The sequence below is a fragment of the Cherax quadricarinatus genome, chromosome 36 (genome assembly GCF_038502225.1).
Source record: "Cherax quadricarinatus isolate ZL_2023a chromosome 36, ASM3850222v1, whole genome shotgun sequence".
NCBI classification, from domain to species: Eukaryota; Metazoa; Arthropoda; class Malacostraca; order Decapoda; family Parastacidae; genus Cherax; species Cherax quadricarinatus.
In genome coordinates this window covers 22,962,431-23,034,519 of record NC_091327.1, presented here as the reverse complement: position 1 = coordinate 23,034,519, position 72,089 = coordinate 22,962,431, and the positions used below count along the sequence as shown (strand labels likewise).

The 72,089-nt window shown below is 39.0% G+C and overlaps 1 protein-coding gene across 4 annotated transcripts; it reads left to right on the top strand.

The window, feature by feature from the left end:
- Positions 1-16,484: 16,484 nt before the first annotated feature.
- LOC128691377 (alkylated DNA repair protein alkB homolog 8) lies at positions 16,485-66,151 on the top strand. Of its 4 annotated transcripts, none has more exons than XM_070091573.1 (12): positions 16,485-16,501; positions 31,479-31,640; positions 37,289-37,548; positions 38,554-38,788; positions 39,866-40,003; positions 45,102-45,299; positions 48,598-48,784; positions 50,023-50,204; positions 51,393-51,550; positions 57,335-57,424; positions 62,892-63,041; positions 64,544-66,151. In XM_070091573.1, the coding sequence occupies exons 3-12, from the start codon at positions 37,438-37,440 to the stop codon at positions 65,204-65,206; spliced, it is 2,112 nt and encodes a 703-aa protein (XP_069947674.1). In that variant the 5' UTR covers positions 16,485-16,501; positions 31,479-31,640; positions 37,289-37,437; the 3' UTR covers positions 65,207-66,151. The 4 variants fall into 4 exon arrangements, with proteins under 4 accessions (XP_069947674.1, XP_053636197.1, XP_069947673.1 ...); XM_053780223.2 differs by lacking the exon at positions 16,485-16,501 and adding an exon at positions 31,293-31,402; XM_053780222.2 differs by lacking the exons at positions 16,485-16,501; positions 31,479-31,640 and adding an exon at positions 31,254-31,402.
- The last annotated feature ends 5,938 nt before the right edge of the window (positions 66,152-72,089 follow it).

Below are 72,089 nucleotides of genomic sequence, written 5' to 3'. Positions count from 1 at the left end.
TGTCTGGTTAGCGGCTTGCTAAAAACTGAGTCATATTGGGACTTGAGTAGCTCACTCATTTCCTTGCTGTCATCTGTGTAGGACCCATCTTGTTTAAGTAGGGGCCTAATACTGGACGTTGTTCTCGACTTTGATTTGGCATAGGAAAAGAAATACTTTGGGTTTCTTTCGATTTCATTTATGGCTTTTAGTTCTTCCCGCGATTCCTGACTCCTATAAGACTCCTTTAGCTTAAGTTCGATGTTTGCTATTTCTCTGACCAGTGACTCCCTACGCATTTCAGATATATTGGCCTCTTTTAGCCGATCTGTTATTCTTTTCCGTCGCCTGTAAAGGGAGCGCCTGTCTCTTTCTATTTTACATCTACTCCTCCTCTTTCTTAGATTATTATTATAATCAAGGGGGAAGCGCTAAACCCGGAGGATTATACAGCGCCTGGGGGGGGGGATGTGGAAGGCATTCAGGCTTAATTCGGGGAACTGGAGCACAGATCCAATTCCCTAAATCAAGAGCCCCTCACCAACATCAAGGAACCTTCCTTGAGGGGTCCTCTTTCTTAGAGGAATAAGCCTTGTGCATACATCAAGTGCCACCGAGTTAATCTGTTCTAGGCATAAGTTGGGGTCTGTGTTGCTTAGTCTATCTTCCCAGCTTATATCGGCTAGGACTTGGTTTACTTGGTCCCACTTTATGTTTTTGTCATTGAAGTTGAATTTGGTGAATGCTCCCTTGTGACTAATCTCATTATGTCGGTCTGGGGCTCCGCGCATACATGTTTGAACCTCGATTATGTTGTGTTCTGAGTATATTGTTTATGATATGGTGACATTTCGTATCAGATCATCATTGTTAGTGAATATGAGGTCTAGTGTATTCTCCAGTCTAGTAGGCTCTATTATTTGCTGGTTTAAATTTAATTTTGTGCAGAGATTTAAAAGCTCGTGTGAGTGCGAGTTCTCGTCAGAGCTGCCTCCTGGTGTTATCACTGCAACAACATTATTTGCTATGTTCCTCCATTTTAGGTGCCTTAAGTTGAAATCCCCCTGTCTATGTTAGATATTTTTGATTCCTGTTTTCCATTTATACACCTCAATCATATCATCTCCCTAATTCTATGCCTTTCTAGAGAGTGCAGATTCAGAGCCCCTCAGTCTACCCTCATAAGGAAGATTTCCGATACATGGGATCAACTTTGTCATCCTCCTTTGTACATTTTCCAGTGCATTTATATCCATTCTGTAATATGGTGGCCAAAACTGCACAGCATAATCTAAATGAGGCCTAACCAAAGATATATAGAGTTGAAGAACAACCTGAGGACTTCTATTATTTATACTTCTTGCTATGAAGCCAAGGATTCTGTTAGCTTTATTGCGAACATTTATGCACTGTTGTCTTGGTTTCAGATTACTGCTAACCAGAACTCCTAAATTCTTTTCGTAATCAGTAATATTAACCCTTTCAGGGTCCGTCCCGTAGATCTACGGCTTTACGTTCAGGGTCCAAACCGTAGATCTACGCCATGAGCTCAGCTCACTCTGATAAACTGTGAGTGGTACATTTGGGCCTAGATATGAGAGAATACATCTATGTGGTATGTGTGCACCACATAAAACAGATCCTGCAGCACACTGTGTATAATGAGAGAAAAAAAATGAAATCATGATTTTTCGATTAAAACAGCAACTTTGCAGTGTTTTTTCGTATGTTTTTTATAGTTGTATTTGCGATTTCTTGGTCTCATTTGATAGAATGGAAGACATATTACAGAAATAGAGATGATTTTGATTGGTTTTAGCATTGGAAATGGCTTGAAACTGAGCTCAAAGTAGCGGAAATGTTAAATTTTTGCCGATATTCAAGAGTAAACAAACGACCTCACACGTCTAATACACGTCAGCTGGTGGGTCTAATATGCATTCACAAATATGGTGATGATATTTATACAATTATTACAGTATTGAATAACAGTAAATCTTCTATTTTTTGGTGTGAATAAAAATTCATTATGTGAATAAAAAATCAAAATGGAATTTATTTGTAAAGCCTCAAAACATAACTAATGAACAGAGGAAATGTTAGTTTAGTGCCAGGAATGCCTACATTGTTCATTCTGGACCCTATTTTGAAATTGGAATATTTTGAACTTTGTGTTAAATTGGTCAAATTAACAATTTCCGATCACTTTATTTTGTAGTTGAAACAGTTGACTTGGCGATTTCTTGTGCTCAATCGATAGAATAGAAGTAATACTAGTGAAATAACTAAGAATTTGGTTGATTGGAATAATGTAATTGGCCTAAAATGGGAGTCAAAGTCGGCAAAATCGCCGATTCGTAAATATCGCTGACACATCAAAATTCGCGAGAGCATAATTTCGTCAATTTTCCACCAAATTTCGTACTTTTTGTTTTATTACCTTCACAAAAAGATTCTCTACGATTTCATAAGAAAAAATAACAAATTTTTTTTTTTTAAATTCTTGGACACTGGTGCGTGACTCCAGATTTGGGCCTTGAACCCTGAAAGGGTTAAGCACAATACGTCGCTGAGTCAAAAAGAAACGCTACCCGTGGCACTTCGTCAGCGACAGTGCTCTCTCTACCTAGTGTGTAGCGTCTTATCTCGGACGTGCTCATGCTCACAACAGCCAAACACTGAGTTGCTGGAACTGTGAAGCATACAATTCCATACAAGGATTTTTGTAATTTTTTCATGTACATACTTGGGGATGGCTACTGACATTAAGCTTAAGGATTATACGTATAATGTACAATTATTAAGAAAGAATTAAAGAAAAAAGACTCATTATATTGAATGTTATCGATAATATTGAGTGAAAATAGAGGGTGCTGCAGTTCCACAGTGCCTGTATACGAGCCACCACTGATTTCGGGCAAATTAGGTCAATTTTGTCCCAGGATGCGGCCTACACCAGGCAACCAACACCCAGGTACCCATTTTACCAATGGATAGTTGCATGACCCTTGTTGGTTTAGCTCTTTATTTGATTATAATATTTTTTTTTTTATTATCACACTGGCCGATTCCCACCAAGGCAGGGTGGCCCGAAAAAGAAAAACTTTCACCATCATTCACTCCATCACTGTCTTGCCAGAAGGGTGCTTTACACTACAGTTTTTAAACTGCAACATTAACACCCCTCCTTCAGAGTGCAGGCACTGTACTTCCCATCTCCAGGACTCAAGTCCGGCCTGCCGGTTTCCCTGAACCCCTTCATAAATGTTACTTTGCTCACACTCCAACAGCACGTCCAGTATTAAAAACCATTTGTCTCCATTCACTCCTATCAAAGACGCTCACGCATGCCTGCTGGAAGTCCAAAGCCCCTCGCACACAAAACCTCCTTTACCCCCTCCCTCCAACCTTTCGTAGGCCGACCCCTACCCCGCCTTCCTTCCACTACAGACTGATACACTCTTGAAGTTATTCTGTTTCGCTCCATTCTCTCCACATGTCCGAACCACCTCAACAACCCTTCCTCAGCCCTCTGGACAACAGTTTTGGTAATCACGCACCTCCTCCTAATTTCCAAACTACGAATTCTCTGCATTATATTCACACCCCACATTGCTCTCAGACATGACATCTCCACTGCCTCCAGCCTTCTCCTCGCTGCAACATTCATCACCCATGCTTCACACCCATATAAGAGCGTTGGTAAAACTATACTCTCATACATTCCCCTCTTTGCCTCCAAGGACAAAGTTCTTTGTCTCCACACACTCCTAAGTGCACCACTCACCCTTTTCCCCTCATCAATTCTATGATTCACCTCATCTTTCATAGACCCATCCGCTGACACGTCCACTCCCAAATATCTGAATACATTCACCTCCTCCATACTCTCTCCCTCCAATCATAGGTAGTAGGTTGGTAGACAGCAACCACCCAGGGAAGTACTACCATCCTGCCAGATGACTGTGAAACAGAAACCTGTAACTGTTTTGCATGATGGTAGGATTGTTGGTTTCTTTTTCTGTCTCATAAACACGCTAGATAACAGGGATATCTTGCTATTTCTACTTACACTTTGGTCACACTTCACAGACACGCACATGCATATATATATACATACATCTAGGTTTTTCTCCTTTTTCTAAATAGCTCTTGTTCCTCTTTATTTCTTCTATTGTCCATGGGGAAGTGGAAAAGAATCTTTCCTCCGTAAGCCATGCGTGTCGTATGAGGCGACTAAAATGCCGGGAGCAATGGGCTAGTAACCCCTTCTCCTGTAGACATTTACTAAAAAAGAGAAGAAATTATAATAATACTGATGGATAAACATTGGACAGCAGATATCTAAAGGTGGCTCGTGGCCCGGCAGGTAAAGCTCTCTTTCACACGCTGAGGGTCCGGGTTCGATTACCAGCAAGAGCGAAAACATTGGGCATGTTTCCTTACACCTGTTGTCCCTGTTCACCCATCAGTAAAAATGGGTACCTGGGTGTTAGTCGAATAGTGTGGGTAGCATCCTGGGACAAAACTGACCTAATTTGTCTAAAATGCTCTCCATAACAAGGGGCTTTCTTTATGTTTGTATGTCATTGGTGTCAGCTATGCCTGTATGCCTTGTACATGTACTTGTAGAAATAAGGATATTATTACATTATTAATGTTTCTAGCTGTACTGTGGATCGACCCCTAGACCTTGGCGTGTGAACCGAGTGCGCTAGCAATCGAGCTACGGGACACGTACACAGAACGCAACTGTCTTCCACAGTAACTCCACTGGACATTTGATGGGTTGTTCATGTTCACCCATCAGTAAAATGGGTACCTGGATGTTAGTCGACTGGTGTGGGTCGCATCCTGGGACAAAACTGACCTAATTTACCTGAAATGCTCTGCATAATAAGTGGCTTTCTGTATAGTAGTATGTCACTGATGTCAGCTAGGACTGTATACCTTGTACATGTACTTGTAGTATATAAAGATATATTCTAAGAACGAGTATATATAGTGGCAGGAGTCAAGCGGCAGGCTGTGAGAGGGTAGTAGTAATATTTGGACATGATACATAGTTGTACAAGGAATTATAGTAGTTGGGTGTACATGCCAAAAGCCCCTTGTATGCAGAGCATTATGGGCAGGCTTAAAATTAACTTAAAATTAACTAAGCTATGATAGATCCAGTGGTAAAAATTACAGTAAACAATTTACAGTATGAAGTACAATTGAGTATTTTAAACAATGAAATTTGAACATTTCAATTTTGAAGCATTATAGTCGTACAAATGTGTAGCATTACAATGTATAATATAACAATGATCAGTTTACTATATGTAATCATACAGTTTATTAATCAGATAAAATCGAATAAAATCAATGATTTGTAGTGCAGAAACAGTTCATATGGTCATCAGATGAGTTACTGTGTGCATTCAAGAGAATGGATTATTCTATTAGGCAATGCAATTAAAAACAGTTTGATAGGGTCACGGGTTATACATTTATGAGACAGTTAGGAAATACAGTTATTCAATATTTATTGATCTTTGAGCATTTAATTATGGGGTTCTGAGGCTAGGGGAGTAACACAGTGTGTAATGATATTTTGAGGCAGTAGAAAATGATTTGTTAGCCTTGTAGGTAGAGTTAAGTACTGTGTATTTAGTTATGGGTAAGTGATTTTTAAGAAGAGTCTTGAATTGATAAACAGACTGTTTCTTTGATATTCACATGTATTGAATTCCAAATTTTTGGGCCTTATGGAAAATTTAAATTTATCTGGATGAACCTCATAAGATACATACCAGTAAATGGTAACAAAGATCATTGTGGAAAATACTGTATATATTTTCCAGAAATACAGTAGTTATATGTAAATAGATGGCCATACTGTATTTAAACAAATTATATTATGGAAAATGGGAAACTGGACCTGCGCTTGCGCAGACAGGAGAGTCGCCATTGTTAATTTGAATTGGATACAACGTTAGTGTAATGGGAAGGAATTTTCGTGCTCTAGAGGTTAAAATTGGGCTGACACCTCTCAAATAGGAGGCGAAATTGTTGGATGTGCATTCCTGCATAATTTGAGTATCAGGCGACAGGACAGGACAACTCCAGGAACCTCAGATAAGCTGCCTAAATTATGTTTAATTTCTGGCCAGTAAATTTTTCATAAATGTAGGCAAAAGGGGGGAGGGGGTCCTGTACATGACACATTAATCTCCAGTCAAATTGGTGAGTGATATTAAGAGATATTTTCCTTCTGTTATGTAATTGTGTATATATATAACCATTTATTATTTTTAATATACAGTCCACAAAATTTATATATTTACCAGTATTCCTGGTTATACATATTTCATTGGTAATTAATAGGTCCAGACAGGGCCGGATTAAGAAGTCTCCGGGCCCTAGGCTATTCAGTTTGACGGGGCCCCTTTGAGTTACGGGTAAGCGAAGCGACCCCTTCCAGCTTGGGGGTGGGGTGGGGGGGGGGGGTCGGTGTGAGCCTGTTTAAGGTCTAATTAAATACATTCTAGCTATTTAGATTAAATTTAATAGGGAAAGTACATCAAGACAACCAAAACCATTTACCAACAGCCATTATAACTATCTTGTTAAATCATGCATTTTAAAGAGAATAAACTCAAGACAGCATAGTATTACTAGATTAGGCTATTAAAGTAGCGACATCATGTACCTATTATATTCAGCATAACCACTACAGCACTATTATTCCCTTTATAAATCACTGACCATTATTGTTATCATTGCATCATGCATAAGACTATCAAATCATATAAACTCAAGAAAGTAAAGAATTGTTTATATTCACAGGCACTTCTTAAATAAACTTTTTTCTTGATTTCATATTGGCAAAATCATCAATTATATTCTGAAAATCAATATTTCTTGTTAGATCAGACTCAATGGTCAACAAGGTTAGGTTACACAATTTGTCTTGGCTCATTGTTGAACGAAGCTGGCTTTTCACTCTTTTCAAAACAGAAAATGAACGTTCTCCTTCACAGTTAGCTGGAAGTGTTAGGTAAAGGCGATACACTATGTCAACATTAGGGAAGGTTTCTGAGATACCTGCATTTCTTAAATGTTTCAAAGCTGCTGAGGGCGCACATTTTTCAGGTGGAGCTTTAATCTGATTCATATACCCAGAAAAATTAACTATTTCTTCAACAAATGTGTCCTGAACATCTGCTGAAAGGTGCTGTTGCAACTTTAATGCAGCTTCTCTCAATTCTGCATCTCGCATAGTAGTAATTTTGAACAGAAATCCAAACTTGTCATTGAGATTCTGGTAGATTTCTTTTCTTTTCACCAATTCTGTAATCAGTGAATCCAGAATGACGAAGTATGTAGCTGTCTTACATTTCTTCAGTTAATTTGTCACAGTACAAGTCTAAATAACGTGTAATTACTACAGAAAATTGGAGAGGAATCTCCCATACTCACCCATTAGCGGGAGAAAACAGCTGTTCTGATGTAAACAAAGGCGTGTTGAGTGTTGCCATCTATGGTTCGGTTTATTTATTTTTATTTTATTTTGTTTCATTATTTTTTTTTTTTTTGATTAATTTTTAAAAATAAATTTTACTCTCCAAACACTTGAACTTTTTAGGTAGGGACCCCTTTGCACTTGCACCATGTGCGCAGCCTTTATTTATTTATTTATTTAGAAATTTTAGCATACATACAGAGGTACAAAAAAAATACAGGTAAGAGCAGCATGCCAAAGCCACTTATATGCATAGCATTACGGGCTGGCTTAAAATTAACTTAAGATTAACTAAGCAATGATGAAATCAGTGATAAGACATTATTGTAAACAGATAACTATAAAGCACAAATAAGTATTACAAAGACAGGTCATATGGTTGCATGCATTGCTGTTCATTCAGTAGAATGGAGTATTCTGTTAGGTAGTGTATTTAAAAAAATAACAAAGTTAGATTGGGTCCTAGGTTTAACATTTATGTGATATAATTGTGAGTAACATTTTGGATATACAATTTATAAGGTTCAGTTATTCAGTATTTATTTGGTTTTGAGTGAGTAAGTGAACTTTGAGAAGAGACTTGAATTTATAACAGGTAGTGTTTCTTTTATATTTACAGGTAATGAATTCCAGATTTTAGGGCCTTTTATGTGCATTGAGTTTTTGCATAGCGTGAGATGGACACGAGGAACATCAAAGAGTGACCTGTGCCTTGTGTTATGGTCATGTGTTCTGTTGAGGTTGGCAAGGAGATGTTTGAGGGGAGGGTTAATATCAGAGTTAAGTGTTCTATGTATGTAATAGGTGCAATAATAAGTATGGATGTTTTGTATGGTGAGTAGGTTGAGTGTTTTGAATATTGGTGGAGTGTGTTGCCTGTAGTGAGAATTTGTTATCATTCTAACTGCAGCCTTTTGTTGGGTAATTAGTGGTCTGAGATGGTTAATTGTTGTTGAGCCCCATGCACAAATTCCATAGGTGAGATAGGGGTAAATAGGAGAGTGATAAAGGGCCAGGAGGGCTGACTGTGGAACATAGTACCGTATCTTCGATAGTATGCCTACAGTCTTGGAAATTTTCTTAGAAATTTGTTGTACATGTGTATGAAATTTGAGTCTATTATCGAGGTGGATTCCTAAGAATTTTCCCTCTGTTAGCTTTGTGATAGGTGATCCGTTTATCGTTATGTTAAGAGGTACATCTGTAGCTCTGTTACCAAACTGAATGAAGTAGGTTTTGTCAATGTTTAGTGTAAGTTTGTTAGTCCTCATCCAGGTAGATATTTTCTGTAATTCGGTGTTTACAGTATTGGCTAGCGTGACTGGGCTCGGGTGAGAGAAGACGTATGTAGTGTCATCTGCAAAAAGTGTGGGTTTGAGTAATTGTGAAGCACTTGGTAGGTCATTTATGTATAGGAGAAAGAGAAGAGGGCCAAGGACACTTCCCTGTGGGACACCAACTGTAATTGGTTGTGCGGAAGAGCTTGCCCCATTTGCGTACACATATTGGCTTCTGTTGCTGAGGTAAGACTTGAGGTAGTTGAGGGAGTGCCCTCTAATACCATGGTGTGACAATTTTACGTGGAGCAAGTCATGGTCAACTGTATCAAAAGCTTTACGTAAGTCAATGAATATCCCCAGTGGGACTTCTTTTTTCTCTATTGCAGTGTATATATGTTCTAGCATGTGTATAATAGCATCATTAGTATTTTTATTAGGCCTGAATCCAAATTGGCAGGGGTTGAGAATGTTTTGGGAGATGAGGTAGGAGTAGATTCGTTTATGAATTAATTTTTCGAAGATTTTTGAGAGAGGGTGTAAATTGGATATTGGCCTATAGTTATTCAACTCTGTTTGGTCTCCTCCTTTATGGATCGGGGTGACCCTTGCTATTTTGAGAACTGTAGGGAAGGTGGAGGATTCAATGGATTTGTTAAAGAGTGTTGCAATGATTGGTGATAGTACTTGTGACGCTTTTTTGTATATAAAGGGTGGTAAGGTATTTAAATCTCCTGCCTTGTTTTTCAGTGCGTTGATAATAAGGGAGACTTCGTATGGGTTAGTCGGAGCTAGGAACAGTGTGTTCGGGTAGTTGCCAGTGAGGTAGTCATTTGGTGGGGTATCTGAGCTTGGGATTTTATTGGCAAGGTTTTGACCTATAGTGGAGAAGAAATCATTGAGTCTGTTTGCTGTTTCTGTTGGTGGGAGTTGGGGTTCATCTGATTTTGCTAATTTTATTTCGCTATGTCGTGATATCTTTTTTGTTCCCAGAATTTCTGATAGGGTCTTCCAGGTCTTTTTTATATCACCTCGTAAGTTGGATAATCTGTTCTCATAATACAATTTTTTTGCCCTTCTTATCAGGCTGGTTAGGATTGACGAGTAACGTTTTGTTTGGTCTCTGGTTATGTGACCCATTCTGTACTGTTTTTCATATCGGTGTTTTGTATTTATGGATTTGAGAATGCTGGGTGCTAGCCAGGGACTGTTCAGTCTCTTAGCTATCATCTGTTTAGTTTTTTTAGGGCAGTGCTTGTTATAAAGGTATTGGGTCTTTTTTAGAAAATTATTAAAACATTCGTCAATATCTGTATAGATTTCTAGCTCAGTGTGCCAGTCAATGTTTGTTACTGCTGTTGTGAAGTTATTAATGGCTGCCTCATTGTGAAGTCTGAAGGTGACTTTAGTAGTGTCTTGGGGTATTTTACCAAGAGTTGTTATGAGGAAAGTAGGGTAGTGGTCTGTGGTATTATCTGTAATTATGCCTGATTTTAAAGGGGATATGGTGTTGGTCCAGATGTGGTCAAGTAGGGAAACACTAGTCTCTGTAACTCTTGTAGGTTTTGTTACTGTTGGTAGCAACATGCAGTTACTCATTGTGTTTGTGAATTCAGTAACGTGTGGGTCCTGGTCTTGCAGGAGATTTATATTGAAGTCACCTGAGAGTAGTAAGTGATCTTTGTTCATGCGTGCATCAGTTATCATACTTCCTAGGTTTTGACTAAATTGGCTAATGTTTGATTGTGGAACTCTGTAGATGTTTATCACTGTGAGAGGTTTTTGTAGGTATTTGGATTTGAATTTAGCTATTATATATTCCCCATGTTCATCCCTTGTGCAAGTATTAGTGATACATTCTAGTTGGTCTGAGTAGTATATAGCAGTGCCACCCCCCTGTTGGTATGGCCTACAGTTGTGTATGGCTGTGTAACCAGGAATGGCATAGACATCTGTAGTATCAGGCTTTAGCCAGGTTTCAGTTAGTGTAATGATGGACATATTGGCATGCAAGGAATTTAGTAATGCTAGGAGGTCATCATAATGCTTGCTTAAAGATCTGATATTGTAGTTAAAGATAGTTATGTTGTTGTTGGCTCTGAGAAGTGCCTTTGATTGTTCTGCTGTGTAGTAATTACAGTAACTGTTTGAATCATTTAAGTCATTAAATAAGAGGTTGGTATCAGGATCAATGCTTGTAATCATAAGATTTGTAGTGAATCTATAGTTAGAATTAAGTAAAAAATAAAGTAAATATTCTAAAGCTAAAAAAAATAGCACCTGAATTATTTAACAAATGTAAAAATAATGAGCTAAGGTAGTTTTTTAAAGCTAAAATAAAGGAGACAATATAAAAGGGACTAAAATAATTTGTGGTGAACAAATAAAGTGATGATCAAATAATGGAGCTTGGGAATATGATAGTAGGTAGTACTTTAAAGGTAATTCTTTAAAGTTAGAATTATAATATAAAATTATAATATAAAAGGGACTAATATAAGTTGTGGTGAACAATAAAGTGGTAATCAAATAAATGAGCTTTGGAGTATAATGGCAAAATAGTGAACTTATTAACTTTAGCACCTGAGAATAGCACCTTGATTATTTTAACAATTGTGAATATATGAGCTAAGGTAGTTATATAAAGCTAAAATAAAGGAAAAAAAATATATAAGGGACTACAATTAAGTAATGGTAAACAAGTTAAATGGACAGATAGTCACTATGAAATAATATTGGTTTAGGAGTAAGATCTGATTTGTAATATTAAATAAGTTGAGCAGTTTATTGCACAATAAAAAGTAAAAAAAAAATGAGGTAGTTGGTACTAGCTAGCAAAAGATAGTTTTGGTACTTGCAAAAAAGTAATTGGAATATACACTAATTGCACACACAATAAAAAGTGACTAAAAAAACAAGTAGTGGTAAACAAAATTAAATGGACAGGTAAGAACAATGAATAATATTAATTTGGAGTAAGATTTGACTTGTAACATAAAATTATGAGCAATTAATAGCAGTAAGAAAGAAGTAAAAAAGTATTGGAGGTAGTTAGCATTAGCTTGTGATGAAAAAAATAATAAATAATAATGCACAATATAATAGTAAGGTACACTATATGCACCACACGTATATATGTATTAAGGGCACTTATCTAATCTGTTACGGAAATGACAGCTTTTCTAAGGAAGGTAGAGAAATCGTGTTCGTTTGAGATAGTATATTGTTGTCCTGTTGATGTTTTCCTTACTAGTATTTTCCCATCTTGCGTGAAACACTGATGTATTTTGTTTTCCTGTTTAAGTTTTCTCAGCCTGAACAGAAGGTTTTGACGTTTTCTTGTTAGACACTCATTTATGTACACTCCATTTTTCATTGTAATTGCTGATTTAATTGGGTCCTTTCTTTTATCGTATGAATGAAGTCTGATCATTATACTGTGTTTACTTCCTGGTTTTCCTAACAAACGTGTTTCTTTGATTTCATTGTTTTGCACGATGACTTGTACGTGGTCCTGTATTATCCTGACAGCAGTTTCTTTGCAATGAGCTTGTGTTATGTCACTTGGAATGTGTGGACTGTTTATTATAACTGCATCAGACAACTTATCTTGTTCAGTTTTGTCGTCTTGGAAATCAAGGTATTCATTAAGTCGAGTGTGCATGTTCTGATTCCAGTCCTTGATTGCTTCTTCAACCTTCATATTTATTGTAGTTATTTGTTCGGTGTGACTGGCTATAGCTGCTTTCAGAGTATTTTCTGTGTCAACACTTCCCGATGTAATCTTCTCTTCAAGGTTTTGGATCTTGTTCTCGAGGTTGGTTATCTTGGATTCTCGTCGCTCGAGTGTTGCTTTGATATCTTTGATTTCGTTTTCTAGAGCAACGATGTAGTCCTTGATATTGTCAGGAATAATCATACCTGAGTAATCATGGGTGAATCCTTTGAAGGGAGTGGAGTTAGAGGGGAAGTCAGCCATGTTTGTTGTTGTTGTTGTTCCCTGGGTGGCGGCGGTGAGGGGGGTTGATGATACACCGGCGTCCTGCTGGGTAGACAAGTTGAGTTCTAGGGTCCTTGCTGTTATTCTTTTATTACTGATGTTGTTTCTTCTGCGATATCCTTTCACAGTATCACTGAAGTAGATACTGTGTAGCAATGGAGAAGGCTTGTTTTCTCGGAGCTTGGGTTAAGTGGTTGTCTGGCAGCGGAGGCAGTGTTTGGGTTAGCAGGGTTGTCTTCCTTAGATCTTCTATTTTTGTCAAGATTTGAGTTACATTCTTAGTATTCTTGGGTCATTTTGTGGTCTACGTGGGTTCATGTAGTTGAACTTTCACTTAGGCCATCACAAGTTTTGATGAGCGATTCAGGCCTAATAAAAATACTAATGTTATTATACACATGCTAAAACATATATACACTGCAATAGAGAAAAAAGAAGTCCCACTGGGGATCTTCATTGACTTACGTAAAGCTTTTGATACAGTTGACCATGACTTGCTCCACGTAAAATTGTCACACTATGGTATTAGAGGGCACTCCCTCAACTACCTCAAGTCTTACCTCAGCAACAGAAGCCAATATGTGTACGCAAATGGGGCAAGCTCTTCCGCACAACCGATTACAGTTGGTGTCCCACAGGGAAGTGTCCTTGGCCCTCTTCTCTTTCTCCTATACATAAATGACCTACCAAATGCTTCGCAATTACTCAAACCCACACTTTTTTGCAGATGACACTACATACGTCTTCTCTCACCCGAGCCCAGTCACGCTAGCCAATACTGTAAACACCGAATTACAGAAAATATCTACCTGGATGAGGACTAACAAACTTACACTAAACATTGACAAAACCTACTTCATTCAGTTTGGTAACAGAGCTACAGATGTACCTCTTAACATAACGATAAACGGATCACCTATCACAAAGCTAACAGAGGGAAAATTCTTAGGAATCCACCTCGATAATAGACTCAAATTTCATACACATGTACAACAAATTTCTAAGAAAATTTCCAAGACTGTAGGCATACTATCGAAGATACGGTACTATGTTCCACAGTCAGCCCTCCTGGCCCTTTATCACTCTCCTATTTACCCCTATCTCACCTATGGAATTTGTGCATGGGGCTCAACAACAATTAACCATCTCAGACCACTAATTACCCAACAAAAGGCTGCAGTTAGAATAACAAATTCTCAGTACAGGCAACACACTCCACCAATATTCAAAACACTCAACCTACTCACCATACAAAACATCCATACTTATTATTGCACCTACTACATACATAGAACACTTAACTCTGATATTAACCCTCCCCTCAAACATCTTGCCAACCTCAACAGAACACATGTCCATAACACAAGGCACAGATCACTCTTTGATGTTCCTCGTGTCTATCTCACGCTATGCAAAAACTCAATGCACATAAAAGGCCCTAAAATCTGGAATTCATTACCTGTAAATATAAAAGAAACACTACCTGTTTACAAATTCAAGTCTCTTCTCAAAGTTCACTTACTCAAAACCAAATAAATACTGAATAACTGAACCTTATAAATTGTATATCCAAAATGTTACTCACAATTATATCACATAAATGTTAAACCTAGGACCCAATCTAACTTTGTTATTTTTTTAAATACACTACCTAACAGAATACTCCATCCTACTGAATGAACAGCAATGCATGCAACCATATGACCTGTCTTTGTAATACTCATTTGTGCTTTATAGTTATCTGTTTACAATAATGTCTTATCACTGATTTCATCATTGCTTAGTTAATCTTAAGTTAATTTTAAGCCAGCCCGTAATGCTATGAATATAAGTGGCTTTGGCATGCTGCTCTTACCTGTATTTTTTTGTACCTCTGTATGTATGTATGTATGTATGAAGAAGAGCTGGTAGGATGCCGCTGCTGCCGCTGCCGCTGAGCCCCTTGGACCGCGGGGCCCCCAAATGCGCGGGGCCCTAGGCAAATGCCTAGTTAGTAAGTAAGTAAGTTTATTCAGGTATACACAAATACAGTTACATAGAATTATCATACATAGCAGCATATGTGTAGAGAACCTAGGATAACCCAAAAAAGTCAGACAGAGTGACTTATTTCCATTGGGGTCCTTTTACCTTATTATTATAATATAAAGGTTATAATATTTTCTTATTATTCTACAATGAAGATAACATCTTATTATCATACTAAAAAGACTATCTACTACACCAAGGTCATTAAGACTATCTACAATACGAGGGTCATTACTAGGAATATGGTAAAATTTACACGTATGTTAGCTAAAAAATAGAAAATCATTCCCCTCCCTTTCTGTAGCTACATTCATCAGACATCTTTTGGCACTCTTCTTGAACTGGTTCATGCTATGACTGGCTTTGACATGTGCGGGCAGTCTGTTCCATTCCGTGTGTGAAGCTCCCGCTTCACACACGGAGGGCCCGGGTTCGATTCCCGGCGGGTGGAAACATTTCGACACGTTTCCTTACACCTGTTGTCCTGTTCACCTAGCAGCAAATAGGTACCTGGGTGTTAGTCGACTGGTGTGGGTCGCATCCTGGGGGACAAGATTAAGGACCCCAATGGAAATAAGTTAGACAGTCCTCGATGACGCACTGACTTTCTTGGGTTATCCTGGGTGGCTAACCCTCCGGGGTTAAAAATCCGAACGAAATCTTATCTTATCTTGTACAATAAAAGGTGTTTGAAGCCTGTCCAATGACTGTGGGTACTACAAAGTTGTACTCTCTCCCCCTAGTACTATGATTGCTTTGGTTCCCAACCTTGACAAAATTGACAGCAAGATATTCTGGACATTGTTTGTGAGCAATTTTATAAACAGGTTTTAGCTTCAGTTGTTTTACTCTGTCTTCAACATTCAGCATATCCAACTGCTGTAATTCATCCTGGCCTACATGTTCTCTTTGTCCCAGCCCCAGGATGAATCTTACGATTTTGTTCTGGGTGATTTGCAGTCTATCTTTCAGTTTTTTTGTCAAGGCAGAGTACCAAGAAGAGCAAGCGTAATCCATATGGCATTGTATAAGGGCTAGACATAGGGTCCTGCGAGCCTCAGTAGGTAGACACTGTGCTTGTCTATACAGGAACTTCAGTCTGGCATTCGCTTTCTTTACTACACTGTTCCCTATTAATTCTCCTGACATGCATGGGTCAAAGGGGATTCCCAAATATTTTACTGATGAAACCAAAGTGATGGGCTCCCCATTACATTGAACATTAAAATTATTTACCCTTCTCAGTTTATGTTTCGTGCCAAAGAGAATGGCTTCAGTTTTCCCTAGGTGTAATGATAGTTTGTTGTCTACTAACCATTTGCTGCAGGACTCCAGTTCCAGTGTTAAAACATTAGCAATATCTTGTGGGTCTTTACCTGACACTAACAGAGCACTGTCATCTGCATACAGTAGGAGTTTGCACTTGACACTGATAGGCATATCATTGACATAACATAAGAATAATAAGGGACCCAGAATACTACCTTGGGGAACTCCACATGTTATCGGCAGGGGTTCTGATTCTGTTTTGTTGATTTTGACTATTTGTCTCCTGTTGCTAAGGTAGGACTTAAACCAGTCTACAGAACCTATACCGATAGCTTGAAGTTTATTACATAATATATTGTGGTTGACAGTATCGAAGGCCTTTTGCAGGTCTAAGGTTACCATACCTATGAGGTTCCCCTTTGACATTTCAGTTCTCAGGTAATCCATCAGATTAATAAGGGAGGTGTCGGTTGAGTAGGATCTTCTAAAGCCCGATTGATAGCTATAGAGAATGTTGTTGTCATTAAGGTACTTAACTACTTGAGAATACACCGCCCTCTCTAGAATTTTAGATATTATACTGAGTATACTAACAGGCCTATAGTTGCTTACATCAGACCTACTATTTTTCTTGAAGATAGGAGTAACTCTGGCCTCCTTGAACCCCTCCGGTACGGTATTAGTGGTGATTGATAGATTTATTATGTGAGCAATAGGGATTGACAGTTCAGAAGCACCATCTTTTAGGAACTTAGACGGGATATTATCAGGGCCTGTGCTCTTAGTTGGGTTTAACCTGCTTAGTTCTTTTTGAATAAAGTCATGAGATACACTTACTAGTTGACAACTGTTTGGGGTTACCCCTTTATTGGTATAGTATGTTTGAAACTTATCAGAGTCTGTGTTAAAGGTATTTGATGCAGCTGATAGTTTACTTACTAGTGTTGATGCAACAGATGTGTAGTAGGAATTAAAGCAATTTGCCACCTTAGATGTTTCGTGGCATACCTCATTATCGATAGTGAGTACTATGTTAGACCTATCTACTGGCTTATGGCTATACCCCAACTGTTTTAGTTGTTGCCAGAGCTTTTTGGGGTTATGCTTATACTCTTCAATTTTTGAGCAGTAGTGCTTTGCCTTTGCTCCTTTTATAAGTCTCTGTACTCTGTTCCTCACCCTTTGGAATTCATTTAGTGCTGCAATATCCTGTCTGTTTGCTTTAAATCTTTTTAGCAGCTGGTCTCTGAATTTCATATTATCTAATATCTCAGTATTGTTCGCGGCTTTCACTGAGACCCACATAAAGGATCACTTGGACAACGAAATATGGATCCCAGGTTACAACCTATACAGATGTGACAGAGTGAACAGGCAAAAGGGGGGGGGGTTGGCCTGTACATTGCAGAGTCACTTGTTTGCACAGAACTGCTAAATACCTCAAATGATGTAGTGGAAGTTTTAGCAGTAAAGGTCGAGAACCAAAACCTAGTCATTGTGATAGTCTACAAGCCTCCGGATGCAACATCCCAGCAATTCCAGGAACAGCTGTTAAAAATTGACCACTGTCTGGAAAACCTTCCAGCTCCTGCACCCAACATCTTGCTCCTGGGGGATTTCAACTTAAGGCACCTAAAATGGAGGAATATAGCAAATAATATTGTTGCAGTAATAACACCAGGAGGCAGCTCTGATGAAAACTCACACTCACGCGAGCTTTTAAATCTCTGCACAAAATTCAATTTAAACCTGCAAATAATAGAGCCTACTAGACTGGAGAATACACTAGACCTCATCTTCACTAACAATGATGATCTGATAAGAAATATCACCATATCAAAAACAATATACTCAGATCACAACATAATTGAGGTTCAGTCATGTATGCGCGGAGCCCCAGACCGACATAATGAGATTAGTCACGAGGGAGCATTCACCAAATTCAACTTCAATAACAAAAACATAAAGTGGGACCAAGTAAACCAAGTCCTAACCGATATAAGCTGGGAAGATATACTAAGCAACACAGACCCCAACTTATGCCTAGAACAGATTAACTCGGTGGCACTCGATGTATGCACAAGGCTTATTCCTCTAAGAAAAAGGAGGAGTAGATGTAAAACAGAAAGAGACAGGCGCTCCCTTTACAGGCGACGGAAAAGAATAACAGCGGCTAAAAGAGGTCAATATATCTGAAATGCGTAGGGAGACACTGGTCAGAGAAATAGCAAGCATCGAACTTAAGCTAAAAGAATCCTTTAGGAGTCAGGAATCGTGGGAAGAACTAAAAGCCATAAATGAAATCAAAAGAAACCCAAAGTATTTCTTCTCCTATGCCAAATCAAAATCGAGAACAACGTCCAGTATTGGGCCCCTACTTAAACAAGATGGGTCCTACACAGATGACAGCAAGGAAATGAGTGAGCTACTCAAGTCCCAATATGACTCAGTTTTTAGCAAGCCGCTAACCAGACTGAGAGTCGAAGATCAAAATGAATTTTTTATGAGAGAGCCACAAAATTTGATTAACACAAGCCTATCCGATGTTATCCTGACGCCAAATGACTTCGAACAGGCGATAAATGACATGCCCATGCACTCTGCCCCAGGGCCAGACTCATGGAACTCTGTGTTCATCAAGAACTGCAAGAAGCCCCTATCACGAGCCTTTTCCATCCTGTGGAGAGGGAGCATGGACACGGGGGTCGTCCCACAGTTACTAAAAACAACAGACATAGCCCCACTCCACAAAGGGGGCAGTAAAGCAACAGCAAAGAACTACAAGTCGGTCGATGGATCTATAATTTCCTCACTAACAGAACACAGAGAGTAGTCGTCAACAGAGTAAAGTCCGAGGCAGCTACGGTGAAAAGCTCTGTTCCACAAGGCACAGTACTCGCTCCCATCTTGTTCCTCATCCTTATATCCGACATAGACAAGGATGTCAGCCACAGCACCGTGTCTTCCTTTGCAGATGACACCCGAATCTGCATGACAGTGTCTTCCATTGCAGACACTGCAAAGCTCCAGGCAGACATCAACCAAATCTTTCAGTGGGCTGCAGAAAACAATATGAAGTTCAACGATGAGAAATTTCAATTACTCAGATATGGTAAACATGAGGAAATTAAATCTTCATCAGAGTACAAAACAAATTCTGGCCACAAAATAGAGCGAAACACCAACGTCAAAGACCTGGGAGTGATCATGTCGGAGGATCTCACCTTCAAGGACCATAACATTGTATCAATCGCATCTGCTAGAAAAATGACAGGATGGATAATGAGAACCTTCAAAACTAGGGAGGCCAAGCCCATGATGACACTCTTCAGGTCACTTGTTCTATCTAGGCTGGAATATTGCTGCACACTAACAGCACCTTTCAAGGCAGGTGAAATTGCCGACCTAGAAAATGTACAGAGAACTTTCACGGCGCGCATAACGGAGATAAAACACCTCAATTATTGGGAGCGCTTGAGGTTCCTAAACCTGTATTCCCTGGAACGCAGGAGGGAGAGATACATGATTATATACACCTGGAAAATCCTAGAGGGACTAGTACCGAACTTGCACACGAAAATCACTCACTACGAAAGCAAAAGACTTGGCAGACGATGCACCATCCCCCCAATGAAAAGCAGGGGTGTCACTAGCACGTTAAGAGACCATACAATAAGTGTCAGGGGCCCGAGACTGTTCAACTGCCTCCCAGCACACATAAGGGGGATTACCAACAGACCCCTGGCAGTCTTCAAGCTGGCACTGGACAAGCACCTAAAGTCAGTTCCGGATCAGCCGGGCTGTGGCTCGTATGTTGGTTTGCGTGCAGCCAGCAGCAACAGCCTGGTTGATCAGGCTCTGATCCACCAGGAGGCCTGGTCTCAGACCGGGCCGCGGGGGCGTTGACCCCCGGAACTCTCTCCAGGTAAACTCCAGGTCATCCAGGGTTCAGTTCTTCGTTTAATCCTAACCTCTTTAACTGGTGCAATATTATCAAGGATGGTAGTGAACATTGTTTTGAATTTTTCCCAGGCATCGTTTACGTCCGTGCAACTTGTTATCTCTGTCCAGTCACAATTGTGTAGCCTATTTACCAGTGTTTCTTTACTGTAGTTTCTAGTTGACCTCATTTTTATTGTCCTGTGTAGGCCTATCCTATCCCTAGTGATTTTCCTGGTGCAGTAAATGATGAAATGATCACTAAGACCTGTGGTAATAACGCCTGACTGACTATGTTCTCAGAGCGGTTACAAAGTATGTGGTCAATTAGGGTGGCTGAGAACTGTGTGATCCGGGTTACCTGGACCTGGAGTTTACCTGGAGAGAGTTCCGGGGGTCAACGCCCCCGCGGCCCGGTCTGTGACCAGGCCTCCTGGTGGATCAGAGCCTGATCAACCAGGCTGTTGCTGCTGGCTGCACGCAAACCAACATACGAGCCACAGCCCGGCTGATCAGGAACTGACTTTAGGTGCTTGTCCAGTGCCAGCTTGAAGACTGCCAGGGGTCTGTTGGAGTATTAATTAGTTGAGTGTAACTATTTAATCCTAGAATTTGCTTATACCTTTTGCATAGCCCGTTATTTTGCTGCTGAAAACAGTTATTGAAGTCGCCCAGTATTATTGTCTCGCAATTGTTTTCAACTCCGGACAAGACTCTGGAAAAGTCTTCTAAGAACTGGTCCTGGGTAGGAGGGCGGTAACTAGTTCCTACTAAGATGGGTTTGGTCTTAGGAAGCAGCACTTCAAACCATAGAATCTCCAGTTTATTGCTATTTAAATCAGGTCTTGGGTTGTAAGCTAAGTCATTTCTAATGTAGGCACATACTCCACCACCCTTTCTGTTCCTATCTAAGCGTTTTATATTGTAACCATCTATTTTGACCTCGTCGTCAGTCACCGTATCATCCAACCAAGATTCAGAGATGGTTATAACTGCCGCCCTAATTTTGTTAGCTAGAATCCTAATCTCTGCCAATTTAGGAAGAAGTGATCTTGCATTGACATGAATAAAGTGAAGGCCTGTTTTCATAAAACAATCATAATCATCAATATATGGCAATGGGTCATTTGTATTAAAATTAGGTAAATCAATGTCATCACTGCTAAAGGGTAACTGTGCCAAAGTGCATTTGTTACACACAAAATGAATTCTGGCACCGTTGCTATAATTGTACATGCATCCATCATGCACCCACCCCTTACACATTTTACATAAGGTGCCTTTTCTGTTTTTCATGCGTACTTTAGTACAGTGTATGCACCTGTTTGGTAGTGTTTGAGATAATAATGGCTGTATTGTCTCACATTGACCTATGTATGCATTACATATGGAGTTAAGGTTATCATTCCTAGCTACTAGACCGTCATTATCACCGTCATTTATCTGTCTGTTTTGCCTCTGCACAATAGTTTGAGGTCCTGGATTAATTTGGATATCACCACTTAAGAGCGCTACAATAAGAGCTGTGTGCCACTGTTTTAGTTTGGGTATGCGGTGTTGCCATACCTTGCAGCGATAGTGACATTTACTTTTCTGGTAGGATGGCAACTGTTGGGCTTTTACTGTCCAGGGCGCTGTTACTCCATTCACCTTTTCCAGCCCCCATGACTGATTTCTTTCTTCATGGAATTGAAGAAGAAATATAAATATAATTATGGCAGCCTGTACCCCCTAATGCCTGCCATTTTCACTCTTCGCTCTTTTACTCATATACAATATTTATTTCTCTTTTCCAGTCCCTAGTACACTTAGTATCTACTTTAGCAATCACCACTGAATTACTAGTAAAATTTCCTCTTCAAAACCCTCTTCACTGCTCACTTTTCCCTTAACTTCACACAACCCTTACAGTTAAACCCTTATTACACACTCCCCTTCCCATCTCACTTCACAGTCTGGCTTCCCCAATTAACTTCTAACTCCTTTCCATTCTGGTAGACCAGAAAGGTTTAATCCATGGTTTTATCCTTCCAAATCCCCCTCAATTCCATTTATCGGGGGTTGTGTGGTGTTGTTGACTGCCTGACCTGTTCTGCTGTCTCAGCCATTTTTAAAACACTGAGGGGAGTAACGCCACCTACAACCTGACTTTCCTTGAGTTTATAGATATATTTGGCGTTTTCTGCTATGATTCTCTCACTGTACACTGGTCAGCTGAATATAGGTCAGCTACTAAAACATTAACCTTGACTGTTTAACTATTCACTTCTTTCTCACGACTGGCACTGAGGGATATCCGACCTATAACCTTGGAGTTTTGTACTGTTGATTTGACGATGTCTCCTGTGTTTCCCTCTCGTTAGCACTGGTACAGGTGATATGATGGTGGTACAGATATGATGCTACTGTCAACAGATGAACGTCAGTAAAGATGAGAATTTCACTTCGCTAGTTGTACGTCTGGCAGTAGCGGCTGTTTGGATGCCGGTCAGCCATGTTTAAATGCTCAATTCTTTCCCTCGTTTGGCACTGAAGAAAAAAGTCCTACAGACCTGTCATTTCCTTGGAGATTTAGTTGATCAGGTTTTCTGCCATGTTGTCTTCCCGTTAAACACTGGTGCAGTTGATATGGAGGTCAGTTATTTCATTGTAGTGGAAAACGTCTCGTGTCTGGTTCACGTCTGGCAGCAGGTCTGGTACTTGAATGCCGGTCCCTCTTTTGTCATATTTAGTCCATTTCGTTGTCGTCACCGTCAGTTTTTATGTCACTATAGGTTCCTTGCATGTTGTTGCAGCAGTACTTGCAAATTTGGCCATCACTGGAGTTCGGATAGGCCTAGGGGACGGCAAGATATAGGAGCAGCCTTGTTGTTGCTTGCTGCAGCTGCCCAGTCTGCCTATGCAGTAATCCAGCCCTGGGTCCAGAGCAACTTATGGATATGACAGTGGTAGGTATCGAAGGGGGACATTTTTGCGACCTAGGTGTCCCAAATTCCTACTTGTCTAACTGATAAATAATAATTATCTATGTTCATTTATTGTTATGTACATAATGATACATTCAGATAAATGCAATTTTCCACATTTAATTTGCCCGTTGGTCCTTCTTGAACTGGAGGTAATTAGTGAAGTCATTAATTAGTTAATTACTTAATAATTATATGTGAAATGACAGAAGGAGGTGGATGTTAAGTTCACAAATTTACTTAATGTGTAGTGGATTATAATTATTACAATATTAATTTGGATAAGTCAAGTGTGGCTAAAGATTATATTAATGTGTATAAGTGTATGCGTAATTCATAAGCCAAGTGTAGCTAATTATATTAATGTGTATATTAATTTTGCAAAGCCAAAGTGGCTAGGATTTATATTAATGTATTTGTATAATATTAATTTGATAAGATAATTCTGGCCAAGATTTATATCAGTGTACGTGTAATTGATAAGCCAAGTGTAACTAATATTAATGTGTATAATATTAATTTTGCTATGCCAAATTCTGGCAAGGATTTATTAATTTGTATAATATTAATTTTGATAAGCCAGGGCTGGCTAAAGGTTTGTATTAATGTACATTTAAAATTTATATAATTTTCTTACATGTAATTGCTAAGCTCAGGTAGATAGGATTTATTCAAAAGGTAAGTTGTACTATTCACCTTTATAAAGTGCATAATTAGTACATAATCAGTGTTACTAAGTTGAATTTAATACATTGCATCATGTCTGAAAATGAGGAAATTAATATAGAAGACAAACATATGGAATATAGAGCAAAAAAAGCATCATTGCAAGCTAGAAAGGGTCATTTAACCAAGGCATATAATAAATGTTTGGAATTAATGAATCAAGAAACTGTGAATACTGATGATTTAAAATTGTATTTAGATGCTTTAGGTAATAGATACCTGGAGTTTACCTGGAGAGAGTTCCGGGGGTCAACGCCCCCGCGGCCCGGTCTGTGACCAGGCCTCCTGGTGGATCAGAGCCTGATCAACCAGGCTGTTGCTGCTGGCTGCACGCAAACCAACGTACGAGCCACAGCCCGGCTGATCAGGAACTGACTTTAGGTGCTTGTCCAGTGCCAGCTTGAAGACTGCCAGGGGTCTGTTGGTAATCCCCCTTATGTGTGCTGGGAGGCAGTTGAACAGTCTCGGGCCCCTGACACTTATTGTATGGTCTCTTGACGTGCTAGTGACACCCCTGCTTTTCATTGGGGGGATGGTGCATCGTCTGCCAAGTCTTTTGCTTTCATAGTGAGTGATTTTCGTGTGCAAGTTCGGTACTAGTCCCTCTAGGATTTTCCAGGTGTATATAATCATGTATCTCTCCCTCCTGCGTTCCAGGGAATACAGGTTTAGGAACCTCAAGCGCTCCCAGTAATTGAGGTGTTTTATCTCCGTTATGCGCACCGTGAAAGTTCTCTGTACATTTTCTAGGTCGGCAATTTCACCTGCCTTGAAAGGTGCTGTTAGTGTGCAGCAATATTCCAGCCTAGGTAGAACAAGTGACCTGAAGAGTGTCATCATGGGCTTGGCCTCCCTAGTTTTGAAGGTTCTCATTATCCATCCTGTAACTTGCTCAGCTATCAAAACTTTGAGGCCCAGTCCCTGGACCAATTATGTACCTCTGTAATCTTTTGACTACCGCCCACAGGATGGGTATGGGGTGCATAATAAACATATTAAACTAACTAACCATCCTGTCATTTTTCTAGCAGATGCGATTGATACAATGTTATGGTCCTTGAAGGTGAGATCCTCCGACATGATCACTCCCAGGTCTTTGACGTTGGTGTTTCGCTCTATTTTGTGGCCAGAATTTGTTTTGTACTCTGATGAAGATTTAATTTCCTCATGTTTACCATATCTGAGTAATTGAAATTTCTCATCGTTGAACTTCATATTGTTTTCTGCAGCCCACTGAAAGATTTGGTTGATGTCCGCCTGGAGCCTTGCAGTGTCTGCAATGGAAGACACTGTCATGCAGATTCGGGTGTCATCTTCAAAGGAAGACACGGTGCTGTGGCTGACATCCTTGTCTATGTCGGATATGAGGATGAGGAACAAGATGGGAGCGAGTACTGTGCCTTGTGGAACAGAGCTTTTCACCGTGCCTGACTCGGACTTTACTCTGTTGACGACTACTCTCTGTGTTCTGTTAGTGAGGAAATTATAGATCCATCGACTGACTTTTCCTGTTATTCCTTTAGCACGCATTTTGTGCGCTATTACGCCATGGTCACACTTGTCGAAGGCTTTTGCAAAGTCTGTATATATTACATCTGCATTCTTTTTGTCTTCTAGTGCATTTAGGACCTTGTCGTAGTGATCCAATAGTTGAGACAGACAGGAGCGACCTGTTCTAAACCCATGTTGCCCTGGGTTGTGTAACTGATGGGTTTCTAGATGGGTGGTGATCTTGCTTCTTAGGACCCTTTCAAAGATTTTTATGATATGGGATGTTAGTGCTATTGGTCTGTAGTTCTTTGCTGTTGCTTTACTGCCTCCTTTGTGGAGTGGGGCTATGTCTGTTGTTTTTAGTAACTGTGGGACGACCCCCGTGTCCATGCTCCCTCTCCATAGGATGGAAAAGGCTCGTGATAGGGGCTTCTTGCAGTTCTTGATGAACACAGAGTTCCATGAGTCTGGCCCTGGGGCAGAGTGCATGGGCATGTCATTTATCGCCTGTTCGAAGTCATTTGGCGTCAGGATAACATCGGATAGGCTTGTGTTAATCAAATTTTGTGGCTCTCTCATAAAAAAATAATTTTGATCTTCGACTCTCAGTCTGGTTAGCGGCTTGCTAAAAACTGAGTCATATTGGGACTTGAGTAGCTCACTCATTTCCTTGCTGTCACCTGTGTAGGACCCATCTTGTTTAAGTAGGGGCCCAATACTGGACGTTGTTCTCGATTTTGATTTGGCATAGGAGAAGAAATACTTTGGGTTTCTTTTGATTTCATTTATGGCTTTTAGTTCTTCCCGCGATTCCTGACTCCTAAAAGATTCTTTTAGCTTAAGTTCGATGTTTGCTATTTCTCTAACCAGTGTCTCCCTACGCATTTCAGATATATTGACCTCTTTTAGCCGCTCTGTTATTCTTTTCCGTCGCCTGTAAAGGGAGCGCCTGTCTCTTTCTGTTTTACATCTACTCCTCCTTTTTCTTAGAGGAATAAGCCTTGTGCATACATCGAGTGCCACCGAGTTAATCTGTTCTAGGCATAAGTTGGGGTCTGTGTTGCTTAGTATATCTTCCCAGCTTATATCGGTTAGGACTTGGTTTACTTGGTCCCACTTTATGTTTTTGTTATTGAAGTTGAATTTGGTGAATGCTCCCTCGTGACTAATCTCATTATGTCGGTCTGGGGCTCAGTGCATACATGACTGAACCTCAATTATGTTGTGATCTGAGTATATTGTTTTTGATATGGTGACATTTCTTATCAGATCATCATTGTTAGTGAAGATGAGGTCTAGTGTATTCTCCAGTCTAGTAGGCTCTATTATTTGCTGGTTTAAATTGAATTTTGTGCAGAGATTTAAAAGCTCGCGTGAGTGTGAGTTTTCATCAGAGCTGCCTCCTGGTGTTATTACTGCAACAATATTATTTGCTATATTCCTCCATTTTAGGTGCCTTAAGTTGAAATCCCCCAGGAGCAAGATGTTGGGTGCAGGAGCTGGAAGGTTTTCCAGACAGTGGTCAATTTTTAACAGCTGTTCCTGGAATTGCTGGGATGTTGCATCCGGAGGCTTGTAGACTATCACAATGACTAGGTTTTGGTTCTCGATCTTTACTGCTAAAACTTCCACTACATCATTTGAGGCATTTAGCAGTTCTGTGCAAACAAGTGACTCTGCAATGTACAGGCCAACCCTCCCCTTTTGCCTGTTCACTCTGTCACATCTGTATAGGTTGTAACCTGGAATCCATATTTCGTTGTCCAAGTGATCCTTTATGTGGGTCTCAGTGAAAGCCGCGAACATTGCCTTTGCCTCTGCAAGCAGTCCACGGATGAAAGGTATTTTGTTGTTTGTTGCTGGCTTTAGACCCTGTATATTTGCAAAGAAGAATGTTATCGGACTGGTGGTATTGTTGGTACTGGGGGGGGGATTTTTTTCCGGCATTAATATCTGTATCTGTTGGTTTGGAGTGGAGGCCATCGACTGTTTACCTGGAGTTTACCTGGAGAGAGTTTCGGGGGTCAACGCCCCCGCGGCCCGGTCTGTGACCAGGCCTCCTGGTGGATCAGCGCCTGATCAACCAGGCTGTTGCTGCTGGCTGCACGCAAACCAACGTACGAGCACAGCCCGGCTGATCAGGAACTGACTTTAGGTGCTTGTCCAGTGCCAGCTTGAAGACTGCCAGGGGTCTGTTGGTAATCCCCCTTATGTGTGCTGGGAGGCAGTTGAACAGTCTCGGGCCCCTGACACTTATTGTATGGTCTCTTAACGTGCTAGTGACACCCCTGCTTTTCATTGGGGGGATGGTGCATCGTCTGCCAAGTCTTTTGCTTTCGTAGTGAGTGATTTTCGTGTGCAAGTTCGGTACTAGTCCCTCTAGGATTTTCCAGGTGTATATAATCATGTATCTCTCCCTCCTGCGTTCCAGGGAATACAGGTTTAGAAACCTCAAGCGCTCCCAGTAATTGAGGTGTTTTATCTCCGTTATGCGTGCCGTGAAAGTTCTCTGTACATTTTCTAGGTCGGCAATTTCACCTGCCTTGAAAGGTGCTGTTAGAGTGCAGCAATATTCCAGCCTTGATAGAACAAGTGACCTGAAGAGTGTCATCATGGGCTTGGCCTCCCTAGTTTTGAAGGTTCTCATTATCCATCCTGTCATTTTTCTAGCAGATGCGATTGATACAATGTTATGGTCCTTGAAGGTGAGATCCTCCGACATAATCACTCCCAGGTCTTTGACGTTGGTGTTTCGCTCTATTTTGTGGCCAGAATTGTGGTTCCACTCCAGGAATGACTGGATTTGGTGTACGATTTCTGCCATTTCCTGCCAGTTTTTTTTCCTTCCTTTATAATATTGATCCAGCAGCCGCTCCCTTTAAGCATCATCTGCACAATTCACCAGAAGATCGCTCTCACAGTCCTTATACCACAATCTATATGACTCATATCTATTTTCTAAGGCATCTAGGTGTAGCTTTAGTTCATCAGGGTTTACCGTTTCTTGTCTCATTAACTCCATACACTTGTTGTATGATTTAGTAACATGACCCTTCCGAGCTTGTAGTGATGCTTTCTTTGCTTTGGCATCCATGGACTTGCCAGCCACACTAACTTCCTCAGACCCAGCCATGGTTAGGGAATTAATAATCACCAATTATACAACTTAAGTAGACACCTTGTGAGAGTAATTCTTGCACTTTACTCTTGTATAAATCCTAGCCACCCATGTGCTAGTAATTAATTGGGCTAATTATCATCCACCACACGACCGATTAAATTTGTGTACCCTATACCCACTTTCTTCAATCAGTCACTTAATTATTTAGTAATTAATTCAATTAATTTTTCACTGACTGCATCCGGTTCAGGAAGGACCAGCGGGCAGATATGGAAAATTTTATAGGAGTGATTACCTTTATGTACCTCAACCTTATATACATACAAGTCATCTCACTGGGAGACAACCATATTGTTTACCGTAGTCACCCCGTGTAGACATGTGAGAAAACTTAACCACCTCTGGTCACGGCAGGTGGTTCCTTTGACCTCACAATCTTATCCATATCTATCCGAGACCAGTATGGATTGGATAGCACCCACAAGTACGGTGCTACTAATTAGTTGTGGACTGTATAGATGATATTAGTGTAACTGAATGAAGGGGGGGTGGGGTAGGTTACACATGGATATATCCATCAAGGGAAAACACTTGTACATAATCTCACCACTTACTAGATATTCTCTGGTGGTCACTTGATGTAGCTGGATCACCCATAACCTATCCAATTACAACATACCCAACTGGCCAGTATAAGTCTGCTATAACTAGAAGGGTTACTTAACTGTGGGTGATTGATACTCCTTATTTCCTCCATTCACCATCTCATTTCGATGTCCTGTTACACTGACACGGTTCTTATTCCAGCAGGACGAGGTATCCGTTGGTTTGTCCTGGTTTAGAAGTCGTGATTCCATCAAACTGCACTATCCTCGGTACGAGAATCACACGTGCACTCGGAGCAGAGCGATCTATTTCACATCCCGCATTCTCTTAACTTAATGTTATTATCACTGATTACATTACCATTCACAAGACGATTTAACGTCTCATAATTATTATACACATTAGAGGTCACTCCATTAAGATCTGAGGCCGATGAGTGAGGATTAACTCACGGGTATTTCCCCTGGACACACACCATGGCCGCGCACCAGTCACACCAGGTCGAACCATTATTCACTAATTTTACCACCTTATTACGGTGGTCCCGTGAATCACGTTCCCTCACTCTCCACCAGGAACAGTTACGACACTTCCTATTATGAAAGGAGGCCTATATTAATCCTTAGGCCGTCGTGAACGCCAATTTCCTGGTTCCATGCTTTCCCAGCCTCCTCACTACATTCAAAACACTCCCGCCTCCCCGTGCCCCTGTTCGACCTATACCCCCGCACATCTGCGCAGGCGCAGCGGGAACCCAGTTGGTTCCATTCAAAATACAAATACATTTTGACCCAAGTCAACACATTAAACACTTATTAGGCACTATAGCTTCGGAAATTAAATAATTTCCACAAGTATGTTGTGGGAGATGAGGTAGGAATAGATTCGCTTATGAATTAATTTTCAAAGATTTTAGAGAGAAGGGGTAAGTTGGATATTGGTGTATAGTTATTCAGGTCTGCTTGATCTCCTCCTTTATGTATCAGGGTGACCCTCACTATTTTGAGAATTGTGAGGAAGGTAGAGGATTCGATGGATTTGTTAAAGAGTGTTGCAATAATTGGTGACAGTACTTGGGAAGCTTTTTTGTATACAAAGGGTGGTAAGGTATTTAAATCTACTGACCTATACCTGCTAATCAGGTCCTCACTCCTACGTCTGCCAACATCGTTGCCTCCCGCACCGAGGCAGATAATATGATTGTTCCAATTACCTTTCATGATGTCCAGACGGCTAACAATATCCCCCATCCCAGCCCCAGAAAAACATACCCTGTGCCTCCTCTTCCTGTCCCTAAGACAAAAGGCCCTATCCATAAACTTAACCTGACTGTCTCCAACTAAAACAATGTTCTTACCTTCACTTGTGGAATTCATCGTGACGTTCTCGATGGTCTTCGTTGGGGTTTCAAGGGATGTCTCACTCATGTCTGCCAATGCTGCCTTGGTACTTGTTGTGACGTTCCAAGTAGACAACCCACATGCATCAGGTAGCACCGAAAATGGGTTGGAAGTTTCCACAGTAGTCTTCTGGTTCTTTGTTGTTTCTGCCTCTCCAGGAGTCTTCTTGATCCTCAGCTTGGTTCCATGTTGCCCAGCCACTGACCAGGTTCCCCTCTTAACCTGAGGACTCACAACAGAAGGATTACTACGAATCCTCTTGTTCTCCGTTAATTGCCGTATCTCCAGCTTAGCAACCCTAAGCTCCTCTTTTAGCTGCTGGGCCCCTCAAGGAAGGTTCCTTGATGTTGGTGAGGGGCTCTTGATTTAGGGAATTGGATCTGTGCTCCAGTTCCCCGAATTAAGCCTGAATGCCTTCCACCCTCCCCCCAGGCGCTGTATAATTCTCCGGGTTTAGCGCTTCCCCCTTGATTATAATAATAATTAGCTCCTGGTAGAGTTGCTCAAGAGAGGGCATCTTGGTTCAGATTCACAGAGAACACACAAACAAGTCTTCACAGAGCTAAGTACAGGTAACCACTGCTAGGTACAGGTCACCATTGCTAGGTACAGGTCACCACTGCTAAGTACAGGTTACCACTGACTGAGTTCCATTTTGCATTCCTTAAGTACCCTGGAAAACAACTCGTCGGGCCCCGGGGACTTATTTTGCTTCAGTTTGTCTGAAGCAAAATAAGTCACCATCCTTTTTTGAATGGGACTGATTATGCCACTGTGTGGCCAAACGTTTCCTCAGTAAAGATACCTAAATGTTGCACATGTGTCAAATTTACCACTTGTCGGTTCTCTGAACCATTTATCTACATTTCATGTATCTTATTCATCCCGGCAGCTCCTGGAGGCAGCTCCTGGAACCAGCTCCTGGAGGCAGCTCCTGGAACCAGCTCCTGGAGGCAGCTCCTGGAACCAGCTCCTGGAGGCAGCTCCTCCCTTAACACCCAACAACAACACCAGCCTCGTAGTCAGCTTTTAGCTATGTTGTGTTAATTAGTTCTTTTTGTTTCTCCGCAAGGAAGGTCCTTTGGTACCGGTGAGTGGCTCTTGATGCAAGGAATTGAATCTAACTTCCCCTTTTTCTTGAATTGAATCTACTTCCATTTTCCTAGGCGTTGTTGAAAGAAGATATGAGCCAACATAACAAAGACCGGAGGAACACTGCAGCACGCCTACTGGCTTATACTTGGCAGGTCCTTACATTCAACCCCCTTCCACTCATTTGTCCAGTCTGTTCTCAAAGCCACCCAGAACCTAGGCTTCAACAACCCTAAGTAAGTAAATTTATTCAGGTATATACAAATACAGTTACGTAGATTAATCATACGTAGCATATGTGTGGCCTGGTGGCTAAAGCTCCCGCTTCACATACGGAGGGCCCGGGTTCGATTCCCGGCGGGTGGAAACATTTCGACACGTTTCCTTACACCTATTGTCCTGTTCACATAGCAGCAAATAGGTACCTGGGTGTTAGTCGACTGGTGTGGGTCGCATCCTGGGGGACAAGATAAAGGACCCCAATGGAAATAAGTTAGACAGTCCTCGATGACGCACTGACTTTCTTGGGTTATCCTGGGTGGCTAACCCTCTGGGGTTAAAAATCCGAACGAAATCTTATCTTATCTTAACCTAGGATAACCCCAAAAAAAGTCAAAGTGACTTATTTACATTGGGATCCTTTTAAAACCATATTATTATTATACTATAAAGGAGATAATATCTTATTATTATACTATGCTCTACAGGCCCCAGTCAAATCCAACTCTTCTCGTTCATGTTTTGTGTAACATTTTTTTAAAGTTAGTGCCACTACTCATGATGATGATAATGCTGTTTTTCTATGAACATAAATATAGACACATGGGTACAAACATAAGTAAAATAGTAGGCACAAAAGAAGCCACTTTCTGGTTAGATTACCCGAAATACTTTTGCATACTTAATACATGTATACTACATTCTCTTTTTACAGCATAAAAAGAAATGAAAATTTGATTTATTCAATGCATTTCGAGTAACTAATCATAAGACTTACAAACTACTTAAAAACTAGAGATAGCATTATCTTATCTCTCTTATCTAGGACTTCTTGTGTAATTAAGTACAGTAATACATTGAACAAGTAAGGTGGCAAATGACAAAGTAGTCAATCATTGGTGCCATTATTGCTAAGCCAGTAGTACTTTCCTACACCCTTTTTTTGAGTAATTTATGCAGTGCTGGTGACCCTTGTGGGTTTAGTGCTTAGTTTTGATTGTAATAATAATAATAATAATTAATAAAGTTGGTAGAATTACCGACAATATGTAAAGTTGCACTTATGTCCTTTTACTTTACAGTAATAATTAAGTAATTTATCTAATTTTAATCCATTATTTTAAAGTTCTTTCTTGGCTAAATACCCTCAGTATCCAAGTCACTTAATTTTGATTCTTTGATGGAATTTAGTCTAAATTTAAATAATTTACCACCAGTGTATATCTGTAGCTGTTGCATGTGTACTTCAGTCTTTTTAACATAAGAACATAAGAAAAGAGGAGCACTGCAGCAGGCCTGTTGGCCCATACTAGGCAGATCCTTTACATATGTACATTGAATCTATAAAATCATATATAGTGAGCCTGAATCAAGTGTATTCTACCTTAACCAGAAAAATGTAGATTGTGGGTATGGTGGTTAATTCCAGTTATCTACTTTAATAGAGGCTGTAAGCAAGGAAACACCAATTCAAGAATTCATAACCTAGCTATGCTTATGCTGTTATTATTGTTGTGGTCATGGGGAGGAGCTCCTCTGAACTCATTATGGTGGAACAGAGCCTGGGAGACCCCCGGCTATCAGGTCTGATCCAAGGAAAGGGAGGCTAGGCACCAGGGCACCTCCTTTGGAGGTATGCCTTTGTTAATTTGCAAAAATAGTATTTTCAACAAAAGGATGCATTCTACAAGAATTCAAATTCAAATTCAAAGTTTATTCTCTATAAGGATTACAATGCTGAGTTTACAGAAATTTGGTTATTGTTTGGTTTACATGTAGTAAAATTGTGATTACAGAGTGTACCACTAGAAAGCTTAGCATGGCTAGGCATTTCGGGCATACTTAGTTTTATTCTTAATTGTAAAATATTACAAATTATGAGGTAAGTTGGTATTATGGCTAAGTGACTAAATACTAGTTTGTGAGTTTAGCAATGTGAATGCTTTTGTTTTGGCACAGTACATAGTTTCAGTATTGGAGTATCACAGGATTCATTATTTTAAGACTGAGATTAATATTTCCGTTTATGGTCAAATGAGTGAGTGAGTGTAAGTGTGAACCACCAGGTGGTATTCGTGTAGTTAGTTGACGGGGTGTATCAGGGAGATAAGATGTTTTCTAATGGTAGTTTTGAAGGTGATGAATGTGTCTGCAGTTCTAGAGTTCTCAGGTAGGGTATTCCAGATTTTAGGGCCTTTGACATACATTGAATTTTTGTAAAGGTTTAGTCGGACACGGGGAATGTCGTAGAGATGTTTGTGTCTGGTGTTATGCCTGTGGGTTCTCTCACAACTATCAAGAAAGCGTTTTAGGTCAAGGTTGATATTAGAGTTTAAGGCCCTGTAGATATAGATTGCACAGTAGTAAGTGTGGATGTACTGAACTGGGAGCAAGTTTAGATCTATGAAGAGTGGGGGGGTGTGTTGCCAAGGATGGGATTTAGTGATTATTCTTACTGCAGCTTTTTGTTGGGTTATTATTGGCTTTAGGTGTGTTGCTGCAGTTGATCCCCAAGCACAACAATACAATACCGACAAGATGAAAACTGAGACACACGTGCAACATCTGGGTATCTTTATTGTAGACGTTTCACCATCCAGTGACTTTATCAATACAGATTCTAGGATGTAATTTGAAGACAGTAGAACATACAAAAGATGAGGTGATCAGACCCTCAGCCTTGGAGTTGGTGTGAAGAACACCAACTCCAAGGCTGAGGGACTGATTACTTCATCTTTTGTATATTGTTCTACTGTCTTCAAACTATGTCCTAGAATCTGTAGTGATAAAGCCACTGGATGGCAAAATGTCTACAATGAAGATACCCAGATGTTGCACACGTGTTTCACTTTTCAGAAGGATGTATTCAAGGACAGGTAGTGTAGTATACAGTGGGTCATGATTATTTCTGTGCCCTGGAGAAACAATGTGGGTCACTAGTTCTGATTTTTACACCTAGTTTGTAGTATGGTACATGGTTTTAGTGTCTTCCTAATTACTTAGCTGATGACAGTTCAGGATTGAGACACTTATGCAAGTTGTCCGTTTTAAACCATTTATCACACGATGACAGTTCGATTCAGTTTATTAATCTAAAGGTTTATTTCCATTGGGGTCCTTTGATCCTCTTTCCAAAGGTGCAACCCACAGCAGTCACCTGACAAGCAAGAGGTGTAAGGATAGGTGCCCAGCATTACAAGTCATGCTGGAATCAACTCAGAGTTCTTCATTTGGGAAATGTTGGTGCTGCCATTTGATCTATGAGTGACTAGTTGTTATGATTCTGCTAAGAAATTCTGTATTGATTGGTCTACCTTAGGAAAAGACAAGGTGTACAAACTTGCTAGGTTTGAAAATTAAATTTAGACATATTCATCATGAATCTCTTTAGTGAGTGTTGGCAGTAGCAGCAAGCCTTTCATATAGCTAAACATATTATAGCATGTGTTGCCAACATGATAACCAACACCACATACATAAATCCTTTCAGATAGTGGTCCAAGATGGGACTTAGAAAAAAGCTTTGCTTTGCCTTAATAAGAAATCAATAAAACTTTTAAAAGATAATGAATTAGAGTCCTCACTATAGACACACACTGGAAACATAAACACATATGCAGTTTAATGTGATCCTTTATTGACAACGTTTCGCCCACACAGTGGGCTTTTTCAAGTCACACACAGATCTACCTGGGGTGGAAGGTACGGGAGTATTTATAGTCAGGTTCAGAATGTTGAGGTCAGGTGAAGAATGCTGCATCTGATGATCTACCCCACCCGGTAGATCATCAGATACAGCATTCTTCACCTGACCTCAACATTCTGAACCTGACTATAAATACTCCCGTACCTTCCACCCCAGGTAGATCTGTGTGTGACTTGAAAAAGCCCACTGTGTGGGCGAAACGTTGTCAATAAAGGATCACATTAAACTGCATATGTGTTTATGTTTCCAGTGTGTCGGTATTTTATACCATTTATTTTCATAGACACACACTATAATAAACTCAGCAGGTTGTCTTCCCTTATAACTAATGTAGCAACCACTATCTCAGAGACAAATTAGTGGCAGTAACTACTGTGTCTTACTAATATCTGCTTTAATTCCTTTTATCACTTCCCACATCCTCTGAAATAAAGTCCATAATAACATCACCCAAAAAACAAAGGAAGTAATCAAATGGCAATGCACACCATCGTATACTGTACAAGAAAACTACACATGTACAGTACAGTGTGCATATATACATGTACAGTGGACCCCCGGTTAACGATTTTAATCCGTGCAAGAGGGGTAATTGTTATGCGAAATAATCGTTATGTGAATGAATTTTCCCCATAAGAAATAATGGAAATAAAATTAATCCGTGCAAGACACCCAAAAGTATGAAAAAAAAAATTTTACCACATGAAATATACATTTTCCCACACACAAAGAGAAGGATACATGCACAATAGTAGAGTAGTACATGCACAGTATATATTGTGCATGTACTAGTCTACTAAATGAAGAATAAATGACACTTACCTTTATTGAAGATGCAGCAATGACTGATGAGACACTGTGTCCTGGGAGTGCCTTTTCCTCCTGAGTACTGTAGGTCCTGTTTGGCATTTTCTTCCAGAACAGGCCTTATCACACTGTGTATGCCACTACGATTCTTAAATCTCTCAAACCAACCTTTGCTGGCTTTAAATTCACCAATATGAGCACTAGTTCCAGGCATTTTTCCCTGTTCACCTGGGTGTTAGTCGACTTGTGTGGGTTGCATCCTGGGAGATAAGATTAAGGACCCCAATGGAAATAAGTTAGACAGTCTTCGATGACACTGACTTTTTTGGGTTATCCTGGGTGGCAAATCCTCTGGGGTTAATTGTTTCTTGGTATTCTCAATAAGCCACACCAACAACGGTGCTACAGCAGCAGCAGCAGCTGACAGTGCAGCAGCAGCAGCAGCTGTACCACCAATAGTAGCGATGGTTGATTGGGGTTTATTATACAACCTGGCCAGGTCGGAGACATGCACTCCACTTTCATACTTATCAATGATCTTTTTCTTCATCTCTATTGTAATTCTCACCCTTATTGCTGTAGGGTTGGCACTAGAAGCTTTCTTGGGGCCCATGGTCACTTATTTTCCAGAAAAAGCACCGAAAACACTGTAATAATACGAAATATTCCGATTGTATGCTTGGATGTTACCGCGGAGGCTGGCTGGTAAACAATGCCACCGGCGGAACATGTGAGCGCGTCTCGGAAGAAAATCGGTAAGCGGGTTTTTAAGCGGTATGTGAGGCAAAATTTTTGCAATTAAAGTAAGCGGTATGCGAAATAATCGCTATGTGATGCCATCGTTATGCGGGGGTCCACTGTATATCGCTAGGGCTCGTATACTTTAGTAAGCTTGTTACAGTTTGTCTTATCTCTATTTAGTTTCATCAATAGGCTGACTATATGACCCTTATGGGTTTGATGCTTCCCCATGAATATAATAATCAATAGGCCGTGGGAGACATACAATATATTTTTCTTTCAAAATACATGTACTAGATATGGTTGTAAAATTTGGTATCAAGCGTGTTACATGTCTATAATGATTTTTGTCTTTGTAATCTTGACCTAATGCCAATATATGATCATAATATTGAGCTATAATTTTTTCAGAGAGCCAGATATGAAGATTAAGAATACGTTTTATAAATAAAGGAGACTGGAAAAGGGAAAGTGGTTTTACAACAGAAGGATTTTGTTTCTTTTAAGAAGCATTAGTAGTTTCTTTTTTTTAAAAGTATAACACCTGGTATCTTTGGAAAATGGAGCATAGCAAGAGAGAAATGTGTAAAGCTCAAAGAAAGATAAAAAGATGCATAAACATTCTACAGAGCGATATGCCTGATATCTGTATCAGGCAAACCCCAACTAAGGTAAGAAAAATATCATTTAAGAAGAAATATAATAAAACATTTTGTTCTGCCATATATTATGACTGAATGATTTAAATTTTTTTCTAAATTAAAAGGCATCTTGGGAGGGGGATGCCTTGGATACAGTAAGCAGAGGGGTACCTTAGATATCCCAGCTAGAAGGATACCTTAGATAACCCCAATAGAGGAGTACTTCAGGTATCTCCTCTAGAAATATATACCCTAAACATCCCAAGCATAAAAGGATACCCTAGGTATCGCAGTTAGAGAGTAATACCGTAAGTACTAAGGTAGAGGGATACCTTACACATTTCCAGTAATCATTTACTTTTGCCTTACCTGTCCTGTCTTTTAGTTTTCTAGAAGGCAGGTCATCCTGAAAGCCTGGTTGTGGACTGGGCTGCAGGAGAATTAACCCTTGGAACACCCTCCAGGTATACTCTGGGTATCTAACATGCTGAAAAAGTTTAGTCATTCAAAGTATGAAGTAATATATACTCTGCATTGACTTATTTCTTAAAGCATGAAACATCTTATTAGGGATTTGCAAAATTGTAGTTACTCGATTGTAATTAATTGGAGCCTATATATTTACACTTAAACCCCAAAATTTGTGAGAGGTAAAGTCATAGAGGCCATGAGAAACCTGATTTTGTGAATAATGATAATAATACAAAATTCTTTTCTTGCAGTACATTCTATTTCAGACTTGGGCTCATTTTGTATTTCAAAGGCCATTCTATAAATATCACTCTAATCTGATTAATTTTAACACTCATAATAAAGAACATCTAAAAATAGGGATTTGGGTATGAGCCATCCATTGAGCACATTTGGAAAGAAATGCTTTGTGGTTAGTTTTCAATTCAGGGGTTGTGCAGGAGTCAAAAAAAAAAAAGAAAACGTATAGGTAAATAACCTATGTATGTGAACCACTGTAATGTATACTAATTGTATTATACAGATGTATTGCTTAAAACCACTTAAAAATATGTTTGCTTACAGCATATCCTCATAGGAAATGCTGGACTGACTACAAATGCTGATGAATCATCTCTGGTTGAACTAATCACAGCAGTTGGATGTGGTCTTGAAGCTCTCACCTTGATTCCAGGCAAGCAGTATAGCTTTGCCTCTTTCTCATCCCCTGAGCAAGCTCAGACAGTTTTTCAAGCTGCTCATGGCCGCCTTGATGTACGAGGATCTGCTTCTCCTGTATACATGTCCTATGTTAATAAAGGTAATTACTGGATATGTTAATTTTCATTATTAATGTCAGGGAAGGCTGAGGATTGGCACACAGTGCTGTATAGCCCTTGTGGTTTAGTGCTTCTTTTTGATTATAATAATAATGAGGATTGGCACTCTTGTTGGAGGTAGGACTTGGAGACTTATTTTGAAGCAGCATTATTATTATTACTACTTTTATTGGGGGCTTTAGGGGCTGACGGAATTTTGGAGGGACTTCAGTCTTCCCAGCCCCCCATCCCTTTCCCTTGGTGCCATCCCTGAATAATAGTGAGATTAAATTAAATAAAACACATTAATGTAATTGCATTTATGAATAAGTTGATCTCCAAGCTTTGTCACATAAGAAAATAAGAACATAAGAATGGAGGAACACTGCAGAAGGCCTACTGGCCCATGCAAGGCAGGTCCTTATCAAAACAACCTCTACCCAAAGCTACCCAAGAATTTATTCCCATACCCAATGACACTGATCAAACCCAGCCCTCCCACTCATATATCCGTCCAATCTCTCCTTAAAGCCACCCAAGGTCCTAGCCTCGATCACCCCACTGGGAAGACTGTTCCATGCATCCACAACTCTGTTAGAAAACCAGCACTTACCTATGTCCTTTCTAAATCTAAACATCCATTGTTTATTATCCGTGGCTGGGTAAACCCATCTGTGACTCTGGTACAGAATTATTTTACTTTTTTTTGATGATGTCTTCGCAGTACATCTAGTTTCCCACTTTATAATTCTGCAGTCTAGTAACTGAAATATACAAAGGTTTCGTGCACCTTGTATTAAAATACAATGTAGAGAAAATGTCACGTAGGAAAGATATTATTCTTCTTTCTTTCTTTCAACACACTGGCCGTATCCCACCAAGGCAGGGTGGCCCAAAAAGAAAAATGAAAGTTTCTCTTTTAAATTTAGTAATTTATTCGGGAGAAGGGGTTACTAGCCCCTTGCTCCAAAGATATTATTATTATAATAAAAAAAAAATTACAGTATTGTAATCAAAAAAGTAAAGATATAGACAGATAAATGTTCCATTATGTACATATTATGTCCTCTTTCTAATAGTGCCATCAGATCCATCACCAATACAGTTCAAGTTTCCACCTGGCTTGATGGTGTTAGAAGATTTTATATCAGCAGAGGAGGAGATACAACTGATGCAATTAATTGACTGGGGTGATAGTCCTTTCAGTATACCAGAAGGTATGAGCTCTTTCATTTTATACTTAGCCATTTAATCACTTTGAGTGAAAGCTCAAGTGTCATCTAATATAAATCATCTGTGACAGATGTTAGTATTCCTTAAAATATTGGTATTGCTACCTAGAGTAAAATAGGAGAATAGAAAGTTCTGCTTTGTGAAATCTTAACCCTTTCAGGGTCCGTGCCGTATATCTATGGCTTTACATTCAGGGTCCAAACCGTAGATCTACGCCATGAGCTCAGCTCACTCTGATAAGCTGTGAGTGGTAAATTTGGGCCTAGATATCCTGCAGCGCACAGTGTATAATAAGAAAAAAAAACTGAAACCGTGATTTTCGATTAAAACAGCGACTTTGCAGTTTTTTTCATATGTTTTTCATAGTTGTATTTGTGATTTCTTGGTCTCATTTGATAGAATGGAAGATATATTACAGAAATAGAGATGATTTTGATTGGTGTTAGCACTGGAAATGGCTTGAAACTGAGCTCAAAGCAGCGGAAATGTTAAATTTTTGTCGATGTTCAAAAGTAAACAAACGACCTCACACGTCTAATACACGCCAGCTTGTGGGTCTAATATACATTCACAAATGTGGTGATGATATTTATACAATTATTACAATATTGCATAACAGTAAATGTTCTATTTTTTGGTTTGAATAAAAATTCATTATGTGAATAAAAAATAAAAATGGAATTCATTTGTAAAGCCTCAAAACATAACTAATGAACAGAGGAAATGTTAGTTTAGTGCCAGGAATGTCTGCATTGTGTATTCTGGACCCTATTTTGAAATTGGAATATTTTGAACTTTGTGTTAAATTGGCCAAATTACCAATTTCCAATCACTTTATTTTGTAGTTGAAACAGTTGACTGGGCGATTTATTGTGCTCAATCGATAGAATAGAAGTAATACTAGTGAAATAGCTAAGAATTTGGTCGACTGGAATAATGTAATTGGCCTAAAATGGGAATCAAAGTTGGCAAAATCGCCAGTTTATAAATATCGTTGACACATCAAGATTCGCGAGAGCATAATTTCGTCAATTTTCCATCAAATTTCGTACTTTTTGTTTTATTACCTTCAGAAATAGATTCTCTACCATTTCATAAGAAAAAATAACAAAATTTTTTTTTGAAAATTCTTGGACCCTGGTGTGCACTTTGAAATTTGGCCTCTGGACCCTGAAAGGGTTAAGCTTCCTTGGTTTGGCAACTTTGTTGGTTGATTTTGTTTATTTTGATACCTGTATTGGGGACAGGAATGCAATTGTCCATTCCCAGGATGTGACTTAACACTACTAATAGTATTTTTTCAACAAGTCGGCCGTCTCCCACCGAGGCAGTGTGATCCAAAAAGAAAGAAAATCCCCAAAAAGAAAATACTTTCATCATCAACACTTTCACCTCACTCATACATAATCACTGTCTTTGCAGAAGTGCCCAGATACAACAGTTTAGAAGTATATACATATGAAGCCCCTCGCACACAAAACCTCCTTTACCCCCTCCCTCCAACCTTTCCTAGGCCGATACCCCGCCTTCCTTCCACTACAGACTGATACACTCTTGAAGTCATTCTGTTTCGCTCCATTCTCTCTACATGTCCGAACCACCTCAACAACCCTTCCTCAGCCCTCTGGACAACAGTTTTGGTAATCCCGCACCTCCTCCTAACCTCCACTGCCTCCAAACATTCATCACCCACGCTTACCCATATAAGAGCGTTGGTAAAACTATACTCTCATACATCCAAGGACAAAGTTCTTTGTCTCCACAGACTCCCAAACCCCTCCTTTAAAGTGGAGGCACTGTACTTCCCATTTCCAGTACTCAAGTCTGGCTATATAAAAATAACTGGTTTCCCTGAATCCCTTCACTAAATATTACCCTGCTCACACTCCAACAGCTCGTCAGGTCCCAAAATCCATTTGTCTCCACTCACTCCTATCTAACACGCTCACACATGCTTGCTGGAAGTCCAAGCCCCTCGCCCACAAAACCTCCTTTACCCTCTCCCTCCAACCTTTTCAAGGACGACCTCTATCCTGCTTTCCTTCCCCTACAGATTTATACACTCTCCATGTCATTCTACTTTGATCCATTCTCTTTAAATGACCAAACCACTTCAACAACCCCTCTTCAGCCCTCTGACTAATACTTTTATTAGCTCCACTCCTTCTAATTTCCACACTCCGAATTCTCTGCATAATATTTACACCACACATTGTCCTTAGACAGGACATCTCCACTGCCTTCAACCTCTTCCTTGCTGCAGCATTTACAACCCAAACTTCACACCCATATAAGAGTGTTGGTACCACTATACTTTCATACATTCCCTTCTTTGCCTCCATAGATAACGTTTTTTGTCTACACATATACCTCAACGCACCACTCACCTTTTTTTTCTTTATCAATTCTATGGTTAACCTCAGCCTTCATAAACCCATCCACTGACAAGTCAACTCCCAAATATCTGAAAACATTCACTTCTTCCATACTCCCTCTCTCCAATGTGATATCCAATTTTTCTTTATCTAAAATGTTTGACACCCTCATCACCTTACTCTTACCCATGTTCGCTTTCAACTTTCTACCTTTACACATCTTCCCAAACTTGTCCACTAACCTTTGCAACTTTTCCTTAGAATCTCTAATAAGCACAGTATCATCAGCAAAAATTAACTGTGTCAACTCCCATTTTGTACTTGATTCCTCATAATTTAATCCCACCCCTCTCCCCAACACCCTAGCACTTGCTTCTTTAACAACCCCCATCTTTAAATATATTAAACAACCATGGTGACATTACACATCTCTGTCTAAGACCTACTTTTACTGGGAAGTAATCTCCCTCTCTTACACACCCTAACCTGAGCCTCACTATCCTCATAAAAACCCTTTACAACATTTAGTAACTTACTACCTATTCCATACACTTGCAACATCTGCCACATTACTTACCTTAAAATATTTTCATCCCTAGCTTATAGTTAACCCTTCAACTGTCCAAATGTAAATCTACGTTCACGTGCATAGCGCTCCTACCTTGATTTTCCCCATTTGAAAGCATGTAGAAAAAATGTAGATCTACATTTTTAGCCCCCTGCACGTGGATGTAGATCTACGTTTGGACAGTTTAAGGGTTAATGTTGAATATATTTATTGTAGGAAGTCTGAAAAAATGAAGAATGGGTATAATTGAAACCTGCTGCATTAGTGAAATGCCATAAAGTGGGCCCATCCTGTATAAATTTAATATCTTGAATTATAATTGTTGGTCCTAATCATGTTACAATATATGTATAGTATTTAGTACAGTACAGATCTAGATTTCCAAGTACTTTAAATTATATTCCCTGCTAATATGGATAATTTTTTCACTGAATTTTTGTTTAACACACCGGCTGTTTCCTACCAAGGCAGGTTGACCTGAAAAAGAAGAAACAAAAGACTGACAGTCCATGATACAGCAACTATTGTGAGTAATGTTAGAGCCCGTTGCAGACCAACGTAATGAGGACTTGTATCCTAACTCTCATTTCTTGTATCCCACGCCAGGACACACTGCAGTTCCCAGAACATCCATCCTGTTCACTGTACTACGTGTGGTGTCTTGCTGCTCTCTGGTCTGAGTTTATTAAACTACAGTGGGTCACATCTCTATACAACAAGTTCACCAATTAGAGTGATTTTTCCACTAAATCTAACATATTACCATAATTTAATAATTTCAACTTCTCAGTCAGTTTAGACTTGGTTAATTTAATGTTCTGTTTATTAACTTTTATTTATTTATAATTAAGCAGTAGTAACTAAATAAACAAAAGGAGGGTTGCTCACATCGGGAGCTCAAGCCAAGTGGTTGCATCTTAAGGTGTTTGTTTTCTCCCAAATACTGAAAAAGGTTGGAAGATGGGTCACTCCTTGGATCTACTAAGGAACAACTTTCCTCATATACAAATCAGTTTAATCAATACTCCACCCTCAACCTAACACCTCATATTCACCATACTGTGGGTGAATGGAAAAGGGTGAGTCTGTGCATAGGTTTAAAGACTTGTTATTCGATTGACAGAGAAGGAATTTGTGTGAATATTGAGAGTAGAGTGCATCAAGGAAGTAAAATGGCTTCAGCACTGGAAAGTTTGGTGTAGCTGGAGGGGGAAATATTTAACATGTATTATTTGTGTACATGTTTCAATGAAAGGAGTTTACGTAATAATAATAATACTAATGATATTATTATTATTATTATTATAGTAATAATAATTTGTAATTTTTAAAGTGTTGTACATAGATTTTACAGCACTAAGTTAAGATTTTGAGTTCTGATTAAAAAATATTCAGGATATGATGGTTCCATTCTCAAGGTAGAAGCCATTGCTCTGTTACAGCCAATGAAAGTTCCAGCTGCACTGGTGGATTAGTGAAGGAAAGGTGTTAGGAGGGAATGAATAATTGATATTTTGTCTGTTACAGTTCTAGTAGAGTAATTTACGCATTCTTTCAATGAACCGGCCGTATCCCACTGAGGCAGGGTGACCTTAAAAGAATAACAAAAGTTTTTCTTTTCTAAATTTAGTAATTTATATAGGAGAAGGGGCTACTAGCCCCTTGCTCCCAGCATTTTCATCGCCTCTTATGACACACATGGCTTACGGAGGAAGAATTCTCTTCCACTTCTCAATGGAGATAAGAGGAAATAAAGAAAAAGAACTATTAAGAAAATAGAAGAAAACCCAATGGGTGTGTAAATATATATGCCTGTATATGCATGTATAGTGTGACTTAAGTGTAAATAGAAGTAGCAAGATATACCTGTTATCCCAAGTGTTAATGAGATTGAAAAAAAGACACCAGCAATCCTACCATCATGTAAAGCAATTACAGGTTTCCATTTCACACTCATTTGGCAGGATGGTAGTAGTACCTTCTTGGGTATTACCTAATTTACATGCATTTTATAAAATTATTGGAGATAGTACCATGAATATTTTGCTAGAGGAAGGTGGTATTGGCTTTCCCACGATGCTGAGTGTGCCTTACTGCTTAATGATGACGATGTAAATACTTATGTATGTTTATTTCTAGGAAGCATTCTAAAACACCGTCAAGTTCGTCACTTTGGCTATGAGTTCAATTACAGCAGCAATTCAGTTGACAAGGAACATCCTTTGGCACAGAGAATTCCACCAGTCTTGATGCCCATTGTTAAGAGATTTGTTGAAGAAGGCTGCATGCCAGTTGTTCCAGACCAGTTGACTATCAATAGATACCTCCCAGGCCAAGGTAAATACTTGCCATGTATTTTATCTTGTTTATGTAATGTTATATATTTTTATATAAACAATTTATAATTACATTATTGTGATTTTATTTTAACTTAGACATAAATTACTGCATAATATATGTATTTGACCTTATGTAGAGATCTGTTAAACACTAAATCCATAAAATATTACCACCTGCACCATTGCTTGTACGTAGATTTTGTGTGCAATTTCAAGATTATTTTACCGAACCCTACTCCACCTTACTACCTTTCACTTGTATTAAGTTTAAATAAGATTGTAAAACAGTTAACCACTACTTCTTGTCTAGTTTTAAGTATAGTTACTATGTACTATTATCTTATCTAGTTTTAATTAGTTATTATGTATTAGGATTAGTTTGCCCAAAATGCCATGGCATGATAATGGCTATCTTTATACTTAGCAAATCAAAATTGTAATTACACATTGTAACCTTTACAAAGAAATAAACTTTACTTACTTTACTTACTTACTTACTCTTTAACTTTAATTACAGCCTCTCCTCACTTAGCGACGTACTCATTTACCAACGACTCAGACTTACGACGGGCTCTCTGACCAGTATGCATACCAATACTGTATAATGTATGTTAGAGCTGATTTTCTCTATTCTGTTTATTACAATATACAGTACACTACTGTATAAACATTTAAAATATACCAGAAATGTTATAAATGGTGCAAAGATGACATTAAAACAATATCAAAGATGATTGACACAAACCCACTACCACTTAATGATGGATTCGTTTACTGACGAGGTTTTAGGAGCGGAACTCCTTCATTAACCCTCTCACTGTTTGTCCTGTAATATTACACCAAAATTCTAGAAAATTCTAGAAAGCTGGTAGGCCTATATATGAGAGAATGGGTCTGAGTGGTCAGTGTGCACAGTATAAAAAAAATCCTGCACCACGCAGTGCATAATGGGGAAAAATAAACTCCGACCATGGTTTTTGGTTTAAAACACCGACTTTGTGGTGTATTGTCATATAGTATTTATGGTTTTATTCTTGTTTTCTTGGTCTCATTTGATTGAATGGAAGATATATTACAGAAATAGAGATGATTTAGAATAGTTTACAGACTAAAAGTATGTACTTTGAAATTGAGCTCTAAGTAGTGGAAATGTTCGATTTTTGCCAATGTTCAAGAGTAAATAAATCATATTGCGTGTTCAATACACATCAACTGATGGGTCTAATATGCTTTCACAAATGCGCTGGTATTGTTTATACCATTTTTACATAATGCAGTAGTCTGCATAACAGTAAATCTTCTATTTTTTGTGTGAATAAAAATTTAAAATAGAAAGCAACCATAATATAAGAGGGGCCTGGAGACATGATTAATGAACAGAGAAAATATTATCTTAGTGCTAGGAATGTTTCTATTGTTAATTCTAGACCCTGCTTTGAAATTGGCCTTACTCAAATTGTGTATGAATTTGGCTAAATTACCAATTTTTGATCACTTTATTGGGTAGTTGAAATCTGTAAATGGGCAATTTCTTGTACTCAGTCGATAGAACAAAAGGAGTTCTAGTGAAATGGCTATGAGTTTGGTCAACTGGAACAATGGAATTGGTCGAAAGTAGGGCTCAAAATGGGCAAAATAGCTGATGTGTAAATATCACTGAGAGCACTAACTTCACGAGAGCATAATTCAGTAAGTTTTCCATAAATTTTCGTACTTTTGGTGTAATAAGTGCATATGGTATAGTACCATATATTCTGTGCCATAAATTGAAGGGCATACTTCCCCTTAAAAAGTCAGCTTTTTATGTAGCCCTGTCTATAAATTCAAGTAGCTTTTTTGAAAATTAAATAAATTATATAGCAAACAGAAATAATGGATTCTGCAACCACAGTAAACTTTCAAAGTCCTTTTAATAAAAATTCCCATTTGACAAAAATTGATGAGTTGCAACTTTTTAACTGAAAAAAATGTCCATCAGTCAAAATTGAGCCACTTTTTTTTTATCTGTAGTCACACTAGCTGTCCAGGAGCTGTAGTACCCTTGCAGGAGCCCATTTTTTCCACTTAATCTTCCTTATTGTTTACTAGTCATGAGTTAGCCAGACAGTATGTAATATCTGAATTGAAGGCTTTAAATTATGCACTGCATAGTTTCTCTTAAGTAGTTTGGCTTAACAGTGCAATTATTAAGCACTAAAGTTACAAAATTTTGAATGTAAAAGAGATGCCTACAAGTGAGATTATCAAATAATTTTGGAATGTTTATACTACAGTAACCATACAGTAGTTTACCTTAGTATCAGTAAAAATTAAATATGAAAAAGTGAGGTTCAAAGATAAATGATTTAGCAAGAGCATGGGGTGTGTAATGGGTCATTTAATATTCCACACTCCTGAGGCATGTAAGTGTGTGTGCTCTAGGCTGTATTGTGTCATAAGGTAGATGGCATATGTCTATAATTAATATGCTGTAAATGTTTTTTGTTTTCTACTTGCTTAGATAATTTGAAGTTAATATTTACAACTATGAAGTAAATTTTATAGCTCCTTTGTTCTGGCACGAATAAATATCAAGACTGTTCAAAGCTGTGTAGCATCACAAAAGGGCTGGTGATAAACACCAGCCCTTCTGTGAGTTTTATGAAGTAGGTTTCTGTGGCTGTACGTTAAAATCAACTTTGAAGTACATTATAATAAATGCTTCACTAATATTCACTCACAGTGGAAATGACTGATAGTTTGGCACTGGAATGATGCAGTATTAGCTTGAGGCCCTTCTGTATTTAATATTGTATCTGGGTTTGAAACGGGTTTGGAACTTAATCCTGACTCATTGACTGTGGTAAACTAGGAACACTTTGAATAAATACATTATGTTTTAATGTTTTATAGGAATGCATTTTCTGTTCAGGGTGAGGGCATACTGAATCTAAATATTCTGAGTGAATAGCTTTGATAAACTTGAATAATTTTCTAAATTTAAATAATTTCTCTATAATTATTAATGTACTCTACTTTAGAATGTAGTGCTTCTTTGTGTTATTGCAATATTCTAGTCTCAACTAATATAATGTCATCCCACAGCACTAAGTAATGTCATAAGTAAATGCTTGTTTAATTTTAACTTTAAAACTTTTCCACGTATTTCAAAGTTTCAATGGAATAGTTATGATAAACTGATATTATATAAAATTGTTTACATGTTTTGGTAATATATCTGAAGATGTTAGATATGGATTATTGTATTCTGGTAATTAGGGTTGTATGGAAATTTAATAATTTTGTGTTTTGTTCAGGAATACCACCACACGTGGACACACACAGCTCATTTACTGATGAGATCTTGTCTCTGAGTATAGGCGGAGGGGTCAATATGGACTTCCGCTACATACCTAGCAACAGTGAAGGAATGAAAAATAAACCATGTCATTATGTTGTGTACCTTCCACCAAGGTCACTATGTGTAATGACTGGTCCTGCAAGGTTAGCTTATCTCTTTCTGAATTTAAACATGTTATGTTCTTAAAGTACAGCATTACATACTAGTTAAATTGTTTACAAATTACTAGTTTTGAGCAGCCCATTGTACGTAGTATTTCTTCAAGAGTTAAGCTAAGGAACATAATTGCACATATTGATTACTGTACATTGTATGTGAAGCTTTGTAATTAAAATTACAGAATATACAGTGGTTAAATACTGTACATGGTTAAGTGACAATTGCTTAGAAAGAAACATAAATGTATAGCATATAAGGCTAATACAGTATACTACGTATTCAGAAAAATACGACTGTGATTAATTCATCAGTGTTCTCACTAAGGTAGGATATTTATTCAGTAGTAGTTCATGGAGTTTTTTCTTCTGTAGTGCATTTCAGTGTGATAACGTGGGAATTCCTTTATGTTTCTGGTTTAAAGTTAAAATTATTGTATATATTAGTGTAGCTCTATAAGTTAAGAGGGCACCTTTCTATGCTTTCTGGATAAAAACAAAATTATACAGTAATAGGAACTAAAAAAAAAATTCACAAACAAATTTTATTTCATTTTTTGAACACTCATAATAATTAGTTTTTTTTTTTCATTTTCGAGGCCTGGACATGGACTGGGCCGTAGGAGCATTGACCCCAAAACACCCTACAGATATACCCTCCAAGTATACACCTATTTGGCCCCATATAATGCTCTGGGTAATCTCAAGTCAGATGTTGGTGTAGAACATATATAAATTATGCACTGGCTTAAGCCGGTAGGAGAATTAGACCTGCCTCGCATAGGCCAGTAGGCCTGTTGCAGTGTTCCTTCTTTCTTATGTTCTTATGTCAGTAATGAGTTTGAGAATAAATTAGTTTGTTTTGCTGCAACAATCATAAATGAATTATCTTGATAATTTTGCAATAATGCCAAGTGTACGATAGAAAATTAATATTAGCATGATTAATGTGATTCCAGGTATTAACGTAATTCTGGGTGACGAGTCCATGTAATATGGTGCAATGATATTGAGTCTAAGTTTTTGTTAGTTATGGTTTTTGTGTCACAAAAGAATTAGTTTTTTTTTTTTTTCAACAAACCAGCTGTATCCCACCGAGGCAGGGTGGCCCAGAAAGGAAAACAAAAGTTTCTCTTTTTCAATTTAGTAATAAAGAATTAGTTATCAGGTTAAATAAAGAGCAGAAAGTAGTTATTTTCAGTCATACATATAAATTCTTCTTGCAGATACGAGTGGTCACATGGCATCTGTCCTCGTATGACAGATGTTGTTCCGAATAAGAATAGCACCACTGGGCTACAGCTTTTGCCACGTGAAGAGCGAGTGTCATTTACCTTCAGAAAAGTTCGACACGGAGAATGCTGGTGTCGCATTGCCACTGTTTGTGATTCTTACAAGAAATCAAAAGGTGATTAGAATTCAGTGTATATCATTCATGAAAGATAAAGTTTTCATCATGTGAACTCTTACATAACTTCACCTATGGTATATCCACTTCATTTTCCTACAAAAAGCATTTAAGATATAAAAGATAGTTAATTTTTATAATTTATTTAAGCTTTGGCAATTTAGTATGCTGTTAATTTTTATAATTTATGTAAACTTTGGAAATTTACAGTTTCTTTACTGTACTTTTTTTCTCTTATGAGAAAACACTTCGGTGATGCATTCATCTACCCATAACTCAGAAGTTTATAATGGGTTCCTTCAAATGATTAGGCTCTGGAATGAGAATGGGAATGTACAAAAGTATGGTGGTACTAACACTCTTATATAGGTGTGAACCTTGAGTTGCAAATGCTGCAGTGAGGAGGCGGCTGAAGGCAGTGATGTCCTGTCTCTGTCTAAGGGCAATGTGTGGTGTAAATATGCAGAGAATTTGGAGTGTGGAAATTAGGAGGAGGTGTGGAGTTACTAAAAGTATTAGTCAGAGGGCTGAAGAGGGGTTGTTGAGGTGGTTTGATTATTTAGAGAGAATGAATCAAAGTAGAATGACTTGGAGAGCACATAAATCTGTAGGGGAAGGCGGGGTTGGGGTCGTCCTCGAAAAGCTTGGAGGAGGGGGTAAAGAAGGTTTTGTGGGCGAGGGGCTTGGACTTCCAGCAAGCATGTGTGAGCGTGTTAGATAAGAGTGAATGGAGATGAATGGATTTTGGGACTTGATGAGCTGTTGGAGTGTGAGCAGGGTAATATTTAGTGAAGGGATTCAGGGAAACCGGTTATTGTTATATAGCCGGACTTGAGTACTGGAAATGGGAAGTACAATGCCTGCACTTTATAGGAGGGGTTTGGGATATTGTCAGTTTGGAGGGGTATGTTATATATCTTTATATATGCTTCTAAACTGTTGTATCTGGCCACCTCTGCAAAGACAGTGATTATGTGTGAGTGAGCTGAACGTGTTGATGATGATGAAAGTATTTTTGTTTTTGGGAATTTTCTTTCTTTTTGGGTCACCCTGCCTTGGTGGGAGACGGCTGACTTGTTGAGGAAAAAAATGTAGTGAATAATGTTTATTCAGTCCTTTATTCCTTATGTCTGGTAACATTGTTTAGGACTGTCATTAAACATTGTATATCACCTTCTTATTCTAAAGTCACATCACAAGAGGAGAAAAGCAGCAGTGCATCAGCCACCATGCTCGATGACAGGAATGCTGCCAAACTGGAAAGAGAACATGTGCTCCAAGTCTATGATCAGATAGCTGAACACTTCAGTGTTACAAGACACAAACCATGGCCACAAGTGTTAGAGGTGAGTTACCAGGAAAGTCCTATCTTGGAAGTTGTTTTTGTTTAAATTTGCAGTATATTATGGTTGCAGTCTTGTGTCACTGGTTACTGTACTTATGATATTTATGATCATAGGTGAGGTAGAGTTTATGAACCAATGAATGACACTTAAAGAATAGAAAGGTACAATACCACCACTGGAACAATACACAAATAACCCACACATAGAGTAAGGAAACCTATAACAACATTTTGGTGCGACTTGGACTACGTAGTTAATGGTCTGAGTCAAACCAAAACATCATAAGTTTCTCCTGTGTATGGGTTATTTGTGTTTGACGCTTTAGTTCCCACAATTGCTTTACAGTGAAATTATATATAAAATTATATATGGAATATTAGGGTCAGGAACTCATTTCTAATGCACAATAATCCATATATAGGAAAATGAAGCTATGATGACATTTGGTTTGATTTGGACCATTAATTAATGTAGTCATAAGCATTATTCTTCTCTGTGTGGGTTATTTGTGTACGTATTGTTCCAGTCGGTATTGTGCCTTTTTATTCTCATCTCTGATTATAACATAATTGTGTTTCAGAAAATAGGTTTGAAGTTATGAACACATGAGTTGTAACTTTTCATGAAGGCAGTTTGGAGGGATATGTTGTGTATCTTTATATGTATATGCTTCTAAACTGTTGTATTCTGAGCACCTCTGCAAAAACAGTGATAATGTGTGAGTGTGGTGAAAGTGTTGAATGGTGATGAAAGTATTTCTTTTTGGGGATTTTCTTTCTTTTTTTGGGTCACCCTGCCTCAGTGGGAGACGGCTGACTTGTTGAAAAAAAAAAAAAAAATAAGAATATCCCGTAGCTTGATCACTAGTGTACTCAGCTCACACACTGAGGTCAAGGGATTGATTCCCCAGTACAACTGGAAAACATTAGGATGGGTTTCCAAAAGACACCTGCCATCCCTGTTCACCCAGTAGTAAAATGGGTACTTGAGTGTTAGTCAACTGGTGTGGGTCGCATTCTGGGATTAAATTTACCTAATTTGCCCAAAATGCTCTGTATAACAAGGGTGGTTTTCTGTATAGTAATATGTCATTACAAAAAAGATTAAGAAGAAGAAAATTGTCAAAGTGGGAAGTCTAAATGTGCGTGGATGTTGTGCAAATGATAAGAAAGAGATGATTGTGGATGTTATGAATGAGAAGAAGCTGGATGTCCTGGCTTTAAGTGAAACAAAGCTGAAGGGGGTGGGAGAGTTTCAGTGGAGAGGAATAAACGGGATTAGATCAGTGGTTTCAAATAGAGTTAGAGCTAAAGAAGGAGTAGCAATAATGTTGAAGGATAAGATATGGCAGGAAAAGAGGGACTATAAATGTATTACTTCAAGGATTATGTGGAGTAAAATAATGGTTGGATGTGAAAAGTGGGTTATAGTAAGCGTATATGCACCTGGAAAAGAGAGAAGTGTAGAGGAGAGAGAGAGATTTTGGGAAATGTTGAGTGAATGCGTTGGGAGTTTTGAGCCAAGTGTGAGAGTACTTGTGGTATTTGGGGATTTCAATGCTAAAGTGGGTAAAAATGTTGTGGAGGGAGTAGTAGGTAAATTTGGGGTGCCAGGGGTAAATGTAAATGGGGAGCCTTTAACTGAGCTATGTGTAGAAAGAGATTTGGTAATAAGTAATACATATTTTATGAAAAAGAGGATAAATAAATATACAAAGTATGATGTAGCACGTAATGAAAGTAGTTTGTTAGATTATGTATTGGTGGATAAAAGGTTGATGGATAGGCTCCAGGATGTACATGTTTATAGAGGGGCAACTGATATATCGGATCATTACTTAGTTGTAGCTACAGTTAGAGTAAGAGGTAGATGGGACAAGAGGAAGGTGGCAACAACAAGTAGGAGGGAAGTGAAAGTGTATAAACTAAGGGAGGAGGAAGTTCGGGTGAGGCATAAGCGACTATTGGCAGAAAGGTGGGCTAGTGCAAAGATGAGTAGTGGGGGGGGGTTGAAGAGGGTTGGAATAGTTTTAAAAATGCAGTATTAGAATGTGGGGCAGAAGTTTGTGGTTATAGGAGGGTGGGGGCAGGAGGAAAGAGGAGTGATTGGTGGAATGATGAAGTAAAGGGTGTGATAAAAGAGAAAAAGTTAGCTTATGAGAGGTTTTTACAAAGAAGAAGTGTTATAAGAAGAGCAGAGTATATGGAGATTAAAAGAAAGGTGAAGAGAGTGGTGAGAAAGTGCAAAAGAAGAGCAAGTGATAGAATGGGAGAGGCACTGTCAAGAAATTTTAATGAAAATAAGAAAAAATTTTGGAGTGAGTTAAACAAGTAAAGAAAGCCTAGGGAACGTATGGATTTATCAGTTAAAAACAGAGTAGGGGAGTTAGTAGATGGGGAGAGGAGGTATTAGGTAGATGGCGAGAATATTTTGAGGAACTTTTAAATGTTGATGAAGAAAGGGAGACGGTAATTTCATGCAATGGCCAGGGAGGTATACCATCTTTTAGGAGTGAAGAAGAGCAGAATGTAAGTGTGGTGGAGGTACGTGAGGCATTACGTAGAATGAAAGGGGGTAAAGCAGCTGTAACTGATGGGATCATGACAGAATTGTTAAAAGCAGGGGGGATATAGTGCTGGAGTGGTTGGTACTTTTGTTTAATAAATGTATGAAAAAGGGGAAGGTACCTAGGGATTAGCAGAGATCATGCATAGTCCCTCTATATAAAGGGAAAGGGGACAAAAGAGATTGTAAAAATTATAGAGGCATAAGTTTACTGAGTCCTAGGTAGTAGGTTGGTAGACAGCAACCGCCCAGGGAGGTACTACCGTCCTGCCAAGTGAGTGTAAAACGAAAGCCTGTAATTGTTTTACGTGATGGTAGGATTGCTGGTGTCCTTTTTTTCTGTCTCATAAACATGCAAGATTTCAGGTATGTCTTGCTACTTCTACTTACACTTAGGTCACACTACACATACATGTACAAGCGTATATATACACACCCCTCTGGGTTTTCTTCTATTTTCTTTCTAGTTCTTGTTCTTGTTTATTTCCTGTTATCTCCATGGGGAAGTGGAACAAAATTCTTCCTCCGTAAGCCATGCGTGTTGTAAGAGGCGACTAAAATGCCGGGAGCAAGGGGCTAGTAACCCCTTCTCCCATATAAATTACTAAATTTAAAAGAGAAGCTTTCGTTTTTCTTTTTGGGCCACCCTGCCTTGGTGGGATACGGCCAGTGTGTTGAAAGAAAGAAAGTTTACTGAGTATACCAGGAAAAGTGTATGGTAGGGTTATAATTGAAAGAATTAGAGGTAAGACAGAATGTAGGATTGCAGATGAGCAAGGAGGTTTCAGAGTGGGTAGGGGATGTGTAGATCAAGTGTTTACATTGAAACATATATGTGAACAGTATTTAGATAAAGGTAGGGAAGTTTTTATTGCATTTATGGTTTTAGAAAAGGCATATGATAGAGTGGATAGGGGAGCAATGTGGCAGATGTTGCAAGTATATGGAATAGGTGGTAAGTTACTAAATGCTGTAAAGAGTTTTTATGAGGATAGTGAGGCTCAGGTTAGGGTGTGTAAAAGAGAGGGAGACTACTTCCCGGTAAAAGTAGGTCTTAGACAGGGATGTGTAATGTCACCATGGTTGTTTAATATATTTATAGATGGGGTTGTAAAAGAAATAAATGCTAGGGTGTTCGGGAGAGGGGTGGGATTAAATTATAGGGAATCAAATACAAAATGGGAATTGACACAGTTACTTTTTGCTGATGATACTGTGCTTATGGGAGATTCTAAAGAAAAATTGCAAAGGTTAGTGGATGAGTTTGGGAGTGTGTGTAAAGGTAGAAAGTTGAAAGTGAACATAGAAAAGAGTATGGTGATGAGGGTATCAAATGATTTAAATAAAGAAAAATTGGATATCAAATTGGGGAGGAGGAGTATGGAAGAAGTGAATGTTTTCAGATACTTGGGAGTTGACGTGTCGGCAGATGGATTTATGAAGGATGAGGTTAATCATAGAATTGATGAGGGAAAAAAGGTGAGTGGTGTGTTGAGGTATATGTGGAGTCAAAAAAACTTTATCTATGGAGGCAAAGAAGGGAATGTATGAAAGTATAGTAGTGCCAGCACTCTTATATGGGTGTGAAGCTTGGGTTGTGAATGCAGCAGCGAGGAGGCGGTTGGAGGTACTGGAGATGGTCCTGTCTAAGGACAATGTGTGGTGTAAATATTATGCAGAAAATTAGGAGTGTGGAAATTAGGAGAAGGTGTGGAGTTAATAAAAATATTAGTCAGAGGGCTGAAGAGGGGTTGTTGAGGTGGTTTGGTCATTTAGAGAGAAGGGATCAAAGTAGAAAGACATGGAGAGCATTTAAATCTGTAGGAGAAAGGTGGGGTAGGGGTCGTCCTCGAAAAGGTTGGAAGGAAGGGGTAAGGGAGGTTTTGTGGGCGAGGGGCTTGGACTTCCAGCAGGCGTGCATAAGCGTTTTTGATAGGAGTGAATGGAGACGAATGGTATTTGGGACCTGACGATCTGTTGGAGTGTGAGCAGGGTAATATTTAGTGAAGGGATTCAGGGAAACCGGTTATTTTTATATCGCCGGACTTGAGTCCTGGAAATGGGAAGTACAATGTCTGCACTCTAAAGAAGGGGTTTTGGGATATTAGCAGTTTGGAGGGACATGTTGTGTATCTTTATACGTATATGCTTCTAAACTGTTGTGTTCTGAGCACCTCTGCAAAAACAGTGATTATGTGTGAGTGAGGTGAAAGTGTTGAATGATGATGAAAGTATTTTCTTTTTGGGGATTTTCTTTCTTTTTTGGGTCACCCTGCCTCGGTGGGAGACAGCCGACTTGTTGAAAAAAAAAAAATGTCATTGATGTCAGCTAGGTCTGTATACCTTGTACATCTTTTTTTTTTTTTTCAACAAGTCGGCCGTCTCCCACCGAGGCAGGGTGATCCTAAGAGAAAGAAAATCCCCAAAAAGAAAATACTTTCATCATCATTCAACATTTTTACCTCACTCACACGTAATCACTTTTTGCAGAGGTGCCCAGAATACAACAGTTTAGAAGTATATACGTATAAAAATACACAATATATCTCTCCAAACTGCCAATATCCCAAACCCCTCATTTAGAGTGCAGACATTGTTGTTTCTATTTCCAGGACTCAAGTCTGGTTATATAAAATAACCGGTTTCCCTGAATCCCTTCACTAAATATTACCCTGCTCACAGTCCAACAGATTCACATATACTTGTACATATACTTGTAGAAATAAATATATTATATTATTACTGTGCATGGGTGGTAAGGCGGTAAGTTGGTTGGTGGGTAAAGGCCTCCATTTGTAATGGCATATGGAGGGTATCCCTAATAAAGGGATATGGATCATACGGGCATAGTGCCAAGTGGAAACGAAGTAAATTTTGTAAAAGTTTATGGATGATGAATATCAAAAGATAGGATCTTTCTTATTTTTACTCTCTGCAGATATTGATGGTATTTCCATTAGGTTGCTCAAAGAGCAACAAAGTCTTTAGCAGGCAGAATATTAAGAACATTCCATCATGATATGGTTAACAGTAAATGAAGTATTGTCACATGGGGTGCTCATCCATTTTCATCAAACATCTATTGGTCAAACATGTATAGCCTGTTCTCAAGTGAATGATAATTACCAAGCACCAGTGTAAGCATAATGTCCAGTGTTTAACCATATTAAATTATTTGCTAAATGGTCTTCATCTAATTACACATATTAAAAATTCCAGTTTGTTTGCTCTCTACGTCCGGGCTCGTTTTTTTTGGATGTTGGGTGTGGAAATGGCAAGTACTTGGGCCATAACAATGCCCTTCTTCAGGTAAAGTAAAAACATATGTATTTATAACAGTAAACCTTTGATATATCGGTCCTCGATATAATTGACTTTCAACATTGTGGGGAAAATCCACTGGTTATATTTTACTTATAACTCCTTTATTTTCAGTTTTTATGCATTATATCTAAATTGTGTACAGTAGTATATTAGGTAACCAGTACAGGACTTCAATGCTTTTTGTTTTGCTATTTTTTAACATTATTCTGATTTAATGAACATTTGAGCAGTCTCACGTTAGTCTTTACATTGAGGGTTTACTGTATTGTTGTATATGGCTTCATATTCATTTTTATTTTATTTTTATTATTAACCCCTTCAGGGTCCAAGGCCAAAATCTGAAGTGGTGCTCCAGTGTCCAAGAAATTTTGAAAAAAAAAAAAAAAATTATTTTTTCTTACAGAATTAAAGAGTATATTTTTGTGAAGGTAATAAGAAAAAAAAAATCTGATCAGTACTTACCGAGATACAGTGCCGAGAAGTTGACTCAAAATGACGTGGTGGCGGCAACATCGACGATTTCCACATACGCACATTACTTTATTTAACGTTTTTTGTAGTTTTTTCTTTTCTTTTCTAATTTTTTTCTTTTCTAATTTTTTTCTTTTCCTACTAACATTTGGGGCCTGAGAGACCAATACTGTATATAATACAGTGGACCCCCGGTTAACGAACTTTTTTCATTCCAGTAGTATGTTCAGGTGCCAGTACTGACCGAATTTTTTCCCATAAGGAATATTGTGAAGTAGATTAGTCCATTTCAGACCCCCAAACATACACGTACAAACGCACTTACATAAATATACTTACATAATTGGTCGCATTTGGAGGTGATCGTTAAGCGGGGGTCCACTGTATATATTTTTTTATTTTTATTATCACACTGGCCGATTCCCACCAAGGCAGGGTGGCCCGAAAAACAAAAACTTTCACCATCATTCACTCCATCACTGTCTTGCCAGAAGGGTGCTTTACACTACAGTTTTTAAACTGCAACATTAACACCCCTCCTTCAGAGTGCAGGCACTGTACTTCCCATCTCCAGGACTCAAGTCCGGCCTGCCGGTTTCCCTGAACCCCTTCATAAATGTTACTTTGCTCACACTCCAACAGCACGTCAAGTATTAAAAACCATTTGTCTCCATTCACTCCTATCAAACACGCTCACGCATGCCTGCTGGAAGTCCAAGCCCCTCGCACACAAAACCTCCTTTACCCCCTCCCTCCAACCTTTCCTAGGCCGACCCCTACCCCGCCTTCCTTCCACTACAGACTGATACATTGAAGTTATTCTGTTTCGCTCCATTCTCTCCACATGTCCGAACCACCTCAACAACCCTTCCTCAGCCCTCTGGACAACAGTTTTGGTAATCCCGCACCTCCTCTTAACTTCCAAACTACGAATTCTCTGCATTATATTCACACCACACATTGCTCTCAGACATGACATCTCCACTGCCTCCAGCCTTCTCCTCACTGCAACATTCATCACCCATGCTTCACACTCATATAAGAGCGTTGGTAAAACTATACTCTCATACATTCCCCTCTTTGCCTCCAAGGACAAAGTTCTTTGTCTCCACAGACTCCTAAGTGCACCACTCACCCTTTTCCCCTCATCAATTCTATGATTCACCTCATCTTTCATAGACCCATCCGCTGACACGTCCACTCCCAAATATCTGAATACATTCACCTCCTCCATACTCTCTCCCTCCAATCTGATATCCAATCTTTCATCACCTAATCTTTTTGTTATCCTCATAACCTTACTCTTACTGTATATATATATATATAAACTCACTGTATTGAACACAATAACCGCACTAAAGTTTTTATCATATTATTATTTACCACTTTCGTTTATTACAATAAACATGCACAAATCTTGTATAATACTAATATTCTATCATATATTTACATACTGTATTTACAATCACTGGACATGGTTTTGGAACTGCTGGAGCTTGTGGAACTCCTTGAAACAAGGCACCATGCACAGAGGTAACTTACATTCCTCACACATAAACCGAGTGTCTTTGCGTCTTTGTTGCCGTCATTTTGTTTGTGCACAGACAACGCATCTCTTCTGAGCAAATTTCTTCTGAGTTGAAGGAAACTGTATTATGAAATGATCACCTTCCCTCCTCAAATGCTTGGGTATATCCTGAGGAGTTCGAGAACCTTGTTGTATAGCAGGTGTTGTTACCTGGTACTTCATTATGAGTTGTCTGACAACAGATAAACAAAATTCACCATACGGTGGTCTGTTGCCAGTCTTCATTTGGTACATATTATATGCATTGAGCATTGAAATGTCCATGAGATGGAAGAAAAGTTTCATGTACCACTTGTAACTTTTATGAACACAATCAACAAAGCCAATCTGCATGTCACATTTGTCAACCAAGCGCATGTTTTGTGTATAATCAATCATTGTCACTGGTTTTCGAATACATTCATTAGTCACTCGATCAACTTTGCCACTGTCTTGCATTTCGTTACGGTGAATGGATGTCAACAATGTGACATCTTCGTTTGTCATGCCACCGTAATGCCACGATGTCATTGGCAGTAAACACCTGTACGTCATCACCACGAGCACCTGCGTTGAGCCTGGGCATATGTTTACGATTAGAACGCACTGTGCCATACACATCTGTCTTGTTCACTCGCAAGAAATCACTGAGTAAAGGGCTTGTGTACCAGTTATTGGTATATAATATATGCCCCTTACCAAGATAAGGTCCCATCATGCTTCTCACTACGTCACCTGAGATACCCAATAACATCTTGGTATCTTTCAATGTTTTATTTCCCGTGTATACAGCAATATCCAATACCAGGCCACTGTCACAGTCACAGAGTACAAACAGTTTTATACCAAAGCGTTTCCTCTTGCTCGGTATATACTACAGTGGACCCCCGGTTAACGATTTTAATCCGTGCAAGAGGGCTCATCGTTATGCGAAATAATCGTTATGCGAATGAATTTTCCCCATAAGAAATAATGGAAATCAAATTAATCCGTGCAAGACGCCCAAAAGTATGAAAAAAAATTTTTTTTACCACATGAAATGTTAATTTTAATACACACAAACTGAAAAAGGCATGCACAATTAAATGACACTTACTTTTATTGAAGATCTGGTGATGATTGATGGGATGGGAGGAGGGGAGAGCATTATCTTCTTACTGTTTAGAAGGGGAATCCCCTTCCATTACGACTTGAGGTAGCAAGTCCTTTTCCGGGGTTACTTCCCTTCTTCTTTTAATGCCACTAGGACCAGCTTGAGAGTCACTGGACCTCTGTCGCACAACAAATCTGTCCATAGAGCTCTGTACCTCCCGTTCCTTTACGATTTGTCTAAAATGGGCCACAACATTGTCATTGAAATAGTCACCAGCACGGCTTGCAACAGCTGTGTCAGGGTGATTTTCATCTATAAAGGTTTGCAGTTCAACCCACTGTGCACACATTTCCTTAATCTTTGAAGTAGGCACAATGGATTCCACAACTGGCATAGGCTTCTCAGGGTTAGCCCCAAACCCTTCAAAATCTTTCTTAATTTCCATACTAATTCTCACCCTTTTTACCACAGGGTTGGCACTAGAAGCTTTCTTGGGGCCCATGGTCACTTATTTTCCAGAAACAGCACCGAAAATACTGTAATAATACGAAATATTCCGAGTGTATGCTTGGATGTTACCGCGGAGGCTGGCTGGTAAACAATGGGACGGAGCGGCACATGTGAGGCTGGCTGAGGGCACATTGGACGCGTCTCGGACGAAAATCGGTATGCGGGTTTTTAATCGGTATGCGCGGCAAAAATTTTGCGATAAAAGTAATCGTTATGCGGAAAAATCGCTATGCGATGCCATCGTTATGCGGGGGTCCACTGTACTTGAATGACAGCCTACCTTTGAACAAAATCAAAGACTCATCAATTACAAGATTCTTGAATGGGTAAAAGTACATGCTGAACTTTTGTTTGAGATACATAAAAACATTTCTAATCTTGTATAACCTGTCACTTCTGTCAGGCCTGGTTTTGTCAGAGAAGTGCAACATACGTAACAGTAAGATAAACCTGTTCACTGGGATGATTTCACTGAAGACCGAGGTAGAAATTAGCCGATCTGTGGACCAGTATGCTTTTATATTATGCTTATAGACATGAGGCATAAGCATTATTGTTGCAAAAAGCAAATACATTTCTGCAACAGTTGTCTCTTTCCACCGGTGTAGTCTTGACTGTGGTGATATGATCGTATTTGCCATGGTGTACTCAAAATATTTGTTACTTTCCCTGACAATAATTTCCGTCAAGGGCTAGTCAAAGAATATTTCAAAAAATTCCAGTTCATTGGCCGTGGTTCCAAGAGGACAAGTAGGTAGAATTCCACTTTGAGAGTCATCAAAATGGGGCTTGGGAACAAAATTGGGATTTTGCTGCCAATCCCAGATACGGTTTGCTGGTGGATACTGGACATCATAGGCTGGTTGTGTGGGTAGTTGTGGTTGTGGTGGGCTGGTGGCTGACGCTCCGCTTTGTCCTTGAACTGCAGAGTCAGCAGCGTGGGTCCCAGCCTGGGCTGGTGAGTCACGCATGGCCGTGGCACTACCATCACCACTACCACCATCTACTGATGCCTGTGGTCTATCCATGCCAAGTGTAGCCACATCATCCTCACTTTCACTGTCTATTCCTGGTGTAGGGCCACGGGATGTACTCCATCCCCTGGGCACAGCGTAGGGTACACTACCCGAGCGCATGCAGCGGTGTACATACCGACGCTTCACTGGTGAATATGTTTCCTCACTATCACTACTCGAATGATCGTCAAGAGCAATAAAATCACTATCATCATCATTACTGAAGTCAGAGACCTGGCCACACGAAAATAATAGTTTTCTCTTGCATTGAGGTACAACTGACCGTGACTGAGGAGTGCCCACACCAGAGGTAGAAGGTTGAGGATCGTCAGGGTTTTCTACACTATTATCGATGTCCTGGTCATTCCTTTCGGTCACTAACTGATCAAAGCCAAAGAATTTGCCTTCATTTCCACTTCCCTCAGTGTCAGAACTATCAGATAGGAAGAGGAGAGTCCCAATTTTCCTTGGAGTGAGAGCTGCCTTGCGACGAGGCATGGTGAACAAGGGTAACTGATCCAGCGTTCTCACAATGCTATGCGGGCGCCTAGATTTTTTGTTTATGGCGCACACCCACCACGCAGACCCGTTCTCTCACATGTAGGCCTATGAGCGTTTTTGCGTTAAATTTGATGGCGCTAGAATTTTGGCGTAGATCTACGGTTTGGACACTGAACGTGAAGCCGTAGATCTACGGGACGGACCCGGAAAGGGTTAATATCATAGTCTTGAAAATTTTAATGGATTTCTCAATGTGAATTTTAAAAACTGCTTTTATTTTACTGTAACTTTTAGATTGGTTGTGACACTAGCTTGGAACTGATGAAAATCTGCAATACTCGAGGCTTTGAAGTTCTAACATGCAATTGCCTACAGTTACCCTTTAGAGATTGTTTGTTTGATGCTGCTGTGTGTATTGCTGTGATACATCATCTTGCAACTGAGGTATGTTCTGTGTTCTTTTATATGAACGTAAGAATGTGTGCATAAATCTGTCACTCGTGTATCCTAAAAAAAAGGGATGAATGAAGAGGAAACATTTTAAAGAGACATTGAGTACAATTAACTGCTATATATTATAAACAAATATCCCAGTGTCATTTTGGAGATGTCTAACTTCCATGAATAAAAAACAACTGCTACAATTTAGTGCATTTGTAGAGCTGTGTTCTTGGGGTCCCATGTTTGGTGTTTAATTTATTATAGTTTTTTTTTTGTTTTAGATTTCTAGTGGTTAAACATAGCACATATTATTTCCAGTATTTTACCCCTCAATTTGTGAAGAAAATTTTGTGATGTCCTTTTCAGTAACATTGTATTTTTACATGAAATGCTGTTCATTTCATGGAAAAGTACATGCTGTGCATTTCATGTACAGCATGAGCTTGTATGCTACAGTACTCTCTGTTTATATGTACAAAACATTGTTTTTTATTAAATATCTTTTTAACACGACGATCATCTCTCGCTAAGGGAGGGTGACCCTAAAAAGAAGAAACATAAAATTTTTCTTCTTTTTATGTTCAGTAATTTATACAGGAGAAGGGGTTACTACCCCCTTACTCTCAGTATTTTAGTTGCCTCTTACTACGTGTATGGTTTATGGGAAAGGATTCTTCTCCACTTCCCCATGGAGTATTAAATAATTCTTTTTCATTATTTAATGAAAAAGTCCTAAACAGTTACATGTAATGACAGACTGTGAAATGTGCACTCACTGTTATCTATAGATATTTTCCAAAATCTGTTAAAGTAATTATGGCTAACGTGGTTTTCATATAGGAAGTTGGCGAGACATTTTTGTTCTTTAATAGAAGTCTCCAAAGTTTCAGAACCACAATTTTTTTTTTTTTTGGGTGTCCTGAAAAGCCAAAACAGCTCAAAATTTATCTTTTTTTTTTTCTTTACTGGCATGAATACTTTTTGCAAGCCCTTAATTACATGACATAATATGTAAGCCAATGTAATCAGAACTCTCTAACTTTTGACTACAAATAAGGACTTCTGTTATTATTTTAGAAATAAATCACTATCTTGCTATGCATTTTGCTAGCTGTGCTAAAAAGACTTGTAAGTACACTGTGCAGTAAATAAAGTGTGCCTACCAAATAAAACATATTTCAGCCCATATATGTAGAAGAGATTAGTAGCCACCTTTTTTTGAGGAAGTGTAAAGTGAATATAAAATGAATTATGTGATGTCAAAACTATTGTAAGAGAATCTAGAGTAAGGGAAACTACAGTTCATAAAAAATGTAGTGTTATAATGAAAATGTGATTAAAATATAGACAAAATCTGAAATATTTTATTCACTGGTATATCTCTGTAGAGGATTTTAAACTCATTTAAAATGATTTGGTACTGAACTTGATTAATAAGAATACTAGTGTGTTGTATAAACCTACTGATTTCAAATAAAAAATTTAAGCTTCTCTGTGTTATGCAGGAACGTCGTCTTGCTGCAGTATCAGAAATGTTGAGGGTACTCAGCATAGGTGGACGTGGTCTCATTTATGTTTGGGCCATGGAGCAGCAGAAAGGAAAGAAAAGGTCAACATATCTCAAGCACAACAAAACTAACAGTCATGACACACAACAGGACGAATCATTGATAGCAATTTCAAAAAACCTAAATTTTGAAGAGGAGCAAAATACAGAGAGTAATCAAAGGAGCATAAAAGCAAGCACATCAGGTGCTTCTTCACTTCCAGTACATGTCAACCGTACAGAATTTGTGCAACAAGATATGCTTGTACCATGGAAACTTAAGACTCAAAAGAAGAAAGAAGGAAATTGTGATAAAAAAGGACATTATGAGAAGGAATGTAGAATTTCTTACCGGTGCAGGGGAAGCAAAACTCCAGTGAATGGACCTTCTTTGGATGCACCCCAGACAACAGTGTTAGAAAATGATATAAAAGAAAATTACCAAAATAACTCATATAAAAGAGAGCCCCAGACAAGTGGGTCTGATCCGGTTTTCCATAGGTTCTATCATGTTTTCAAGCAAGGGGAATTGGAAGCTTTATGCTCCCAATTAAATGTTAATATAATTAAGTCATACTATGATGAAGGAAATTGGTGTATTATATTTGAGAAAGTAAGTTGAAAATGTATCCTATTTAATATATTTGAAATTTGGCATATGCTAAGAGATTAATGTTTCTTAAGCTTATCTTTTGTGGAATGTATTGATGGGTGAGATTCTTATATAGCAATCTCCATATTTAGCATTACATTTCATATGTTAATATGCAGATGATTTATGCTCAGGCAAGATCAGTAAAGCATGTACTTAAAAATGGCTCAATATTCATGTTTTCATTGATTAATATCTATCCTTAAACCTGTGGAGTGCAGGGCTTACTTCAGGTTTTTTACTTAAACATACATAAATGTATTTCAGTATTCTATTAGGTAAGGACTTGTATTTGTAAATTTTTAATAAAATATGAGTATGTGTTAAAATGTAAACCAGTGAATACTTGATTCACATATCTTAGATTTTGAATTAAAACATGTTGAATATATGAAGGTTTGAAGTAGCATTATTGGTCTTCATGGCTACTAAATGCATGGTTTTCTTTGTGTAAATTACTATTAATTAAAATTAAGATGAGCTATGCTTTGGACACGGTAGTTAAGCCATTTCAGGTGCAGTTTGGCAAATGAAATCGTTAACAGATATGTTATGACTGAATACTTAGTTGTTAGTTAATTTTTAAGAAAAAGACAAGCGTGAAGACTGGTGGCATGAGGAAAGTTAGATGCTGTTGTTTTACCTTAACATGGAGTACAAATGAGTAACCCAAACAGGTGCATTCATGTTTCTAAACATAACAACCTGCCTTTAACTGTGCCACAACGCCCTTAACTACGTATGAATAGCTATTATTAGCTTCAACATAAAGGACGTCTTGTATCTCTTGTGATAACTCTAGGTTAATTTTATGTTTAATGAGCATTTCTTTCACTGCCAGTTAAGCACTGCCCTCATAGCTGAGAGATAAACTGTAAAATTTCAACAATTTTATAAATATATATACATATACAATAGATGTGTTTGTGTACTCTCCTAATTGTGTTTGTGGGGAATGATCAGCAGCTGTTTGTAACAATTTTTGGACTGGTGTGATAACTCTCTAACTCTATGGATTTATAGTATTGTACATTTATATTTGAGTATACTTATATTGAGGTTAACTCTTCTGTTTCTTAATTTAGTTCTTTTACTTCAGGGATTAACCTGGTGGTAAACCTGTGAACCTGACCTTTTTTATGACCTGGGAAAGGTGTTGGCTTTATGGAGGGGCCACACTTTCCAATACTGGTGTTGTATTTTTTTTTTTCTCCAACGAACCGGTTGCATCCCACAGAGACGGGATAACCCAAAAAGAAGAACGAAAGTTTTTCCTTTTAAATTTAGTAATTTATACAGGAGAAGGGGTTACTAGCCCCTTGCTCCTGGCATTTTAGTTGCCTTTTATGACACACATGGCTTAAGGAGGAAGAATTCTTTTCTGCTTCCCCATGGTGTTGTATATTGGGTGTAAATTATCCACACAGATTTGTTGGGATTCCTGAAGATTTAGTCTTACATTTGCTAACTTTGCATCAGATAATAAAGAGATCTTGCTTATGCTGTAGGTATCATGTTCAGCACGATGTCTGCTGGAATCTCCTTCTGACTGGTAAATAATCTTCTAGTTTTACAATCTTTATTAAAACAGAATAACAGTTATGGGTGGTGGAGACAAAAAAACATTATCTATGGAGGTGAAGTAGGGAATGTATGAGAGTATAGCAGTACCAACACTTTTTTATGGGTGTGTTAATGCTGGAGCAAGAGGGAGGCTGGAGGCAGTGGAGATGTCATGTTTAAGGACATTGTGTGGTGCAAATTTTTTTTTTTTTTTTTTATCACACTGGTCGATTCCCACCAAGGCAGGGTGCCCCAAAAAAGAAAAACTTTCACCATCATTCACTCCATCACTGTCTTGCCAGAAGGGTGCTTTACACTACAGTTTTTAAACTGCAACATTAACACATCCCCTTCAGAGTGCAGGCACTGTACTTCCCATCTCCAGGACTCAAGTCCGGCCTGCCGGTTTCCCTGAACCCCTTCATAAATGTTACTTTGCTCACACTCCAACAGCACGTCAAGTATTAAAAACCATTTGTCTCCATTCACTCCTATCAAACACGCTCACGCATGCCTGCTGGAAGTCCAAGCCCCTCGCACACAAAACCTCCTTTACCCCCTCTCTCCAACCTTTCCTAGGCCGACCCCTACCCCGCCTTCCTTCCACTACAGACTGATACACTCTTGAAGTTATTCTGTTTCGCTCCATTCTCTCCACATGTCCGAACCACCTCAACAACCCTTCCTCAGCCCTCTGGACAACAGTTTTGGTAATCCCGCACCTCCTCCTAACTTCCAAACTACGAATTCTCTGCATTATATTCACACCACACATTGCTCTCAGACATGACATCTCCACTGCCTCCAGCCTTCTCCTCGCTGCAACATTCATCACCCATGCTTCACACCCATATAAGAGCATTGGTAAAACTATACTCTCATACATTCCCCTCTTTGCCTCCAAGGACAAAGTTCTTTGTCTCCACAGACTCCTAAGTGCACCACTCACCCTTTTCCCCTCATCAATTCTATGATTCACCTCATCTTTCATAGACCCATCCGCTGACACGTCCACTCCCAAATATCTGAATACATTCACCTCCTCCATACTCTCTCCCTCCAATCTGATATCCAATCTTTCATCACCTAATCTTTTTGTTATCCTCATAACCTTACTCTTTCCTGTATTCACTTTCAATTTTCTTCTTTTGCACACCCTACCAAATTCATCCACCAATCTCTGCAACTTCTCTTCAGAATCTCCCAAGAGCACAGTGTCATCAGCAAAGAGCAACTGTGACAACTCCCACTTTATGTGTGATTCTTTATCTTTTAACTCCACGCCTCTTGCCAAGACCCTCGCATTTACTTCTCTTACAACCCCATCTATAAATATATTAAACAACCACGGTGACATCACACATCCTTGTCTAAGGCCTACTTTTACTGGGAAATAATTTCCCTCTTTCCTACATACTCTAACTTGAGCCTCACTATCCTCGTAAAAACTCTTCACTGCTTTCAGTAACCTACCTCCTACACCATACACCTGCAACATCTGCCACATTGCCCCCCTATCCACCCTGTCATATGCCTTTTCCAAATCCATAAATGCCACAAAGACCTCTTTAGCCTTATCTAAATACTGTTCACTTATATGTTTCACTGTAAACACCTGGTCCACACACCCCCTACCTTTCCTAAAGCCTCCTTGTTCATCTGCTATCCTATTCTCCATCTTACTCTTAATTCTTTCAATAATAACTACCATACACTTTGCCAGGTATACTCAACAGACTTATCCCCCTATAATTTTTTCTCTCTCTTTTATCCCCTTTGCCTTTATACAAAGGAACTATGCATGCTCTCTGCCAATCCCTAGGTACCTTACCCTCTTCCATACATTTATTAAATAATTGCACCAACCACTCCAAAACTATATCCCCACCTGCTTTTAACATTTCTATCTTTATCCCATCAATCCTGGCTGCCTTACTCCCTTTCATTTTACCTACTGCCTCACGAACTTCCCCCACACTCACAACTGGCTCTTCCTCACTCCTACAAGATGTTGTTCCTCCTTGCCCTATACACGAAATCACAGCTTCCCTATCTTCATCAACATTTAACAATTCCTCAAAATATTCCCTCCATCTTCCCAATACCTCTTAACTCTCCATTTAATAACTCTCCTCTCCTATTTTTAACTGACAAATCCATTTGTTCTCTAGGCTTTCTTAACTTGTTAATCTCACTCCAAAACTTTTTCTTATTTTCAACAAAATTTGTTGATAACATCTCACCCACTCTCTCATTTGCTCTCTTTTTACATTGCTTCACCACTCTCTTAACCTCTCTCTTTTTCTCCATATACTCTTCCCTCCTTTCATCACTTCTACTTTGTAAAAACTTCTCATATGCTAACTTTTTTTCCTTACTACTCTCTTCACATCATCATTCCACCAATCGCTCCTCTTCCCTCCCGCACCCACTTTCCTGTAACCACAAACTTCTGCTGAACACTCTAACACTACATTTTTAAACCTACCCCATACCTCTTCAACCCCATTGCCTATGCTCTCATTAGCCCATCTATCCTCCAATAGCTGTTTATATCTTACCCTAACTGCCTCCTCTTTTAGTTATAAACCTTCACCTCTCTCTTCCCTGATGCTTCTATTCTCCTTGTATCCCATCTACCTTTTACTCTCAGTGTAGCTACAACTAGAAAGTGATCTGATATATCTGTGGTCCCTCTATAAACATGTACATCCTGAAGTCTACTCAACAGTCTTTTATCTACCAATACATAATCCAACAAACTACTATCATTTTGCCCTACATCATATCTTGTATACTTATTTATCCTCTTTTTCTTAAAATATGTATTACCTATAACTAAACCCCTTTCTATACAAAGTTCAAGCAAAGGGCTCCCATTATCATTTACACCTGGCACCCCAAACTTACCTACCACACCCTCTCTAAAAGTTTCTCCTACTTTAGCATTCAGATCCCCTACCACAATTACTCTCTCACTTGGTTCAAAGGCTCCTATACATTCACTTAACATCTCCCAAAATCTCTCTCTCTCCTCTGCATTCCTCTCTTCTCCAGGTGCATACACGCTTATTATGACCCACTTCTCACATCCAACCTTTACTTTAATCCACATAATTCTTGAATTTACACATTCATATTCTCTTTTCTCCTTCCATAACTGATCATTCAACATTACTGCTACCCCTTCCTTTGCTCTAACTCTCTCAGATACTCCAGATTTAATCCCATTTATTTCCCCCCACCGAAACTCCCCTACCCCCTTCAGCTTTGTTTCGCTTAGGGCCAGGACATCCAACTTCTTTTCATTCATAACATCAGCAATCATCTGTTTCTTGTCATCCGCACTACATCCACGCACATTTAAGCATCCCAGTTTTATAAAGTTTTTCTTCTTCTCTTTTTTAGTAAATGTCTACAGGAGAAGGGGTTACTAGCCCATTGCTCCCGGCATTTTAGTCGCCTCATACGACACGCATGGCTTACGGAGGAAAGATTCTTTTCCACTTCCCCATGGGCATTAGAAGAAATAAAGAGGAACAAGAGCTATTTAGAAAAAGGAGAAAAACCTAGATGTATGTATATATATATGCATGTGTGTGTCTGTGAAGTGTGACCAAAGTGTAAGTAGGAGTAGCAAGATATCCCTGTTATCTAGCGTGTTTATGAGACAGAAAAAAGAAACCAGCAGTCCTACCATCATGCAAAACAGTTACAGGTTTCTGTTTCACAGTCATCTGGCAGGACGGTAGTACTTCCCTGGGTGGTTGCTGTCTACCAACCTACTATTATGCAAATATTATGCACAAAATTTGTAGTGTGGAAATTAGGAGGAGGTATGAAATTACTAAAAGTATTATTCAGAGGGCTGAGGAAGGGGTTGTTGAGGTGGTTTGGTCATTTAATGAGGAAGGAGCAAAACAGAATGACTTGGAGGGTGTATAAATCTGTGTGGAAGGGAGGAGGGGTAGGGGTCATCCTAGGAAAGGATGGAGGGAGAGGGTAAAAGAGGTTTTATGTGCAAGGGGCTTGGACATACAGCAGGCATGTGTAAATGGAGATGAATAGCTTTTGCAGTATGAGCAGGGTAATATTTTGTGAAAGGATTCAGGGTAACCTGTTAGCTGGACTTGAGTCCTGGAGGTGGGAAGTACAATGCCAGCACTTTAAAAGTGGGGTTTGGGATATTGGTTGTTTGGAGTGACATCTGAACTGTTTTATCTGCATCCCTCTGCAAAGACACTGATTATGTGTGAATGATGGTGAAAGTGTTTCTTTTTTCGGTCACCCTGCCTCAGTGGGAGATGGTCAGCATGTTGCAAGAAAGAAACAATTATCATGCCCTCTTGCCATTTTGGATAACTAAAACACTCAGTCAGTGTAGGGTGAACAACTAATTAAAATAATTTAACCAGAACCCCACAGCCATGCATTTGGAGTTATGTATTTCTAAATAAAATTAATATAAACTGAAACAAGAGAAATTATCACAGTAAATTTTTTTGTCTGTCCTGCCCATTTTCAACAGATATACGTGAGCAGCGTTGTTTAACTTACGTCTAATGGTTGCAAGCTCTTTTCAGTAGTCAGTTTAACAAACCACTCTTGGCAGCCCAACTACAGGGCTGAAATTTTCTGGTGTTACGGCTGTTAAGCAAAATAAATGTCCGATCTGCACTGACACTGTTCATAATGAACTCTTCTACAATGTTCCAAGCCCCATTGCATAAATGACTCTGGAGATCATTCCTCATATTCCCATTTGTCTCCTGTGTACTATAAAGAAAGAGAGATTCACTATCGAAAAAGGAGAACATGTCATATTATGAAGCTATCCTCCCCAAGAAAAGCTTGCCAATGATTCTATGTACTCTTACCAACTGTCAGATTCAAACTCCTGTATTACCAATTCCTTCTACACCCAATTTGAATGTTCTTCTCAAAGACCCTCTACCTCTTCTTCTTCAACTTCAGTTTTGAATTCCCTCTCACAGTCTCACTTCTCTGCTTTTCAAACTATACTTCCTTGATCACACACTATAACCTAAGGAAGAAAATATTTTAAGGTAAGTAATTTATATACTGTATATGCATTTTTTAGGCCTAGCTCTATTATTTATTTAATATATGATAGTGTAAACATGTTATCAGGCCTATACAGTGGAACCTCAGTACTCGAACTTAATTTGTTCCAGAAGGCTGTTCAAGTAACCTCGGTACTTGAACTTAATTTGTTCCAGAAGGCTGTTCAAGTACCAAACAAATTTTTTCCCAACCAGTTTTCTTTTTG

Coding starts and splice junctions, on each gene's coding strand:
- LOC128691377 (XM_070091573.1), top strand. CDS start 37,438: ATGGAGCATAGCAAGAGAGAAATGTGTAAAGCTCAAAGAAAGATAAAA. Junction 37,549..38,553: donor TCAGGCAAACCCCAACTAAG/GTAAGAAAAATA, acceptor GTTTGCTTACAG/CATATCCTCATAGGAAATGC. Junction 48,785..50,022: donor GTAATGACTGGTCCTGCAAG/GTTAGCTTATCT, acceptor TTCTTCTTGCAG/ATACGAGTGGTCACATGGCA.